The 70,177-nt window shown below is 50.6% G+C and overlaps 2 protein-coding genes across 6 annotated transcripts; both read left to right on the top strand.

Moving 5' to 3' along the window:
- Window positions 1-10,408: 10,408 nt before the first annotated feature.
- Galnt6 (polypeptide N-acetylgalactosaminyltransferase 6) lies at window positions 10,409-49,361 on the top strand. Of its 5 annotated transcripts, none has more exons than XM_052748995.1 (12): window positions 10,425-10,781; window positions 18,961-19,066; window positions 23,916-24,504; window positions 26,071-26,243; window positions 37,969-38,118; window positions 39,360-39,594; window positions 42,112-42,229; window positions 43,457-43,657; window positions 44,137-44,268; window positions 44,752-44,853; window positions 46,711-46,863; window positions 47,704-49,361. In XM_052748995.1, exons 3-12 carry the CDS (start codon window positions 24,011-24,013, stop codon window positions 47,815-47,817), a joined length of 1,872 nt encoding a protein of 623 aa, XP_052604955.1. In that variant the 5' UTR covers window positions 10,425-10,781; window positions 18,961-19,066; window positions 23,916-24,010; the 3' UTR covers window positions 47,818-49,361. The 5 variants fall into 5 exon arrangements, with proteins under 5 accessions (XP_052604957.1, XP_052604955.1, XP_052604953.1 ...); XM_052748993.1 differs by having other exon boundaries at window positions 18,841-19,066; XM_052748996.1 differs by lacking the exon at window positions 10,425-10,781 and adding an exon at window positions 13,710-13,820.
- Window positions 49,362-55,873: 6,512 nt separating this feature from the next.
- Window positions 55,874-69,596, top strand: Cela1 (chymotrypsin like elastase 1). Its single transcript, XM_052748992.1, has 8 exons — window positions 55,874-56,165; window positions 56,792-56,874; window positions 58,665-58,765; window positions 60,246-60,371; window positions 61,886-62,022; window positions 63,475-63,620; window positions 68,598-68,747; window positions 69,324-69,596. The coding sequence occupies exons 1-8, from the start codon at window positions 56,126-56,128 to the stop codon at window positions 69,339-69,341; spliced, it is 801 nt and encodes a 266-aa protein (XP_052604952.1). The 5' UTR covers window positions 55,874-56,125; the 3' UTR covers window positions 69,342-69,596.
- The last annotated feature ends 581 nt before the right edge of the window (window positions 69,597-70,177 follow it).

Here is a 70,177-nt window from a genome sequence, read left to right as displayed (position 1 = left end):
CAAATGAGATAATGTACACGAAAGATTTGTAAACGGCAAAGTACCGAAAAAGAAAAGAAAAGCCGTACCACCTAACTTCAGTGAGAATTTGTGCTGACAGAAAAGTTTAACCACCGGGGAGTGAAAGTAGTGTCAAAGAGAAGAAAGGAGGAACATGAGGTGGAACACAGAAGAAGTAAGTATAAGAATAATGAATTCTGCCGGGCGGTGGTGGCGCACGCCTTTAATCCCAGCACTTGGGAGGCAGAGCCAGGCAGATCTCTGTGAGTTCAAGGCCAGCCTGGGCTACAGAGTGAGTTCTAGGACAGGCACCAAAACTACACAGAGAAACCCTGTCTTGAAAAAACCAAAAAAAAAAAAAAAAAGAATAATGAATTCCAGGTACAATAGAATCCAGGGGTCAAAAAATGTCCTTGGGGCCGGGCGGCAGTGGCGCACGCCTTTAATCCCAGCACTTGGGAAGCAGAGGCAGGCGGATCTCTGTGAGTTCGAGGCCAGCCTGGTCTAGAGAGCGAGATCCAGGAAATGCGCAAAGCTACACAGAGAAACCCTGTCTCGAAAAAAAACAAAAAACAAACAAACAAACAAAAAGATGTCCTTGGGTCCTCCCAGCCTTCACTGGCTTGCCTTCTCGGTTGGCGCTACATTCGGTTTGCCTATCCTTCCTCACGTAACTGTAAAGACGACCACTCTACACTTCCACCTCCAGCCTCCCCAGCTGGTTATTCCACCAGTGGTGACGGGAGGAGAGGTGCAAGTCTCTTTCTTCTTGTCTCAGAACATATCCCAGGGAAGACCGAAGGACCTGCTCCAGCCATATGCAAACCCTAAGCCAGTTGCTGTGACCAAAAGATCACAGACCTGCTCCCGCCGATCTGAGCTTCCCATGAGCTAAGGAGCAAAGGCAGGCAACCCTGTTCTCGGGGAGCCCAGCTCCCCACACTCTTAGTTAACTCCACAGACCAGCAATTCTCTGTCCAGCAGGCAGCCCTGTTCTCAGGGAGCCCAGCTCCCCACACTCTTAGTCGACAGTTAACGCCACAGACCAGCAATTCCCTGTCCGGCAGGCAGCCCCAAGGCCCATCCATCCCTTCATGTAGCTCCTCACGTATTTGTGTCTTTCTGTAACAGAAAGCTGAAGCCAGGCCAGGCTTTGGTGGTGCACGCCTCTAATCCCAGCACTTGGGAGGCAAAGCCAGGAGGATCTCTGTGAGTTCAAGGCCAGCCTAGTTTACAGAGCTAGTTCCAAGAAAGGCACAAAGCTACACAGAGAAACCCTGTCTTGAAATACAAAACAAAACAACAACAACAACAACAAAAACCAAAAACCAAAACAAAAAAGAAAACTGAAGCCATTACTAAACAGGAAGGGCAGATAATCTAGTTTCACTCCCCCTGAGCCCACATCCCTTGCCTGCCCTCAGGCAGAGATCACTGTGGCCCCCAGAAATGAGAACCCGAAGTCCCTCCAGCTGTGGCTGCCACAGGTTGTACAGATTGCCCTTGCACAAGCTTAACTCCCACCAGCTGCCCCGATCAGAGGTCTGCATCTGCCAGAGGAGGTGGGGCTGTTCAGTCTGCACAGGAAGAATATTGGCTAACAAGGGCCAGGCCTGGACTTCAGACCTGGTAGCAAAGCCAGAGTAATGAGGAACTTTCGTTGCTATGAGGTGTGCCACAGCTGGAGTACAAAACCAGAGGACATCCTGGCAGGTACCTGGACATCCCCCCAACAATGGAAACCTCACCAACCCCTAAGGGGTGTTTCTCTGGGAAGTGACATGAGAGGCCATGTGTTACACAATATTTGATCACACTGTGATACCCCAAGACTGTGTTAATAGAGTTAACCTTGAATTGGGACGGAGCCAGCGACTAGTTGACAAGAATAAGCCATAGAGAAGAAGGACCCAAGATATGCATAGAGAGGCCCAAGAAAGAGTGGGGAGGGACTTGGAGATTCGTGGGCTTTTCTTGGTCCCTTTGGGTCTGGGAAGTGTGGAGGGAAGGTCAGCTGGCCACTCCACCGCCGATTTTTTGATCTATAAGGTTTTCACTCCAATATCTGACTCCTGCGTCTTTACTGATAATAGAACCACTTAGGAAAAACACCAGCCATGGGGAGCAGATGTCACCCTCTTAAATGTACCCTTGTCTTGTCCTCTGTGTTAGCTGCTCTGGAAGCAAACCCAAATGAAAAAACTTTATTTCTAAGATTTATTTTTTATTTTTACGTGTGTGTGTGTGTGTGTGTGTGTGTGTGTGTGTGTGTGTGTGTGTGTATGTGTGTGTTTACACCAGATCTCCTGGAGCTGGAGTTACAGGCAGCTCTGAGTCTAAGCCACCTGCCATGGGTGTTTGGAATGGAAGTCAGGCCCTCTACAAGAGCGGCAGACAATCCTGACAGCTCAACCAGCCCCAGCCCCACCCCCACAAGGGACAGCACTTTAAGTGGTATATCCTGTGTTCAAACCTGTCCAATCTAACCTCCAGGCTCAGCCAAGCCCACCAGCAAGCTGTGGAAGGTTCCGCTCAGTCTCTGAAAATGAGGAAGTAAAAGATTTCAGTTAGAATCGTGGGCACAGATCCTATGCACTGGCTCCTCGGAGCCTTCTTCTCAGGCCCAGGATACTCGATGGCCTTTAGTCTCCTTGGGGGGAGGGGGGTGAGAGGTGCTGATGGGTGCTGTTGGGGAATGTTTGTTTACACTGGGTGAAGATGTGTCACTGTGATTGGTTCAATAAAGAGCTGACTGACCATAGCTAGGCAGAAGAGACTAGGCAGGACTTCCAGGGAAAGAGAGGAACTCCGGAGGGATGGAGGCCCTCAAGACACGCCAGTAAGACATTAAAGAAGTCGGACATAAGGAACAGAGGAGAGGTAACGGAGCCATGTGGCAGCATGCAGATTAATAGAAACAAGTGAATCTGAGTTATAAGAGCTAGTTGGGAAAAAGCCTAAGCTAAAGCCAAGCTTTCGTAATTAATAAGTCTCCCCGTTATTTGTGAGCTGGTGGCTGAACAGAAAGTCCAACTACAGGCTGCCTCTGTTGCTGCTGCGGTTGAACACACAACGTTGACTCTCTGAGCACTGCCCACACAGCATGCAGACATTGTCTCACCTAAATTTCACAACAAATCATATCCATAACCGCTTTTTAATAAAGAACACAGGTTAAGACACCTGTCCACAGACACAAAACTGGCAGCTAACTGAAGGGTTTCCTGGAACCCACAGAATCTCCTTTGACTGGAGAGGGGAGGGGGAGTTCTCCCAGGTTCCCCATCCCCAGGCACGGCTCTCTCCTATAGCATCTGCTGAGACATAATCCTGTGACGGGCAGTTGTAATAACCTAGAACCTCCAGAATGTTCCCTTGTTATCAAGTCTGTTTCCAAACCCAAGATGGGTGCTAACCTCAGCTCCAGGATTTTACCTATTTTCTGGGATCTAGAGTGACATGCACAGTCCCCACTCCCACCCACATGGCTTTCAAGATCACTGGAATTAAAAGACTCATTCACATAAATGTCCACTGGCTCCCCAGGTGTCCCAGTTGGGTCTGTTTTGTGATAAACACCACGACCAAAAGCAACCTGGGGAAGGAAAGGATTTACCTGAATTCCTCCTTATAGTCCATTGTAGCTTGAGTTTTCCTGCCTGGCCCACAGTCAGGATAAATCTCTCTCACCTGCCAGTCCCACAACCGCTCAGACCCGACCAAGTAAACACAGAGACTTATACTGGTTACAAACTGTATGGCCGTGGCAGGCTTCTTGCTAACTGTTCTTACAGCTTAAATTAATCCATTTCTATTAATCTATACCTTGCCACATGGCTTGTGGCTTACCAGCATCTTCACATGCTGCTTGTCATCGTGGCGGCTGGCAGTGTCTCTCTGACTCAGCCTTCCACTTCCCAGCTTTATTCTCCTCCTTGTCCCGCCTACACTTCCTGCCTAGCCAATGGCCAATCAGTGTTTTATTTATTGACTAATCAGCAACACATTTGCCATACAGACCATCCCACAGCAGTCCATCATTGAGAGAAGCCAAGGTAGGCACTCGAGGGAGGTACCTGGTGGTGGTTTGAATGAAAAATGTCCCCATAGGCTCCGGTGTTTGAAAACTTGGTTCCTAGTGGGTGACACTGTTTGGGGAGGTCTAGGTGGTGTGACCTTGCTGGACAAAGCACGTGACTGGGGGCAGACTCTGAGATTTTACACCCTCTCTCAGCTTCCTGACCGGCTGCCATGGCTGCTCCCTGTTTCACCTCCCTGCCAAGGCGACTTCTCCTCGATATGGAACCCAAGCCCAAGCAAACCTCTTTTTTCCATAATTGTCTTCAGTTGTGGGATTTTATCACAGCAATGGAAAAAAATGACTAATACAAACTTGGAGTCAGGAACTAAAGCAGAGGCCACAGAGCAAGGCTGCTTATCACCAGCTTACTCACATACCTCTCTTAGACAGCCAGACCCGGCCACCCAGGGGTGGTGGGACAACAATGGGCTGGGCCTTTTATGGCAATTGGCAATCGAGAAAATGCCTCACAGATACACCCACAGGCCAATCTGATGGAGGCAATTCCTCAATTGAGGTTCTCTCTTCTCAGGCACTTCATGTTGACAACCAAGATTAGCCATCCAACCACATAGTTATTCCCATCGCTTCTTTCCAGACTCTGCAGAAGATCTTAATTTTAATCACCTCAAAGCACAATCCACGGCCCCGGGAGGAGAAACCGGTCATTTGGGCCAATGTTCCCCATTTTTCCCTCTTTGGTTTTGGCTTTGGCTGTCACAGCTGGCTGTGAATTATCTCATGTGGCAGACACCAAGGTGGGTGGATCCTGCGAACAATGTAAACTCCATCTACAGATCAGCAGGGCACAATCGCCGGTCAGTCTCTTCACACTCTCACTCTCTCGAAGCTCTCCTGTGGGCTTTGCCCTCAGGGAGTTCCTGAGAGCCTGCCCGTTTTTTTCCCCTTTTCTGGTGCTGGGCTTTGTACCAGGGCCTCAGACATCCCAGTCAATGCTTTTCTACTGAGCTACATCCCCACTGTGCCTTATTGTATTGTGGAGGGGCCCCAAGACAGCTTGACCACACAGCTGCCAGGACAGGACTAAAGGCCCAGGCCCAGTTTCTGTGGCAGGCTTACTGGCAGGCAACACCCAGACCCAGGAAAAGCCACATGCTGACCCCACCCAGGGAGGGCCTACATCTAAGTACCTGACATCCCAAACATTCCAACCATTAAATAAAGTTAGATAAGATGGCCAAATGTCCCTGAGTCTAGCACACACCTATTTCTGTTTTACAGATACCCCTAGACAAATGTCAGCCAACCAGGGTCCTGAACCCTGGAAATCCCCTCACCTCAACCTCTGCTATGATAAAATCCCTACCCTGCCTGGGCTCAGGGCTCTCTGCTCTCACCACTGTGTAGGACAGACAGAGGGACCAAGCTCAGATCTTGAAAATAAAAGCTTTTTACTTTACATATAGGATTTGGTCTCCATGATGGTCTTTTGGGGGTCCCCTCGATTTGGGCATAACAGTATCTGTTCTTTCAAAGAAGTGAAAACTTTTCCAGAGCCCAAAAGAAATGTCTAAAGCCCGTCTTGACAAGGACAGCAGCATCACCAGATTAAGCTTATACTGATCGCCAAAGAGCCAGCAAATGCCAATCAGTCAAAGGCTCTTCTCCTTAGTCTTTCAGCACCTGTAGGGACACCGGGCCAGGACAAAACAGGGCAGAACCTGTCAGAGTTCTAAGTATCCCCTCGAAGCTCCCCGCAGCAGGGCTTCTCCACCCATCATTCTCAAGGCACCCCTCAGGAGTTCCGATAGCCCGGAACAGTTCGCCAGTGTCTGGGCAGAGGCTGACCTCTTGTATTGAATATTTTGCCCTTTGAATTTTGCACTTAAGACAAATACCTCATTTGTTATAATCTAGTCCTGAGCCTACCCCAGTCATAATTCTTTTTACATCCATCAGGCTTCCCAGACTGACCACCGGGTCTAGAAAAGACAGCCAAGGCTTGCCTACCTTTGTACTTCTGTGCAACTTCCACAGCATTTAGAGGCCAGACATGGTGGTGCCCACCTCTAATCCCACGGTCTGAGAGGCAAGATGAAGCTCTGTAACAGGCCCCCAGACCTTAGCACAACTGAGTCCATGATGGAAGTACCATTCAGGCTGTAAAACTCAGCCCATAGACAGCACCACCTGCCAAAACTAAAACAAAGGCCTAATCCACCGAAGTCCATAGTTCTGAGAAAGTCCCTAAATGTACTAACCTTGGTGTTGGCTTCTGTGGTTCTGCTTCTGGCTAACTGTTCTTGTTAACTGAGGTATGTCAACCCAGGACATGGTTTTGTGCTTAAAAGCTTTTTCTGAGAAAGGCTCAGGGCTACACTGGGATCCCGAACACTCGGAACACCCAGTGTAGTCCCCGGCTGACTAACAGACTTTCTATTGGCTTAAACCCATGTCCACACAGTGGTCCCTGGCGAATACCCCACAACAGCTCAGAGGCCAGCTTGAGCTAGTATCAAATCCCTATTTCAAAGCAACAACAACAATAACAAAACAATGTTTCATTTAAGGAAGGAAGAAAAAAGCCGCTGAGGAGATAAGATTTGAGGGCATTACTGTTTGTTTACCAGGGACTGGATTAAAGGCTCCGCAGGGTTTTAAAAACTTACGTTTGCTTTGGTGTTTTGTTTTCAGTTTGGTTTGGTTTTTGAGATAGGGTCCTGGGTACCCCAGCCTGGCCTGGAACTTGTTATGTAGCTTAAGATAGCAGAGAATTCCTGATTCCCTCCCTTTCTCTCCCCCCCCTTTCCTTCCCCCGCCCCAGGGCTGGGATTACCGTTTACACACCAAGGCTTTCAGATTTTAGGGTTGGTTTGTGGTGTTTTGAGACAAGTTCTTGTATCTGGGTCTGGCCTTGAACTCCCTTTGTAGCCAAGAACGAGCTTTAACCTCCTGACCTTCTAATTCTCTTCCTTCTTCCTCCCAGGTGCTGGGATTTCAGGGCGATGACAGCCCAGGCATTCAGGGGTCAAATTCAGCTCTTTGGGTTTGTGCTTTTACCCACTGAGGCATCTCACCAGCTCCCTTCATCTGTTTCTTTGAGACATGGTCTCACTCAGTACCCCAGGCTAGCCTCCAAGTCCGAGTAATCTTCCTGCTTCCACCTCCCAAACGTTGGGATTACAAACCGGCGCCAGGGATGGCTTTACCAATCTATTAACACAATGGTTGAAATAATAATGCCATTTTACAGATAAAGAAACCGAGGCACACTGAGACAAGTGAATTGGAAATCCTTAGTGATGACTGGCAGAACTTGAACAGCCTGGATTCCTAACACATCCCTTGCTTTGGCGACTCCCCCCTGGGCACAGGAACAAAAGAGCTAAAAAAAAAAAAAAAGTCGGTGGCACTTAGAACTGTCCCGCTCACATTGTTTACCCAGCATGCTTTACTCAGTAGCCCAGGCTGGCCTGGGCATCACTCATCACACTTGTCACTTGCAGGAGTCACCGACTGGTGAGGTCAGGGGTAGTGATCCAGGCCTCCCCCTGTACCCCTTGGCAAGCTCAAGGTGCCCGGACAAGTGTTTCCAGATAAGCCGGGCCAGCCCCTCTCTGTGAAGGGCAGGACTCCCCCTCCCCCGCGTCTGCCGCCCCCAGAAGTAGCTGTGTCTCTCCAAGGCCTGCATGTGGGAGGAAGGGACCCGCGAAGGGGCAGAACTGATGTCATCAGCTCACAAAGCTGCCCTTGTCTCAGCCGGCTTCAACGGATCTGCTCCTCTCAGCTTCCTGCGCTCTGGTGGGGAAACCCCTTGAAAAACACTGACATGGAAGGGAAATGCAGAGCACCCCGAACTAGAACCTAAAATGGTTGAGCAACAAAAACCAGCTCGCGAGGGAAAACGGTGAAATTCACCAGGCTCCTCGCAATGGGCCATCTCAAGGCTCTGCAGCCGGTCCGCAGAAGAGCCAGTGATGGAAGGGGTGGTTGTGAGCATGCGTGGATGATCTCAAGAGCCAGCCTGCAGGTCCGGAAGGCAGGAAGTGCAACTCTCACTCCATTTCTTGTCCTGGGGACGGTTTTTCCCCTTACCACATGCATATATAAACTTGTCACTTAAGGGAAATCATTAATTTTGTTTTTACTTTATTTGTAAGTATTGTGTGTGAGTGTGGGTGCTTGTGTGGGGATTAGAGGACGGCTTTGGGGAGTCGATTCTCCGTAGGCTCTGGGGACCAAACGCAGGAATCAGAGTGAGGTTACAGGCACTTTTACGTGCTGAGCCACGTCACACACCCCCACCACCCACCTTTCTTTTAGTTTGGGTCGGTCTCGTGTAGTAGCCCGTGATGGTCTCAAACTTGTTATTTAGCCAAGTGCGGCCTTGAACCCCTGGTCCTCCTGCCTCCCGCTCCCAACTTCTCGGATTAGAGGTGTGTGCTGCCAGGCTGTGGACAGCCCCCATTGGAGGTCATGTTGGCAGCTCCTGTGCTCTGGTGGCTGAGACCCTTCCTGATTCAGTGGGGAGGGGGGAGCACTAGCCTTCCCCTGCTAGGAGGGGACAACTCAGGGCATGATGCCTTGGGGACAAGTCTATAGCTTGTATCTCCAGGTTAGGCAGCTAGTCACCATGAGGACTTAAGTCACATTTAAAATCATAGCTAGGCATGGCAGTTCTTGCCTCTAACCCCAGCACTTGGGAGGCTGAGGCAGGAGGATTGTCCCAGGTTTGAGACCAGCTGGGCTACAGGAGACCCTTTCTCAAAACAAAAATGGAGGCAGGGCTCATGCCTTTAATCCCAGCACTAGAGAGGCAGAGGCAGGCAGATCTCTGAGTTTGAGGCCAGCCTGGTCTACAGAGTGAGTTCCAGGACAGCCAGGGCCACACAGAGAAACACTGTCTCAGAGGAGGAGGAGGAGAGGAGGAGGAGGAGGAGAAGGAGAGGGAGAAGAAAAGGATTGGAAAGATACAGTGAATACAAACCTAATGACCTGAGTTTAATTCCCAGGACTCACACGGTGGGAGAGGGAACTGACTTCTAAAAGTTGCCCCCTGACCACCCCCCCCACACACACACAAGAATTGTATAAAAAAACTGATTGAAGATGATCAAATATGATGTGTTATAATGAATGTATGTATGTATTTATGAAGTCTTTGAAGTGTTATAATGAAACCCATTGTTTTACACAATAAATGCTAATCAATTTCTTTTTTTATTTTATTTATTATTAATAGTAGTATTGGTTTTTCAAGACAAGGTTTCTTTATTTGGTCCTGGCTGTCCTGGAACTTGCTCTATAGACCAGGCTGGCCTGGGACTCACAGAGATCCGCCTGCCTCTGCCTCCCATGTGCTGGGATTACAGGCGGCCTAATCAATTCTTATTTTAAAAGATAGCTCACTGAAAACAGCTTCAGAATGTGAGGCATACAACACTGGCTGGCGCGGCTTCTTGGAAAGCCAAGCACAGCCTCTTTCCAGCTCCAAGGTGGAGTCAGTGGTCAAGAGCCTGCCCCGGGCAAGTGTGAGCCCCTCACCCCAGGTCCTGTGGGGACCTGACAAAGATCACATATCCCTGATGGCCAGCTAGGTGAGAGGGCAAAGGTGATAAGTCAAACCTAGGCAGGGAGTCTAACAGCCAAGGAAAGAGAAATAGGACAACATCCTCTCATCTGCAGAAGGAAAGCTGGGGTCCCAGGCAGGAGAGCTGTGGGGGGAGGCCCTGACCTAAGTAAGTCTGCAGAGGAACCACAGGGACTGGAGCCTGAACCCTCAGTCCTGGTCTCGGACGTGGAGGGGTGGGCGATGGAGCACGTGGAGCTGGCTCCCGAGCAGTGGTGAGGTGACTATGCCAAGAATGTGGGGCACCTCCCTTACTAGGCCTGTGAAAGTGCAGCCCTTCCTCAAGTGAGTTAGGGTAGCTTTGGCCTGTGTTCTGCTGGCTTTTCCAGAACACCCCTCAGCGGTTCAACTCAACCACAGGGTTTACTTCCTTACTTCTGGATATCTTTCTTTCACTGCTTCTGTATGTCTGGCTGGGGTCAGCCTGGCTTCTTGTCCCTCATTCTCCTCCTCGCCTTCTCTCCTTCTTCCTTCCTTTTTTGAGCCTAGATTTCTCCTATTTATTCTCTGCCTGCCAGCCCTGCCTATCCTTTCTCTGCCTAGCTATTGGCCATTCAGCTCTCTATTAGACCTAAGGTGCCTCAGGCAGGCAAGGGGAAACAGATGCAACATATCTTTTCATAATTAAATAAATGTAGCATAAACAAAAGCAACACACCTTTACACGGTTAAAGTTATATTCTGCAGCATAAACAAATGTAACACATCTTTGTCTAGTTAAATAATATTCTACAACAGGGAGGGGAATTGATGTATCCACAAATTATCTGTCTCAGACACATGGACGAGCCTCTGGGCTTATGCCCAGCACGTCCTGCGCTGCTGGCCTCGGGCTCCGGACAGGAACGCGTGGCTCCCTGCTCTCGCCGCCTGGAACATGCAGTGCCCGGTGCCAGTGGCCTGGGGTGGCGAGGGCCTGAGATCTGGTCTAGCCGTGGACCCTGCAGCCTCGGACCCGCGCTTCCCGGGTCGGAGCCGAGTCGCTGCACCTGCCCGAGCGGGGCGGGGCGCCACCCGCGACAGGACCCGCCCCGGACCCGCCCTCCCGGCCGCCCCGTCGGGAAACCGGCGAGCGGCTCGGCGGGCGACGGCTCGGTCTCGGCGCGATAGGTAAGCAGCAGCGGGGCGCGCAACCCCGGGGTGCCCTGGGACCCGGCAGCCTGCAGCTCCTGGGGACTCGCGCTCGCTCTGAGCCCCGGCTCCCCGCCTCCCCGCACCCCGCCCCCCTCCTCTCCGACCGGCAGTAAAATGAAGGGGCCGAGCCAGACACGTCCTCTGTGCCCGTCCGGCGGCGGGTGGCAACTAGCGCCTCCCCCGGGAGGGACCCTCTCCATCTTTGCGGTCCAGAAACCGGGGGACGAGCCGGGAGCTCAACCCTGCGCCTCCCCAGATTGGACCACCTCGTGTGTTCAAGCGCGGGAAGTCCTTCCGAGAGGGTCCTTCCTGCCGTGTCACCCCTGCGCGGAAGGGACAAACCAGGGGAAGCCTCGTTAGTGGGGGGCCCCTCAGAGCCCTTGCCTGATTGATCCTCTCCCCCCGCACCGCCCATGCTTGGCGCTTTTGAGGAGTAGAGAACAGAGTTCTGTGATATTGGCTAGGGAGTGTGTGGTGGCTGTGACTGTCACCAACTTCCTGATTCTCTCCCTCACTTGTTCCATACCTCGTGATGACTATAAGGAGAGTCCTCCTGTTCCTTGCCCAAGGGCCGGTTGTCCCAGACTCCAGACCACGGCTTGTGCGGGCTCTGCTGATGAGTGCTTGCCCACAGAGCTCAAAGAGGAACCCCTGTCCTAAGCAGGAATTCGCCACAGTGGTTCCAGGGAGCGCTTTAAGATTGCACTCTGAGCTCATCCCGACACCCGTAAAGACAGGCACCGGCTGAGGTTAAAGGCTCTAGACACACCAAAGAGCCTCCAGGGCTATGTTCACTTAACCGCAGATGTGTGTGCATTACACAGGCCCTCCTCTCCTCCCCGACGGCAGAGCTGTTCCCCTGTCATCAGAGAAAAGCAAAGAAGGATGAGATAGGCAAATTCATGTGATGACTGGATCAGGGTTTTGAAATACACTTCTTTCAAATTTCCCAAGAGTAGCGTGCATCATCACAGGCACTCCCCAGCTCCGTTTTATCGGCCACAGCCACGTGCCTCAGGAGCCCAGAGGTGGCAGGAGAGAGCTGCTGTGGGGTAGTACCAGGACCCAAGAGCAAGACAGGACTGTCAAAAGGAAGTGTATAGAGCAAGAGACACTGTGGAGGAAATTGGCTGCTGAGTAATCACTGCCCATGCTGGTACTGCCTCCAGCCCACAGAAGAGTCCAGGAGCAGAAGCGTCCAGGAGCCGGGAGGCCCCATGGGTATTGTCAGGCGCCCTCTGAGATCAGAACTGTCTTAGTCCAAGTTCAGCTGGGAGAAACCCAGACACAAGGCTGACTGAGTTCTTGTAGCCATTGCCTAGAACAGAAGTCAGGCTGGGGAGGGGCAGCCTCATCCTCACCTGAGCTCGGTCCCAGAGGGAGGCAGTGTATAATGAAGGCTGCAGGTGGCTGACTCAGCTCTGCCACACTAATGTGGCTGTGTAACCTGGCCACGTCACGTAAACACTCCCTGGGCAAATGAGGAGGCGCTCCTGGAAGTGAGGTGCTGGAGCTTCAGGGACCAACCAGACGTAAGATGTGTCACGGCTCTGGACAGACGTGAGCCTGGGTGGGAATCCTGCCCCGGCTTTTTCCTAGTGGTGTGCCGCGGTTGAGCTAGTCTCCCTGGGCGTCAGTTTCCTTCTGGGTAAGACGGAAGGCAGGAGCTGGACATGTGGCTCAGCTGGCAGAGTGTTTGCCTAGTATGCATGAGACCCTGGGTCTAGTCTCCAGCACGGCATAAACTGGGCATAGTGACACGTGCCTGTAACCCAAGCACTGGGGCGGTAGAAGCAGGGGAATCCAAAGTTCAAGGTCATCCTTGGCTACATAATGAGTTTGAGGCCAGCCTGGGCTACACAAGACTCTGTCTCAAAGCAAAAGCAAAAACCGAAACCAAACAAAAAAAGAAAACATAACTTGTGTGAGGTTTGTTTTGTTTTGTTTTTTAATTCTATTTTTGTTTTTTTCAGACAGGGTCTCTACATAACCCTGTCTGTCCTGGAACTCACTCTGTAGACCAGGCTGGCCTCAGACTCCTAGAGACCCACCTGCTTCTGTCCCCAACCCCCAAGTGCTGAGATTAAAGGTGTGGAGGATGGGGCAAAAGAATTGCTTGAGCCCAGGAGTCAGGCTGAAGGCAAGCCTGGGTGACATACTGAAGTGACAGGATGAGTCCTTGTAGGCAATATCTTTTTTGCTTGAAAAAGCAAATGAAAGAGGATGATAGCATCGCTCTAAACATCCCTGGGTCTGATGGACACATTCCAGTGTCTCCAGTTGTGGAAGCAAAGCTGAGTACCACAGCGGGTGTTTGGCTGTGCCAGAGCTCGGGTGAACTTGGCTCTTCATATACCCTCAGCCTTTCTTCTGGAAAAGCCCAAAATGTCCAATCGTGGCCGATGGGATCAGAGTGAGGGTTTCAGTGAGCAGGAGGTCAAGTGCAGGGCAGTGCCTGTCGCTGTGTGGATCTCAATGCTGTAATTGTGCTGGGCGAAAGGCTGGTGTGGTAAACAAAGATGGACTCAGCCCGGGGAGAAAAGGGCTCTGAGAAGGACTCCACTGGCACCTGAGAGCCCGGTCCCGAGCCCTAGGGAGAAATGTGCAGGAAGAAACTCCATTCTTACCTGCAGCTCTGCATCTAATGCAAAGGACAGACAGGGAAGGAAGTGACTCCACACACACATACATGCATGCACACACACATATTCACGCGCATGTGCGCACACATGCATGCACTCCCCCACACATGCATGATTATAAACACACACATGAGCATGCACACGCACATATATACACATACTCTTGAACACACGCATGCATGCGTACACACACACACCCTCAGTGCAGAGGGATGGATACCTTGAAGGTGGGAGGCTGGCCTAACAGTCAGAACACGCATTCTGGATGCAGAAGCTTGGGAAACAGGCCTTGTGGACTTGGGTGCGTGGGCTTGTTGTTTCACTGTCCTCCGTGACTCTAGTGGGAAAGTCCCACATGGAAGAAGCATGACAGGTAAGTGCCCTTGGAGACAAAGATGCACACCAGCCCCCAGAGGCAGTGGCACACCTAGAAAACCTTGTTTTCTTTGTTTTTTTAGAGACAGGGTTCCATGTAGCCTAAGGTTGCCTCAAATTCTCCATGTAAATGAACGTGACCTTGAACTCTTTTATTTATTGATTTAATCTTATGTGTGCAAATGTCTTTCTTGCCTACATTCGTGTATGTGAACCCTGTGCATGCCTGGTGCCCACGGAGGTCAGATGAGGGCGTTGGATCCCATGGGGCTGGAGTCACGGGTGGTCATGAACCACTCTGTCCTCTGCAGGAGCAGCAAATGCTCGTAAGCACTGAGCTGTCTCTCCAGTCCCTGGCCTTGAACTCTTGATCCTCTGTTCTGTGCTTTCCAAGGGTTGAGAATACAGGTTTGGGCCACCACGCCCTACTAGGAAAACTTCTTTTTATTTGTTTTTAATTTAACTTTAATTATGTGTATGTGTGTGTGCCAGAGAGGAGTTGGATCCCCCTGGAGCTGGAGTTCCAGGCAGTTGTGAACCATCAGATGTGGATGCTGGGAACTGAACTTAGGTCCTCTGGGAGAGCAGTAAGCTCTCTTAGCTGCTGAGCCATCTTTCCAGCCTCAGAAGATACCTTGAAAAAAAAAAAACCAAGAAGTTGTAAGTAAGAGTTTAAATTGTCTACTTTGTTTTTGCTTTGTTGAGATCTTAGGAAGGGAAAGACAGCCATGCCAAGCGTCTGGTTAGGCTGGAAGGTAAATGCAGATTGGAAGCTGACTACTGGATGATTCTGCCACAGTTGAATAGCCTTCGTCTAAAGAAACGTGACCAGGGCTTTGCTCATCGTGAAGTGGAGAAGCCCAAAGGAATCTGGCAGGCAGGCACTACACCTCGCCCTCCAGGGCGAGTGAGAACAGCTTTTAGCAACAGTTTTGAGTGGAGAGGAAGGGCTGGGGGTGAGGGGGGACCCAGGAGTCAGGGCATAATCAGCAAGGGCTTGGTGATCTTGGTACTGTGAAGGGATTGAACATAACAGATCTTGGCATGGACCAGGATTTAGGGGTGCTGGAAGCAGCGGGGACCTGCTCAAGTCAGTGGGCTTATCTGGCTGCTTGCAAACCTGAGTGCTGTGGCTGAAGGACATATCCAGCCGGCCTGGGCAGGACTCCTGCAGCCGAGAGCAGAATGCCAGGGAGAAGAGCGGGTCAAACTTCCGCTCACCAACCTCTAGCCCCAACCCTTAGGACCACCTGTCCCATGACCCCACACTTGTCTCTTCCCTCAACAGGGAACATGTGGCAAAACTCAATTCAAGCTCTGGGAGGTTAGAGAGGCCCACCTCCTCCCACCCGAGACCCTCCGTCCCTGGAGTCCTGGGGATAAAGCCTGTGTGCTGCTGAACTGCCCATGTAGCTGCCTGTTGTTCTGAGTTTCAGTGAGTTTTGCTTGGAGTAAAGACAAACAAAAATGTAACAAATGCCTTTAACACCAAACCCAGATCCTATTACACGGTGGTGAGAAAAACTCGTTGGTTTTTCAGGAGAAAATCTGTTTGGATAACTTCAGTTCCGCATTTTATGTAAACCTAAATGAACCTAGATGTGCTGGGGGGGAGGGGGGAGGCGTTTTGACGGACTGGCTACAGAAATAACTTGTCACACCGTTCTGGGAGAATGCACCCTATCACTGTAGTGCTGATCTTCAGGAAGAGCAAAGTGTGCGTTAAGGGGCAACTCGGGGACAGGGAGTGGAAATCTCCCACTGTCTGTGACCAGAGGCAGCCGAGGGGGAAGGAAAGCTTTGGAGAGCGTCTTCTCATAGTGTGACTACAGGAGAGGAGAGGCTACCCGGCTTGATGACATGGCATGGAGGACAAGGGATAGCCACTTAACCAGACAGCCTTGTCGCACCCTTCCCCCTCCAGGATCTTGAAACCAAGCTGTTCCTTCTCCACCATGATGTCCACCTGCATACATCTACGCACCTGGTCAGAGTGACTCCACCCTACACTTTTTAAGAGATTTGTAATTGAGCCAATTAACTTGAGCAAATATCCTGTGGTGATGGCGTGACAGCTCTCTTCCTGCAGGCCACGTCTATGCTCTCCCTGAGGTGTGTGGTCCATTTGAATAAACAGGAAGAAACTTCATTACAAAGAGGCCACCTGGCCAGCCAGGGTGTGTTCTGGGCAGCTGACCCTGTCTTTCTCTTGAGCCAAGACCTCACTTGGTACTTCCTAGTTTCGGCATCTTTAAGCATTTGATCCCCGAGTGGGAGCTGGAGAGAAGGGAATGGCAGTGAGGGGGTTAGGAGTGGAAGGGAGACTCAGAAGAGCCCTGTCCCTCCATGGGGAGGTAAGAGCGGCAGGAACATAGCAATGGTCTGAAAACTGAAACCCAGGACCTGCTGCTGGGAGATGCTAGCTGGGTGTCACCAGTGAAGTCATCCAGCCAAGCTGGGCTCAGCTATAAAACAAGGCTGCTGGGTACCCAGATAGTTCAGACAGCAAGCGAGGTGTGAGTGCAGAATGCCACCTAACTCAAACCCTTGCGGGAAGTGTACTCAGCATCGTTAGAAAACCGCTGTCCAAGGTTTAACCCCTCACTCATTCCAGTTATAACAGGCTGGGTCACTTACTCCATACAGTTGGTACTTCAGACTTTGCCAGGGACAGAACAGTACAAATGGCCCTGGAAGTCTAGGAGTCCAGGCATAGAGACACGTGGACACAAGGCAGGCTTGTGTCACGATGAGAATCAAGAACAAGGAAAGACAGGAGGCCAGAGCTGGAGGTGTGGCCAGTGGTAAAAAGCCCTTGCCTAGCATTATGAAGCCCTGGGTTAGATCCTCAGCGCTGGGGGTCGGGGCAGGGGCAGGGGGGGTTGTGGGGGAGGAAGAAAGCCAAAGACAGGTCAATAAGGGGAGCAGGTCAATGCTGTTCTAGTTTTAGGAATTTTGTGTACTCGATTTTTCATATTGCTTTACTGAAGATGACATAAAACCAGAGAGGACTTTTCCGGAAGAGGCCAGCAGTAGGATCGGGTTGTGCCACACAAGCTTTAATGTGTGACTACAAAGAAGGGCCTTTTCCTGGACCTGGAACTCATGTTTTTAACAGGATAGCTTAAAAGTCTCACGGCAGTTTTACACTTGTAATAACATCAGAAGTATAAAGTATGTGAAGTAACAAAAATTACCCCAAAATGGGATCATTTAAACATGTTCACCTTCATTTAGAAGTATAATTTTTGAAGAACACATTTTTCAGGTTTTATTTTATTGCGTTGCATCTCATCTTTGAGACAAGTCCTCACGTAGCCCAGGCTGGCTACACACTCTGTATAGCCCCATGACCTTGAACTTCTGAGCCCCCTGATGCCACCTCCTGAGTGCTGAGATTAGGTGTCACCTAACCTAGTCTATACGGTGCTGGGGACGGAGCCAAGGGCCTCGTGCCAAGCCCCTGACCCGCTGAGCTATATCCCCGGCCCGAGTTCTGATTTTTTTTTTTTTTTTTTTTTTTTTTTTTTTTTTTTTTTTTTTGGTTTTTCGAGACAGGGTTTCTCTGTTTAGCTTTGAGCCTTTCCTGGGACTCACTTGGTAGCCCAGGCTGGCCTCGAACTCACATAGATCAGCCTGGCTCTGCCTCCCCAGTGCTGGGATTAAAGGCGTGTGCCACCACCGCCTGGCAAGTTCTGATTTTTATATCAAGTAATGTTTATCACCTTCAGGAGGATGAAATAATATTAAATTTCGATTATTCAAAGTTCATAAACTAAAAGCAAAAATCAAGTTTTCCGAAGATCCTTGTTGAATGTAGCATTTGTGCCTCTGAAATTAGTAACGCTAAGAGCTATCCTGAGACTTTGGTATATGCTCCAGCCATAAGTAATAACCGAGAGGAAAATATGATAAAATAATGCCATGTAGTTTTGGGGTTTTGTTGTTGTTGTTTTGTTTGTTTCTGTAGTGCTAGAGACGGCACGTGCTGGGCAAGTGCTCCACTGCTGAGGGATGTCCCCAGCCCGACGTGTGGTACACTTGTTTCTCCTCTTTTTTTTTAGGCAGTCCCTCACTGTGTAGCTCTGGCCTGGAACACACTATGTAGACCAGGAGGGTCTTAAACTCTTAGTGATCCACCTGTCTCCTGGGTGCGGGGACTAAAGACATGCACCACTATAACTATCTTTTCATATTCTGGCCTTCTTTAAAATTAATTTTTGTTTATGTGTATGACTGTTTTGTCTGCATGTATGTCTGGTGTCCTAGGAGAGGGTGCTGGATCCCCTGGAGCTAGATAGAGTTCTGAGCAGTTGTGATCCCTCATGTGGGTGCTGGGAACAGAACCAGCGTCCTCTGCAGGAGCAGCAAGTGCTCTTAACCGCTGAGCCATCTCTCCAGCCCCTTCTAATGTCCCCCTCCCCCCAATTTTGGTCATTTAAAGACCTTTTCATACAGTGACAGGTTGGTTGGTATCAGTATTTGGGTAGACCCTGGGCTCTGCTTTCTAGGGCAGTGAGAGAAGTGAGTCCGTGCTGTGTCTAGTGGAGTCCATCCCATTTGTTCAGTCTGGGAACGCTTCCTCAACCAGGATTTGGGGCATCTTGGCTCTGGCCGTCTGAGAAGCAACAGACCCAAGGGAGGGAAAAGACCCAGGAATGGACCACCAGCAGCAGGGAGGGCTGTCAGCAGACCTGCTGCTGGTGGCCTGGAGGCCAGGCTGCGCAGGCCTGAGCAGTAGGGACATGGGTCCTGCAGGGCCCTGAACTTAACCAACTACTACACCGGGGCTTATTCCTTTCCCAAGGCTTGTGGGGTGCAACCTCTTGGCCTTGATAACCATGATTCTAGGCCTTGCGTCTGCATGGAGCAGGAACCCTTGACCCCAAAGCCCCGTGGCATCCATGAAGTTGGCATTTCTCTAGGGATATCTTCCGTTGCCGGCATGCTGAGCCAACACTGCAGAGAACAAGTCCCTTCCTGCCAAGTCTAATCACAGGTGTCTCGTTTCGTTTCAGGATGTGGTTAGAACCTTGAGGAACTGCGGGTTCCAGAGAGAACACTTTCGACAGCCAGACTGGATCCAGAGAGCAGATGCTCCAGAGGAGTTCAGTTTAACCCAAGGTCTCTTTCTCCAGGGACAATAAAAGGAACAAAGGTGTCTGCCTCTTCAAGGGACCACAGACAGCGCCTGGATGAGGGTGCTGGAGTGACGGGTGACTCCAGGAGGCCTTCCTGGAGGAGGTGAGTCCCGGCCTGGCTCTGGCTAGTCACCACAGCATTACCATGCCTATGTCTCCAGCTGTGCCCACTCTCACGCTGGAGTGGGAAGTAAACAGAAAGCTGCCAAAGTGTGCAGACCGCAGGGTGGCTCAGCAGACCTGCCTGAGTCTGCCGAGCTTGGGCTGCTCTTGACAGTCCCTAGACTGAGGTCTGCAGCTCAAGCAGAGCCCCTGGGGCCTGGCCCTCAGCATCTCAGCCCCTGGGAAAGAGCCTCCACACACCATCCTGCTTCCCTCCTCAAAGCCTTCTTCGTAAGACCTGGAGGGAGCCCTGCCTTTTTTAAAAATTTCTTTATTTTATGCGTATGAGTGTTTTGCTTGCGTGTATGTCTGCGTACCGCTTGGGTATCTGGTGCCTGTGAGGCCGGAAGAGGGCATCAGATCTCCCAGAGTTTGGAGTTACAGCAGTTGTGAGGTGTCATGTGGGTGCTGGGAATTGAACCCGGGTCCTCAGAGCACATAGCCCTCTTAACTGCTGAGTTGTTTCCCCAGGACTCTCTCTCCCACTTCCTGTTCTATAGGAAGACCTTCACATTCCTTGGGGAAAAGCGTTGAGTCTCACACCCCGTTGTGTATGTACCTTTGTGTCCCACCCTAAGATCCTGGCTGCTCCTTAGGTCGGATCTCCAGGTCTAGATCTTACTTGATCATCTGAGCAGCACCGCGCCCACCTCATCGGCCACCAGCTGTTGTGTTCCTCTCCCTAGAAAACCCTTCCTGGAAAATTGCCCCACATTTCTCAGGGGCAAATGGCACAGGACTGGAGCTCGGCTTCAGCCCCACCACCTCCAGCCAACGACAGCTCCTCGTCTCTGGCCTCCTGTTCCCACCATCCTGGGCTGCTGCTCTCTAATTGGCCATTCCATCTCAGCCTGGGATGATGCTCTTTGCTTGAAATATGCTCAGCTTGTTCAGACAACTAAAATGAACTCGTGTGCCCAGCGCAAGCTTTTCCCTGTGTGGTGTTTTGTTTGGTCTTCCTCCATTTACCACTTCCTATACACCCCTCCTAACACCCAGTGGCACCCCTCCTGTGCTCCCTTCTTGCTTCGTAATCTCTGGGGTCTGACTAACCGTGCACTCCCTGAGGGGAGGCCTTACTCATCCCTGCCCTTCCTGAGTCCCTGGCGCATAGCACGTCTTCCGTTCCTATCAACAGAATCAATAATGCCTCTCGTATTCTAGATAATCCTTAATACAAAACAGGAATTGAAAAAAAGATTTATTGGTTTTTATTTTGTGGGTGTGGGTGTTTTGGTTGCATGTATGGATTTGTGCCATATGCAGGAAATGCCCTTGGAGGCCAGAAGAGGGTACTGGATCCCCTGGCGTGAGTAACAGGAAGTTGTCAGCTGCCATGTTTGTGTTGGGAACTGAACCCAGGTCCTCTGTGAGAATGGCGAGCACTCCTAATTGCTGAGCCATTGCTCCAACCTCAAACTGAGGATTCCTTTCATTTGATTTTTGGTAATGCTGTGAGAGAAACCACCTGTCTCCCCGGCACAGACTGAGCTGGCCGGCCGTTGAGTCCAGGCTGGCCATGTACTTATTCTCCACATGCAAGGGACTCCCGACACCCGGCTTCCCATGGGCAGGACACGCTGCGGGGTGAGTTAAGGGCCCCAAACAGCTCAAGCAGAGTCATTGTCTTTTCTTCAGAGTAGACTGAACAGGTAGATTACTGTGTACACAGCAAGGAACAGGGAGTGTGTGTTGGGGGGCCGGTAACTATCCTGCCACCAGTCCAGGATCACGTTTAAGCAAAGCATGCAAGGTGTGATGATGTGGCTTTGGCCAAGGGACAGATGCCTGCGGGTAATTGCTGGGAAACTGCACAGGGCTTTATTCACGCTAACAATAGAAGTGCTTGAGGGCTTAGAAAATGACATGAGCTCTGCGGTAGGTTTCACATACATCTCCTAACCTGATCCTCAACGCAGCCAACACAGCTAGGTGTTAGTGACGCCTAGTCTATAGATGAGGAAATCAAGGCTTAGACGGATAAATCTCCCAAGGGTCACACGTGGCTAATGGCAGAAACACTATTTTTTTGAAAACTGACTGTGCACACTGGTAAGACTGCCAAACTTCTGAGAAATGTTGCCTTTTCTCCCTTAATCCTGTACTAACTGTAGTGGTAGACGCTCTTCTAAAGGGGGACTGAGCCTGAGGCCGTGCCTCTTGCCGTCAGCGTCTATCAGCTAGTGATCTTTGTACTAGCTTAGCTCCCGCAGGAGGTTGTTCATACTCTTCCTCTGACTGGGGTGCTGCCTAGCAAACCCCCACCCCATGCCTAGTCCTGCCTGGAAGGTGTTGTCATAGAATCTCAGGTTGAAAACAGCAACAACAACAACAATTCATCTGGAATTAGTGGCACATGCTCATTATCTCAGCTTGTGGGAGCTGAGGCAGGAGATCATGGGTTTTAGGCCCATGAAATACATAGTGAGACCCTGTCCAAAAAATAACTGCCAGACAGTGGTAGAGCATGCCTTTAATCTCAGCATTTAGGAGGCAGAGGCAGGTGGATCTCTCTGAGTTTGAGGCCAGCCTGGTCTACGGAGTGCGTTCCAGGACAGCCAGGGTTACATAGAGAAACCCTGTCTCAAAAAAACAACACACACACACACACACACTAAGTGAGTAAATACAGAAGAATCCACTTGGCCCTTGGATAACATGTGTTTGAACTCCATGGGCCCACCCATATGTGCATTTTGAGGGGCAGGGAATTTTTGACACTCTGAAAAACTAACAAATGAACCTAGAAATGTATTTTAATTAGCTATGTTATGAATGCATAAAATATATGGAGATAATAATGTATCTGGCACAAAAGATACACAATCTATTGTGTGTGTATGTTTTTAATAGTCTCATATGGTCCAAATTGACCTTGAACTTACGAGGTAGCTGAGGATAGCCTTGAACTTCTGGTCCTCCTGCTTCTGCCTTCTGAGTGTTAAGATGACTTGCCCACCACATTCTGCCAACTAAGCTACACCCCCAGCCACATAAATCTATGCACAGTTTATCAGAACGTGGGCACACAAGCGCTCGGTGTACATGGTGCTCTGTGAAGCTGAAAGCAGTGTAACAGATCTAGGGTGCATGGTCAGTCCCAGCTGGAGGTGGGGAGCGAGCTCTGTGAGGAGTGTGTTTACACACGTGAGGCCTCACACCTGAAATGAGTCACAATTGCATAAAGTGAACTGTAATACGTGCAGTACTGAAATCTGTGTAAACATACTGTGGTCATAATCTCATAGCTTCCTCTCCTGTGCTCCTGTGGTAACCTCAAGCGCCGTGAGTAGCTGCCTACAATGTCCTTGGACACTAATTGTCTCCAACTGAGCTGTTCATTCTTCCAGAAAAATCTGACATCATGGTACACAGTGATCTTTCATAGTTAATGTGCATTGGCCACCATACAGAGTATACATGTGCATTGATTGATGGCGTTTGTTATCAGGCAGACTTCCAGTCAGTAGCCACTGGTGGTAGTTTTAGGGGAGTCAAAAGTTATGTTTTCAACTGAATAGGAAGTTGACACCTCTAACCCCTGCATTTTTTCAGGGTCCACTGTATTTATGAAATATGTGTCAGACATAAAGAATAAGCGTAGGTGAGGTGTGGTACCACACGCCTTTAATCCCAGCACTGGGGAGGCAGGATCTCCTCTGTGAGTTCCAGGCCAGCCTGGTCTACATAGTGAGTTCCAGGCCAGCCTGGTCTACACTGAGAGACCTGTCTCAAAAGGAAGAGGAAGGGTCTTAATCAGCTTCGCCGTCCACCTCTAGAAAGAAGACTGTATTTCTAACTTCCTAGCCCTCCTTTGCTTATCTCTAATCTGGATCTCTTTCTTTTCCTTTTTTTTTTCCCCCGCCCCTGATAATGATAATCCTGGCTATCCTGGACCTCACTCTGTAGACCAGGCTGGCCTCAAACTCACAGAGACCAGCCTGCCTCTGCCTCCAAGTGCTGGGATTAAAGGCATGTTCCACCATGTCCGACTAATTCAAACATTTTTTTCTTTCTTCAGAAATGTTGGCTTTCTTGCTCTTGGCCTCTTTATAGCTTTACCACGTTTATATGCACACCTTCATCTTTAACATGGGCATATTTTATAATTTTTGGTAAATGGCGACACTGTCTCTCCGCAGCTTGCCTTTCATCCCACCGGTCTTGCAGCGTTTCACAGAGAGGTGGTTCGTTACTTTTGCGGCTTCCGAGGGCTTCCCGGTGTGGTGGTCTCACACTTCACTGTTCACATCTGATTACACATTACTACCATTTTTGATCAGTGCTGCTACAGACATTCTTGTCCAGGCCTCCAGGGTCACACAAACTGGTTTACCTGACATACAAAGTGGGCCAGGCATGGCTGTCCATGCATATAATCCCACTACACAGGAGTGGATCAGGAGTTGAAGGCCAGCCTGGGCTAATTAGCAAACCTTGTCTCAAAAAACCAAAACAAGTTCGGAATGAAACTGCAGGTGGTTGATGGAGTTGCTGTCCAGTCCTGTCTTCTGAGCCGTGGCACTGATGAGCACGTTCCAGCTAAACTTTATTTTAGTGGCAAGGTGTTTCCCAAAGTAGTTTCCTCCTGGCAGGAAAGACCCAGACCCAGTTTTCTCGTTTACAGTGAAAGGAAATTTAGGTAACAGTGCTGTGACTGTGCAAAGGTGATCCCTTCCTTCTTTGATGAGCCAGTCTCAGGCTCCGGGCCCCTCCCTCCCTCCCTCCCTTCCTCCCTCCCTCCCCATCTCTGTAGGGACTCATTGCTCTCATATCCCCTCTTTTCTCAGGCTGAGGCCCCAGGTGTGGCCACCCTGACATATCAAGCTATTTCCAAAGTGATCCAAGACTTGGTGCTGACCCTGGTGGGGTCCCAGTCGGGCAAATGAGGCTTCTCCGCAGACGCCACATGTCCCTGCGCCTAGCCATGCTCGGCAGCGCCTTCATGCTCTTCCTCTTCATCCGGCAAAAGGACGTAAGCAAAAGCGAGCAGCAGGCCATGGAGAAACCGTGGCTGAAGTCCCTGGTGGGCCAGAAGGACCATGTCCTGGACCTCATGCTAGGTGCCGTGAACAACATTAGAGATGTCATGCCTAAGCTGCAGATCAGGGCCCCGGAACCCCAGCAGCCTCTGGTCTCCACAAACCGCTCCTGCCTCCCGGGGTTCTATACCGCTGCTGAGCTGAAGCCTTTCTGGGAACGGCCACCTCAGGACCCCAACAGCCCTGGGGCAGATGGAAAAGCATTTCAGAAGAAAGAGTGGACCCCTCTAGAGACCCAGGAAAAGGAAGAGGGCTACAAGAAACACTGCTTCAATGCCTTTGCCAGCGACCGCATCTCCTTGCAGAGGTCCCTGGGGCCGGACACCCGACCCCCTGAGTAAGTAGCATCCAGAACTCTCCAAGGAGGCCAGGGCTTTCCCAGAAGTGTGGCCGGGAGTCCTGTAGTCACCGGCCAGTTGTCAGGAAGCAAGCTGAGGAGATTTGAAACCAGGCAGGGATTTCCGCTGCTCATTTGCTGGCCAGTTGCCCTGATCCCACAGGCTGGATTTCAGGAATACTATGGTCTGGCAGAGGCCCATAGGGACCTGTGAGACTGAAACACAGCTATGCGGGGAGCAGAGCTGCAGACCAGCATCCGGCACAGGGCACTGGGAGGGGCTGGGACAGAGCTGCGGCTGCTGCAGCCCTCAAGATGCTGAACCTGCCCCTGCCATCTGGGCCTCTGTTGCTGATCCGAGAGAGCGGACATTTCCTGACTGCTGCTGTGGTGGCCCAGAAGATACCCACACCACTGGGTTCCCTCTAGCGAAGGCCACAGGCCCATAAAGTCATTCCAACTTAAAGCCATTGGTACTCTTGGCTTTGGAAAGGAGACGCATACTTGGATCTTAGAGCGGCCCTCACCTCTAATATGTCCCCGCTGTATCCACTGTGTCCTGATGAAATATTATTTTGTCTTCCACACTTAGCCATTGTCCTTTTTAGCTAATGAGTTTGAAAGAAACAAGAGGCTCCACTGAAAGTCATGATCCTAAAGGGCTGTGAGCCTGGGTTTCCCCAGACTTGAGCTTTGTATTGCAACCCAGCATTGTGAAGCTTGGGCTATCAGGAGCCTCTCAGCAAAGAAGGGCATTGTCACAGGGGCAGCCAGAGCGGGAAGTTGAGGAAGCTCCCTGGCAGGCCTGTACAACATCTCCCTGACAAGCAGGAAAGAGGTGTCAAGGAAACCGGGTCTGAAATCAAAGGTCTATAATTCCAGCACTTAGGAGGCTGAGGCAGGAGGATTGCCAATGTGAGACCAGTCTGGTCTACAGTGGGAGACCCTGTCTCCACAAAACAAAAAAGGTGTTCAGCTGTTCCCTGAGATTCAGGCCCCCCGACGCTTACAGTGTCCAGAGGGCAGGACAGTCAGGTGTCCTGCAATGGTTGCTGGGGAAGATGAGGGGGGGGTGGGGAGGGGGTGTGTGTGTGTGGAGGCAGGAAGGTCCCAGAAAATTGCTGGCGTCATATCACAGGGAGCCGGGAGAGGGCTTTGAGAGGACCTGTGAGTTGGAACTCTTAGGGAGGACCTTTTCCTCATACTGAATAGCAAGATTCCTCAGCTGAACGCTTGCCCTTAATGACTCTGCCCTCTGGGACCTCTGAACAGTCACGCCTTGTGCTGTGTCTAAGGTGCAGAGTGAGTCAGCTGTGGGAACACCTGGCCTGAGAGCAAAATGCAGTGGGGGAGGGGTGGGGTACCTGAGCATGGGCACTGAGCTAGCTCAGGGGTGGCTTTGGAGGGGCCTGGGTAGTCCTGCACAGGGTAGGGGGGTGGAGCCACAGAGTGAGTGCCCTCCCCAAGTACAGCAGGGAACGGAGATGGGGGGGGGGGTGAGGGGGGCTCTAGACAGAGCTCTTTGCCCCGCTGGAACTCCTGTGTCCTCCCCTCCCATCGTTCCAGGTGTGTTGACCAGAGGTTCCGGCGTTGTCCGCCACTGCCCACCACCAGTGTGATCATTGTGTTCCACAACGAGGCCTGGTCCACTCTGCTGCGCACGGTGTACAGCGTCCTGCACACCAGCCCTGCTGTCTTGCTGAAGGAGATCATCCTGGTGGATGATGCCAGCACGGAGGGTGAGGCTGGTGGGTCTGAGGAGGGGCGGGGCCAGCAGGAGGGTGAGGCTGGCGGGTCTGAGGAGGGGCGGGGCCAGCAGGAGGGTGAGGCTGGGGGTCTGAGGAGGGGCGGGGCCAGCAGGAGGGTGAGGCTGGGGGTCTGAGGAGGGGCGGGGCCAGCAGGAGGGTGAGGCTGATGGGTCTGAGGAGGGGCGGGGCCAGCAGGAGGGTGAGGCTGGGGGTCTGAGGAGGGGCGGGGCCAGCAGGAGGGTGAGGCTGGCGGGTCTGAGGAGGGGCGGGGCCAGCAGGAGGGTGAGGCTGGCGGGTCTGAGGAGGGGCGGGGCCCAGGGGCACTCCGAGGAGGGCGGACCCTCTCTAAGGATCGGGTCTTCGCTTCGCATCACACCTGTCCCGAAGGCCGGGAGCGTGAGGAAGGTCGGTGGGGACAGGGCATACAGGCCACAGTCCTAGAGCCTGGAACTCATCCCACCACACAGCAGCGTGGGCCTCCCAGAGTCCCTGTTTGCTGTCACGCGCATCCCTAACTCAGGAGAGGGCCAGCAAAAGTGGCTCAGCAGCGAATGCACTTGCTGCCAAGCCTTGGTGACCTGACTTTGAACCCTGAGACCCATACACTACCACCTCTACCTGAGTGCTGTGATTGTGTGCACACAGGTGCGTGAACATGCACACACTACATAAAGGGAGGGAGGGAGTAAAGGAAGGGAAGGAGAGGGAGGGAAGGGGAGGGGAGGGGAGGGCAGGAAGGGCAGGACAGATGGCTGGAGGGCCTTCCTGGTGTCCCTCTGCCAGACCACTCCTCTGCTTCTAAAGGCTCCCCTCCCTCCCAGGAGCCCTTTCTGTCCTAATTGTTTATAGAGGAGATTGCTCACCAAGTTTTTGCCCTCCCATCGGTCCCAGAGTATCCCTGGAAGAGAGAGGAGCATAAGTAGGGTCCTAGAGACATGAGCGTGTTTGTTGGGGAGACTGGGTGTGGCTGCAGTTTAGGCTTGTCATGGGATCTGAGATTAAAGGGCGCAGGAGTTTGCATTCTGTTTGTTGAGATGCTGTGCTCACGCCATGGACTCGGCACAGTGAGCAGGTTCTCTGCCGATGTCATAGCTTCTTTTCGCATCGCTGTGGTAAAATACCTGACCAGAGGCTGGGGAGACGGCTCAGGGGTTAAGAGCACCGGCTGCTCTTCCAGAGGACCCAGGTTCGATTCCCAGCAATCACATGGCAGGTCACAGTCATCTGTAACTCCAGTTCTAGAGGATCTGATGCCCTCTTCTGAGCTCCATGGGCATGTACATGGTGCACAGGTGTATGTGCAGGCAAAACACCCGTATACACGGGGGGGGGGGGGGGGGGGGGCCGCGTTAAAAATTATACTCAAAAGCAGTTCAGGAAGAAAGGGTTTGTTGTGGCTTTCAGTTCAAAGTTAAAGTCCACTGTGGTGGGGAAGTCATGGTGGCAGGCGCCGGAGGCAACTGGGCACACTGCATCCACAGTCAAGAAGCAGAGAGAGCGCTGAACGCCTGTGCTCGGCTCACATTCTCCTTTTCCCACAGTCCAGGATACCAGGAATGATGGCGCCCATAGCAGGCGGCTCTTCCTGCTTCAGTTAAGCTAGTCAAGGTAATCCCTCACAGACATGCCTGGAGATTCGTCACTTGATGATTCTGGGTCCTGTCAAGTTGACAAAATGAACCATCCCACGTGTTGAAGTGGCATTCATGCCAGGCTCAATATATCTATTTAAAAAGAAATGAGGTATCCCTGGGGTCCCATGCTCATGCTCTGTGCTACAGCCAGAGCCCTGGTTCTCCTACCTCCCCAGCTGTTCTTGCCCTGGGTTGGGAAGGATCCTGCAAGAGCATAAGGCAGTGGAAGAGGGGACTGGGCATGAGCACTGTTAAAGCCTCATCGAAGGAGCTCTCACTTTCCCAGGGAAGACGGGCCCTTGGCCACACAGGCATCGGGGTTGCAGCGAGAAGGTCCGGTGGACAAGTGCCAGGCACATTAGGCTTCTGGGAAGGGAGGAGCTTAATAGCCACAATACTTATAAGGGCGGGCTCCTGGAAAATCAAAATCAAGTTAAGGACTCCAGGAAGGAAGAATCAGGACACAGTGACAATCAGATCAAAACAAAACCCGAGTCTGGTAGTGTAAACATATCAATGTCTTGACATCTGGAACTCACGGTCTTCTGGGCTCCAAAAAGCTCCATTTCTCTAACTTTGCCCTTCACAGCACACATAGTTCATCTTGTAGGCTCAGGCTAGCCCCACTCCACAGCTGCTGCTGCTGTTGGTGGTGGTTTTATGGTACTGGCATGCTGGGCTGCACCTCCACCAGTAGTGTCTCTTGGGCTCTGTTCTGGGATCCTGACCCGGTTCAAGCCTCAGCTGTTCTCCAGGACCCCTTCAATCCCGGGGCTTCTTCTGAATCTGAGGCTGCACCTTCACCAGTAATGTCTCCTGGCCTCTCACGGTGCCAAGCCTCAGCTTTCCACGACTCTGTTGTGCCTTTAAAACCAGTACTACCTGGGTGACTCTTCCACATGACCAAGTTCAGCTGCCAGTACAAGGTCCAGCCTTGGTCTTCTCTGGATCACAGCTTCTGTGTCATGACCCCAAGGAAACACTTCCCAGCAGAGTTCATCTCAATGAATCTGGCCTCTTCTAAATCACAGTGGTCTTCTGCCCACGCTGACCAAAACCACAGATTCTTTTCATATTAATACAAATTTAATTAGAGTGCTTCAGACACTTAACTTGTGGGCTAAAGAGTTGGCCACAATTAATTTGATCTTAATTCAAAATATCTCATGGCCCCAATATAATCTTTAAGGGACTCTGAAACTTCACAAGCCAGGCCTCCATTATCTGCTCTGCTCTCAATATTATCTTCTAAGTTCTCATAACAGTTCTGTAAACTCTCAACCCTCAATGGCTTTTCTAGACAAGGTTCCAAAGTCCTTCCACAATCCTCCCCCAAAAAAACGTGGTCAGGTCTGTCACCACAACACCCCACTCCTGATACCAGTTTCTGTCTTAGTTAGGTTTTCTCTTGCTGCGACAAAAGACCATGACCAAAAGCGTCTTGGAAAGGAAAGGGTTTATTTTAGATTGTAGGTGTCGCCCAGCACGAAGGGAAGTCAGGACAAGAACTCAAGGCAGGAACCCAGAGGAAGGAATTGAAGCCGAGGCCATGGAGGAACACTGCATACTGGTTTGCTTTGCATAGCTTGCTCAGCCTGCTTATATAACCCAGGACCCCGTGACCAGGGGTGGCTCCGCCCACAGTGATCTCCCACATGAATCACTGATTAAGAAAGTTGTTGCAGCGGCCATGCCAGCGGAGGAGAGTGCTGATTGGAAAAATCACAGCCATAGTTACCTTTTTAGAGCTTTATTGGGAGAGAGAAGGGGGAGAGAGAGGGGGAGAGAGGACAGACGGAAGGAAGGAGCGGAAAGGAAAGAGAGGGATGCACAGAGGGCCCACCCGCTTTTTAGGCTGGGACGCCGTTGCAGGCTGATGACGTAATTAAGGACCGAATCCTTACAAAAGTGTCCCATTGACTTTGAACTACAGGCCCATCTTAGGGAGGTCTTTTCTCAATTGTTAATCTCTCTAGTGTGTAGATGTAACCAACTGTCTTATTAAATAAGAAACACAGAACCAATGCAAAGAAGAAAGCCAAGAGATCAGAGCTAAGAGCCTTACCCGCCTGCTGCAGCTAGCCTCTTCAGCCAAGAGACCTCTCCGAAAGAGACCTACTTCCTGTCTGTTTGTCTTTATATAGACTTTCTGTTCTGCCTTCTCATTGGTTGTAAAACCAACCACATGACTGCCTCGTCACTGTCTGTTGGCTGTATCCTTGAACACACAGAGATCTACCTAGCTCTGCCTACCAAGTTCTGGGATTAAAGGCATGCACCACGAACGCCCAGCTCTGCTATGGCTTGCTATTAGCTCTGACCCCCAGGCAACTTTATTTATTAACATACAAATAAAATCACATTTCAGTACAAATAAAATATCACCATACTAGTGTGTATCAATTGACAAAAAAGAAAGGAAAAGATCAAGACAGTACCTTTCCACAGCGGCCATCGGGCCTGTGTTCCTAAATATATTTAAATTATGTGTGTACCTGTGTGGGTATGTGCATGTGAGTGCAGGTGCCCTAGGAAGCTAGGGGATCCCCTGGAGATGGAGTTACAGGTGGTTTTTGAACAACCTGATGTAGGATCTGAACTGAGGCCCTCTAGAGGAGTATCACATGCTCTTAAACACTAAGCCATCTCTCCAGACCCCATTCCTGTGTTCTCTCTGGTCACCTCCTGTTGCCCGGGGCATATTCTTTTTTGTTTTGTTTTTCCTTCTGTGTCTAAGTGTCTTGCCGGCATGTATGTCTGTGCACCATGTGTGTACCTGATGCCCTTGGAGGCCAGAGGATCCCCTGGAACTGGAGTTACAGATGATCATCAGTCTCCATGTGGATGCTGGGAATTGGACCCAGGTCCTCTGTAAGAGCATCCAGAATTCTTAACCACTGGGCCCCCTCTCCAGCACCCACACATACTCCCTCCTAAGGCCACTTCTATCATCTCTAAATTCTCAACTGAGAACTCTGGCTGGTCCCCTTCGTTTTCTGGGTCCTGCTTTGAGCCTGTATGCTATCTTCCCTGACTAGACAGATGTCATTGTCCACAGTGGTAGTCACAGGCACATCTCTACAAGTAATCCTAGGGGCAGTGTGCATGCCAGAAGCCACACCCCTCCCCGAGGCCTCTCAGACCCGGGAGGACTCTGAGTGCTTCAGTGGGGAACAGAACCGTGGGCTCAGCGATTGCTGCATGTCTATCCACACAGGATAAAATTTCCCACACGTTTGACTGTTCGATCAGATTAACTGGCTCTTGTTACACACACAAAAGGGCTCTGTCTCTGAAGGACAGTGTACCTGCTTCTCTCCTCCTATCCAGGTGCCCCACTGCAGCCTGTGACCCAGATTATATGGGCACTTGATACTTGGGGGAGGAGACCCTGTGCCAGGCTGGGGGACTTTTAATTCCTTGCTACGAGTCAGAACCAGAGCCCATACCTCACCCCTTACTGCCCTGTCTTCTTGGAGCTTAATCTTTTTTATTTTATTTATTGTTTTTTTCTGAGACAGGGTTTCTCTGTAGCCCTGGCTGGCCTCGAACTCACAGATATCTACCTGCCTCTGCCTCCTGAGTTTTGGGATTAAAGGCGTGCGCCATCACCACCTAACTGCTTAGTTTTTTTTTTTTTAGTTGAAAAGACAGAAAATTATTTTAGAATTTTAGGGTTTTGTATGTTTATGAGTGCCTTGCCTGCATGTATGTAAGTGTACCATGTATATCCCTGGTACCTATGGAGGCCAGAAAACCTGGAACTGGAGTGAAGGGTGGTTGTGAGCCACCTTGTAGGTCTTGGAAGACAAGTCCAGGACTTCCGCAAGAGCAACCAGTGCTCCTAACAGCTGGCCTCTTTCTCCAATACCTTTTTTTTTTGTTTGTTTTGTTTTTTTGGTTTTTTTTGGTTTTTCGAGACAGGGTTTCTCTGTGTAGCTTTGTGCCTTTCCTGGAACTCACTTGGTAGCCCAGGCTGGCCTCGAACTCACAGAGATCTGCCTGGCTCTGCCTCCCAAGTGCTGGGATTAAAGGCGTGCGCCACCACCGCTCGGCTCTTGTTTTTTTTTAAATAGGATCTTATTTGTATGGATTGTATGTGAATATGCCTGTGTATGGAAATGTGCACAAGAGTGTAGTCCCACAGAGGCCAGAAGAGGGCCGGAGGTCAAGTTACAGGTAGTTGTGAGCTACCTGAAGTGGGTGCTGGCAACCAATTTCACGTCCCCTGCCAGAGCAGCCAGGGCTCTCAACCACTGTGCCGTCTCTCCAACCCCCAGAAAGTAATCTCAGAAAATCATGAATTCTGTGAAGCAATTCCACTAAGAGAGGAATTGGAAGAGTTCTAGGCCACCGAGTCGGGGAACTCCTTCAACGGAGGTGCCACTCAGGCTGTTCCCCACAGAAACAACAGCCAGCATGAGGGCCTTCGGGTGTGGTGTGTTGGTGAGAAAGCAGGCTGGCATGGCAGAAAGGAAGTGGGCAAGGCAGCCAAAAACACGAATACAAAATATGTGAACAAGGGTGAGTCACGAGACCCGTGTCAGGAGTGGCAAGCGAGCGTGCATAGTGCAAGAGGGGCCGGCATCACCATTCTGTGCTTCACTTTTAATTTTAATATATGAACTTAATACTTTTCTTTTAAATATATGAGCAGCTCTTTTGTGTGTGCGTGCTCAAACTGAGACTGAAACCTAGGACCCTGTGCATAATAGCCAAGGCTCCCACCTCTTCATCTTCATGTTTTCCTTTCTCTTCTTTTTTTTTTTTTTTTTTTTTTGGTTTTTCGAGACAGGGTTTCTCTGTGTAGCTTTGCACCTTTCCTGGAACTCACTTGGTAGCCCAGGCTGGCCTCGAACTCACAGAGATATCCGCCTGGCTCTGCCTCCCAAGTGCTGGGATTAAAGGCGTGCGCCACCACCGCCCGGCCTTCCTTTCTCTTCTGAAAGAAAAGATTCCTTTTAGCCAGGCATGATGGCACTTGTCTTTAATCCAGCACTTGGGAGGCCGAGGCATTCGAGTCTCTGTGAATTGGAGGCCAGCCTGGTCTACATAACAAGTTCCAGGCAAGCCAAGGCTACATAGTGATTGAATTCTAGGCCAGCCAGGGCTAGATAGAGAAACCGTGTCTCCAAAAAAAAATATTGTTGTTGCTATTATTATTATTATTGTATGTGCATGCATGTGTGTGTTTGAGTACAGGTACCCATGTCACGGTACATGTATGGAGGTCAGAGGACAACTTTTAGGCACCCCTCTCCTCTCCTCTGACTCTCCACCTCTGCCTTCCATCTCACGGTTGGAGTTCTGGGGTACACACCGGACTTTTTTTTTTTTTTAACATGGGTTCTGGAAATGGAATTCGTGTCCTCAGCACTGCGCCTTCGCCCTCTGAGCCATCCCCCGCTGGTCCCGTCTTTGCCTTTTTAAGTGCACAGTCCTTTGGCTCCAGGTCCACCCAGCTGCTGTGTGACTATCACCACTCCATCTGCAGACCTATGTTGTCTTCCCATGTTGCAACCAACCCCGTGCCCGTTAAAACCACAGCGCCATCTGCCCCGGCGCCTGGCGACCGCCCACCTTCTCTGTCGAGTTTGCACGCTCTCGGTACCTCATGCCGCACTTGTCTTCTGGGACCGGCTTCTTCCACGTTCCATAGTGTCTTCAGAATCTGTCTGTGGAACATGCCTCAGAATCCCCTTTCTTTTTCAGGCTGAGTAATATTCTCTAGTCCAGTGTAGATAGGCCTCATTATGCATACATATGTTGGTGGACATTTAGATGGTTTTACAAGTGGTATTTTATGACTAATCCTCCTACGAACGGGTGTAAAAATATCTGTTTCAGTCCCTGTTTTTAATTTTTTTAAATCTGTACCCAGAAGTGAAATTGCTAGGTTTATATTCTAATTCTGAGGTAGGTTATTTTTTTATTTATTATTGTTGTTTGGTTGGATTTCTTCCCGCCTCCCACCCGCTCCCATTCGAGTGCTTCTCCCCACCCCCCATCCGAGTGCTGGGAACCGAACCCAGGGCTTTGCGCTTATGGGAGAATCGGTTCTCTTCTCCCATTCTGTGTTCTGAGTAATTCAACTCAGGCTGCCAGACCTTCATGGCAAGCACCTTCACTCACCAAGTCGGCTCACTGGCCCTGGATTTATTTTTAATGCACCTTTGAAACACTGTTAGTAAAATTGCCTAATTGTAGTAGGCTAAGGCAGGAGAATTGTGAGCCTGAGTCCAGCCTGGAGTGTATAGTGACATTGTGTCTTAAACAAAGCTCACAAAAACTGTCTGATTCACAGCTTTAAGAGAGAACTCTGAGGCGCAGCGGGAGGCCAAGAATATATAATTCAGTTGAGTGTTTGCTTAGCATGCACAGGGTCCTGGGTTCAACCCACAGCAAGACATTAGCCAAGCATGATGGCACACGCCTGTCATCCCAGTGTGCAGGAGGTGGACACAGGAGGATCAGAAATTCAGGGTCATCCTCAGGTGCATAAGGAGTTTGAGATCAGGGGCAGGAGAGATGCCAGGGGCTGGAAGGAGGACGCAACACTGAAGAGTACCAGCTGCTCTTTCAGAGGAGCCAGGTTCGGTTCCCAGTATCCACCTGGCAGGTCACAACTGCCTGTCACTACAGTTCTAGGGATCTCACACCCTCTTCTGGCCTCCTTGGGCACCACACATACATGATGCCCAGACGTACATGCAGGGGAAAACACCATACACGCACATTTTTTAAAGTTAGAAACTCAAAAGATGAAAGAATAAAATATGACTTTGAGACCAGCCTGGATTAGAGACCCTGGAGAGAAAATGATGGGGCGATCTGGGGTTATGGCATTGCTCGGTGGAAGGTTCTCAACCATCTTCATCAAACAGTAAGGAAAGAGAGAAAGGAAACTGCGGGGGTGGGGGGGGGTGGTTGTTGTTTGTTGTTTTGTTTTTCGAAACAGAGTTTCTCCCCGTAGTTCTGAAACTCACTCTGTAGACCAGGCTGGCCTCAAACTCAGAGATCTATCTGCTTCTGCCTTCTGAGTGCTGAGATTAAAGGCACGCACCTCCACCACCCAGCAAGGAAACTGCAGTTTAAGGTGGCTTCCGTATCTAGACCCCCAGGCTGGGAGAGCCGTTGGCTGTTCTAGCTGAGGCGACAGTAGGGATGTGGTAAGAACTGATCAGCTTGCTGTTGAGTTGACGGAGGAGCTTTGAAGAAGGGACGGATCAGGGCGAGCCCAGCTTGGCTTCCGGGCAGAGTAGCTAAAGGGATGCTGGTGTGGAGGAGTCATGAGGTGAGGCTGGGGAGGAGCAGGCTTGCACTGAGGTGCAGAGTTCTCCGGGGCTGGAGGAAAGCCTTGGGGCTGTCATTCACAGACAGCATTGTGAGCATGGGCTGCATGGGGTGGAGGAGAGGGGTGGTTTACTTACCCCTGTCCTGAGGAGTGAGTGACAGACTATGGAACCTAAATCACAAACTGTCATCTGAGGGGCATGAGAGCATGTGCTGGTCTGCCTGTCTCTAGGCTCGGCTCTGCTATAGTCTGTCCTGGGTCCTATGTCCTGTAATCCCAGAGGTGGGACAGACAGTGGATGATGTGGGGACTTGTCTGGCTCTCCGGCAAGGACCTGAGGCCCAGAACCAGGAACTCCCAGCCTGGCCCCCTGAGCCTGGAAGGAAGGCGTGGGAGAACTCTAGAGCATAGGGCCCTGGAAGTCACGGCTCAGAGCCTCTCTCTGTCTTACCACACAACCCACTTCCTGAGAGGCTTGCCTGAGGTTATCTCCACCATGAGCTTCCGGTGAGCAGACCCGAGCAGGGTCTCCGGGAGACCTCAGCAGAGCTGATACGACACCCCAGCTGGGCTCCTCCTTCCTGTCAGCAACACCTGGCTGGGGCTCACATGCTGGGACTCGCATGTGCTGTGGTGTGGCAGACCCTCCCTGCACAGGCCAGTGTCCCGCCCCTGGACAGTGCATGGCAGACACTAAGTCACTGCTGGACTGAAGCCACCACGTGAGGCTTGGAACAGTCATGTCCGGGCACCAAAGACAAGAAGCTCCATTTCTGGAGCAAGACAAGCCCTCTTCTCAGGTGACGGCCCAGAAGGTTTCATTCAAAGGGGCAGAGGGTCAGGAACACTTGTCTACCAGAAGGCTGAAAAAGAAAAACAAAGAGTTCAAGTTTCAAAGTATAGTTTCTTTCCCTGGGGCTCTGCTCTCGCTGGCAGTGACCAAGGAGCAGCTTGACCAAGTCCCTGTCTTCTCCCTCCCCCTTGGGGTCCACACAGGGGAAAGCAAGACCCTAGACAACTAAGGGGACCCAGAAACACCCCCACCCCAAGAAACTCACACTCGTTAAGTCCTGGTAGGTGGCCTCAGCTCTTAGAGGCATTAAGTCTTCACACACAGGCTACATGGGATCCTGTGGCCGCCATCGTGTTTGCTGGGGTGACCTGGGCTCCAAGTCTCGACTTTCCATCTGTTAACTCTGGGACACGAAGTCACTTGCTTTAGAGACTGGTACATAGTAGGTGTTCAAGTATTTGAGTGGTGTGTGTGTGTGTGTGTGTGTGTGTGTGTGTGTGTGTGTGTGTGTGAGAGAGAGAGAGAGAGAGAGAGAGAGAGAGAGAGAGAGAGAGATCGGTGCCAGCCTAGTAAATTTTTTCCAGGACCTGTGATTTATTTTATTTTATTTTATTAAGTAATTTTTTTCATTGGTGTTTTGCCATGGATGTTGGATCCCCTGAAATTGGAGTTACAGATAGTTTTGAGCTGCCATGTGGTTGCTGGGAATTGAACCCCGGGTCCTCTGGAAGAGCAGTCAGTGCTCTTAACCTCTGAGCCATCTCTCCAGCCCTGGACCTGTGATTTATAAAGCACGGTGTCCAGAGCAAGGCCCACTGTGAGCCCACAACTGGAAGGTAAAGGACACATACAGTTGTCACAGCTGTCCTCGGCTGCTAAAACTACGAGCAACTCCATTTTACACGGTTGAGAACAGGGCAGAGGGCTGGAGAGATGGCTCAGGAGTCAAGAGCGGCACGGCTCTTCCGGAGACCCAAGGTTGGCACACCGGGCCGCTCAACCCTGCCTCTAACTCCAGCTCCAGGGGACCTGAATCCTCTGGGCCCCTGCAACACTGCACTCGCATGCACAGACATGCACATGTATGCATAATTTAAAAAAAAATTTTTTTTAAAAGGAACAGTAAGCCAGGTGTAGTGGCGTACACCTTTAATTCCAGCACGCTGGAGGCAGAGGCACGTAAATCTCTGTGAGTTCGAGGCCAGCCTGGTCTACAAGAGTGAGTTCCAGGGCAGCCAAGAACAGTGAAACTCATCAACAAAAATAAGTTAAAACAGAAAGATAGTTGATGTTTCAAGATGGAATCCTTCAAAATAAAACTGTTTTTGATGTCCTGAGGATTTCAGGTAGAATCCCAGGGTCCTTTGGGAGCGCTACCCACTACAGCCAGAAAGAGCTTCTCCAGGTATCCCCATAAAGGGAAGAGCCAAGGGAAGTCCGTGAGCTCAGTCTGTGTGTGTGGAGCAGAAAGAAGAGGAAGGAGGCAGCGTGCTCCCTCAGGAGGAGCTGGTACCCTAGCAGAGGGGCCCTCCTGTCCGGCCTGCACTAACCCTGGCAGATCACCGACCACCTACTGTGACGGCTGTGATCTGTCTTGCTCCCAGGCAGTCTGTCTTTCCTTAAGATACACGATCATGTCTGCCCTGCTCCCCACCGTTCTTGGGTCCCTCGGTTGTGTAAGCCTGTGGGTACTTGGAGCACAGTTTCTTTTATATATAGTGCTCTCTTGTGAAAAGTATATATTCTCCCTGGGCATGCCCAGCACTTGGGAGGGGAGGTGGAGGCAGGATGGTTAGGACCCTGATGACAGACCGGTCCTCCAGGGGACCCGGCCACAGGCAGGGCTTCCTCCCTGCCTGTCTCCCCTCTCCGACTTCTTCGCCTTCTGTGTAGTGGCTCTGCACAGGTGTGTGGAAGGATTGACATCCAGACCTGGGCTTGGTGCTCACAGGGGATTAGCAGAGAAGCTGGTGACAGTGGCCTTGTCCCTTCCAGAACACCTGAAGGAGAGGCTGGAGCAGTACGTCCAACAGCTGCAGATCGTGAGGGTGGTGCGGCAGCGGGAACGGAAAGGACTCATTACGGCCCGGCTGCTGGGGGCCAGCGTGGCGCAGGCCGAGGTGCTCACGTTCCTGGACGCCCACTGTGAGTAGGAGATGCCCGCCTGGTGGAGGTCTAGATACCTGCCCCTCGCCACGGGCAGATGAGGAAGGGTTGAGACCACCCTGTCCTTCTGTTTCAGGAGTAAGAGGCTTGGGGCTCCTCCACATTGCCCCTCCCTCACACCAACTCCAGGCATGGTCCTGAGAAAGCACAGCCATGAGGCTTGGTGACTCAGAATAGCTGGCAGTATGCCCTGATCCCTGTTTACCCTTCCTTGTGTACCCTGAAGAGAAACTCCTGTCCCCACTGCGAACACTCTTGTGTGGGACTTTTCTATAGGGCTGTGTGGAGTTAAAAAGACCTCCCCCTTTACTTTTTCTGAAAGAAAAATAGAAACTGGAAAACTCTAGACTTGTATCAGGAACCCAGCTTGTAACAGGTTCCCCTCTGACTTGGCCATTAACCGAGCCTCAGTTTCCCTCACCTAACAAAATACTGTTAAATTAGAAAAAGGGGCTCAAAGGATGGCTTAGAGGTTAAAACTCTTGTTCTTACAGAGGACCAGGGTTTGATTCCCAGCACCCACATAGCGGCTCACAACCATCCATAACTCCAGCTCTAGGGATCTGATGCCCTCTTCTGACCTCTGACCTCTGCAGGCACAAGACACACACGTGGTGCACAGATATACAAGCAGATAAAACATACACATAAGGCAAAATAAATAAATTTAAAGCAATAAAGTAATGTAGAACTTACTATGTTCATTTAACGTCCCCAAACTGTCTAGGTATGGTGGCACGTGCCTGTTATCTCAGCATTTGGTGGCAGAGGCAGGAGGATCACTGCATGTTTGAGGTCACCCTGCTTGGTATAGTGAGTTCTAGTCAGTGGAGACTACATAACAAAGCTCTGGGAAGGAAAGACAAGAAAGAAAAGATCCCAGAGTCCGGGAGGAGGGTAGCTCTACGTACAGTCAGAGCTGGGAGCTGACGTGATCTGGAGGACTTAGGGCCGTTCCAAAGCCCACACTCAGATGGGGTCTGCGGCAGTTTGCATCTGATTTATGCTGACCTGGTTGCTCCCCTAAAGCCACCATCCCCCTTCCAAAGCCACGCCCACCTTTCAGGAGGTGGAGGAAGAGGCTCTGGAGATGCTCTGTGTCCCCTACTGTGGAGCTTGCTGTGCCCCCCCCCCCATCCTCCTGGGTCTCCTCTGAGGGTAGAGGGTTCAGCTGCGGCTAGGCCCCTGACCTCCAGCCACCTTCTGGTCTGGGTCTGCAGGTGAGTGCTTCCATGGCTGGCTGGAGCCCCTCCTGGCTCGAATCGCTGAGGATAAGACAGTGGTGGTGAGCCCAGACATCGTCACCATCGACCTTAACACCTTCAAGTTCTCCACACCTGTACAGAAAGGCAAAGCCCACAGCCGTGGGAACTTCGACTGGAGCCTGACCTTCGGCTGGGAGATGCTCCCCGAACACGAGAAGCAGAGGCGCAAGGACGAGACCTACCCCATCAAGTAAGGACGGCATCCCGGTCTGGCCTCCGCCCACTCACCTCTGGGGGACCTGTACCATCCCACACCAACATCCGCTAGGTGCTTTATCAAGCCACACTCCCTGTGAGGTAGGTCCTTCCGTCAGCCTGTTTTACAGGCGAGAATAGGAAGCCCAAGGCGGTCAGCTGGTGACCTCAGACCCTGCAGCTAGCACAGGTAGGCAAGGACCTGGGTGACGCAGCATGGACCGTACCGCCACACACCATGATAGTTTGCTCCTGTTCACCACTGGCCCTGTGCCGGCCTTTTTATCTACGTCTCGCTCCTTGCTCCCTGTACCTAGAAGGCTGGGATGTCTGCTTGCAGGGCAGGTGAGAGGTGCTGTGTGGAGGTCACTGGGGACTGACCTGTGTAACAGGTAGAGTAGCTGTGGCGTGGGCTCCCAGCTCACTGTCTTTGAAAAGACTCAGAAAAAGTAAGTGCTGGGCTGGGTGACGCATGCTCGTGCTCTGCCTTAGTCAGGGTTTCTATTGCTTCAACAGAACACCACGTCCAAAAGCAAGGTGGGGAGGAAAGGGTTTATGTGGCTTGCTTACACCTCTACATCATAGTCCGTCATCGGAGGTGTGTGTGTAGGTGCTCACGTGCACACTTCTTTGCATGTGTTGTGGGCACACGTATAGGTGAGGGCTTCTGCTGGTTTGCTCATGTTTCCAAGGCTGATGATGGGAGCCATCCTCAGCTGATCTCCCACCTCATTCACCGAGGCACTGTCTCCCAGTCAAACCCAGCACTCACCAACATAGCTGGGGTTGCTAGCCCGCTTGCTCTGGGGGTCCCTGTCTCTCAGGCTTGGGTTCCAGGCAGGCTGCCGCGCCCACCTGGAATTTCCCTGAGGTTCCGGGATCTGAACTCAGGCCCCCACACTCACATAGCAAGTACTTTCGCTGCTGAGCCACTGGGTGCCACAGTTCTCCTGTCCAGATCGTTACAGATTTTAGGCTAGCCTGAGCTACAAAGTTCCAGGAAAGCCTGGACTAAAATAAGACAACCGCCCCACCCCCATCTTGAGAAACAAAAATTAAAAAAAATAAATAAAAAGAAGAGGGGAAAGGAGCAGACAGGAGAGGAAGGAATCAATACTGCCTGCTGACTGTCTCATAGGAGCCTTTGTTTGGCAGGTCTAGCAACAAACCCTTACCCCACCCAGGCCGGGCCAGGCACACAGCAGCGCGGTTAAGGGCAGGGCACCTGGCCCTCACCCATCGCTAATGTCCTGGCCTCTGCGAGACCATCAGCGGGAGGACAAAGCGCCAGTGTTTGTGGAATGAATGTGCTTTGGTTCAGGTGTCCTGGCAGCACACGTGCCCTACCAGAAACGCTTCCTATGGTGGTCCTTCAACAGCTCACGCCCTCGTTCTCAAAGCGTGGATGGCTGAGTCGAGGGCTAGGGGACACAGGGTCCCAGGAAGTAGGCCAGGATATACAGGGCTCTCTCGAGGCTACCTGTTGGGATGAGTCCACAGTGATGTTCCTGAGTGGCGTTTATCCTCGTGGCTAATTTGTCAGTGACCGCCCTCCGCCCCCCAGTCTGGGAACCTCTCAGACACTCTCAAGAGCAGGTTAGCTACAGAGTGCTCATCTGGAGTCCGGGGCTCTCTGAGCGACCCTTGGAAGAAGACAGAAGAGGTGACAGGGAGCCAGCCCAAGCATGAGGGGTTCCCAACTGAAATTCCTTCTGGAATGTGGCTTTAGAACAGCATCAAGGAGACAAGAGCAGGTCCAGGGAATCCCCCACTTCACTGGACTCCTGTGACGTCACCTTGCTACACTGGCCCGGTCTTGACTTGGGTCTATACCTCTCTGCCTTCGTCTGAAAGCCAGAACCTTAGTAGACTCCCCACAGTCCAGACCGAGTTCGTCCACCTACCCTGTTGCCAGGAACACCTCTTAATTGTGCCCCCTGTTCAAGGCAACTGGCAGCTTTCCTCCAAATTTAAGTTTCTCAGGGAGTCTGAAACACATTAGCAGACTAGGCCCCAGCTGATACTGTGGCCATGAAGGGACGAGGACCCTGACACAGAATGGAGCCAGCCCAGCCCGAATCCTGCCTGTTTGCAGAATCTGATTCACAGGGCTTCTGGAGGCGGTCACCTCTCTGCTTTAGTCACATGAAATGAGAGCTGGGCTTTCTCCTCTCTCTAGACTCTGGTCCCAGGAGCTAGGTTGCCATTGTCAGCTCCAGCTGCAGCCATGGCACTCAGGCCCTTCTGGGTGATGTTTCCTGTATCCCTAGTTAAACAGATGCAGGAGTTCATTTAGAATCGAGTAGTGCTGACTGCCTCTCTCCTGGGCCCAGTTCTAGAAGGGGAGGCAGGCACAGTGGAAGTTATCAGGAGGGGCTACGTGACCAGCACGGAGGACATGAAGTAGGAGGCCTAGGAGGGGAGCCAGCCACCAGCCTTCCCCGCCAGACATCTGGTGCCTCGCTAAGTGACGATACACGGATGATACGTGTGCTTCTCCCTGTCTCTCCAGATCTCCGACGTTTGCCGGCGGCCTGTTCTCCATCTCCAAGGCCTACTTTGAGCACATCGGTACCTATGACAACCAGATGGAGATCTGGGGAGGGGAGAATGTGGAAATGTCCTTCCGGGTGAGAAGGAAGAGGGCTTCGAGGGGGGATCCTCCACATCTCGGGGGATGGCTTGACAAGCTGCTTATCAGGCATGGATAACTTCAAGGGTGTCATCTTTGGAACTGAACTCGAAAGGGTGTCTGCATCCTGCCAGGCTCCACTCTCCCTGTGAGGGCAATGGGGCTCTGGAGACGAGTCTGAAGGCTTGAACCAAATTCCAGGGCAGAACTTCTAAGAGGGAAAGAATCATGGGAGCAGTACAGGGGAATGGACTGGTTTATGAAGAGTGTGGGAAATGGTTTGGGTGAAGATGGAACCTGGCCAGGGGTCAGTTTTACCATCCTCCATTTTGGAGCACTCCGGCTCCTCTTCCCAAGTCAAAGGACACCTGCCCTGGCGGCCTTTGGGTTTTCCCCATGTGCTTTCAACAAGCGCTTCATAACCGAGAGACAAGAGGTGGAACCCAGTTCGGATGGAGGCAGAACTCTGAGGAATTCTGAGAATGAGGCAAATCAAGAGAGGTCAGGAAGGATTGTGGAAGCTGCAGGAATCCCCAGCTCATTAATTAATAGGAAAATGGGCTCGTTAACGGGGCCATCTCAGTGTCTGGCATACATTAAGCACGTAATTGCCTTCTGATGTTACTGTAGCTGTGACTGTGGACTTCGGTTGCTTCCATGTCAAAGAAAATGACAGGTACCTCCCAAAACAAGACCCCCAAAGAGACCAGTGGGAGCGATGTCTCCAGCCAGCCCGCTGGCATAGAGAAGGGCCACCAGCCAGGATCTGGTTCACACATTCGGTGAGCCTCTGACCCAGATCCAGGATCTCTCCTGGAAAACTGGCATCCTCAAGGCCCAGTGCCCACAGGCCACTGACTGGTGCTCTGATGTGGGGGAGGCCAGGTTTTCTGTAACTCCTGGGTAAGCTTTCGAGTCTCCAGATCAGAAAGCCAAGAGCCCAGAGCTGCGAGCAAGCGCGTAGCGCGTTGAACTAACCAGTTGTCTCTTCTCTGACGTGAGCCCTGGTGACTCAGGACTCTGCACACCCACATTCACTTACCCAGAGCGAGCAGCACAGCCAGCCTGGACACGGGTAGCTGTGCCATAGGAGGAAGCCCATCAGTCTCTCTTTCTTCGGAGTAGAAAGGGCGACATTTACTTACGTCCTAGGACCTGGGGTCTGGCGTTCTGGGAAGCGAACAGAACAGAGCTTATCATCCAGCCTCGTCGTCTTTTGTGTCAGGTGTGGCAGTGTGGGGGCCAGCTGGAGATCATCCCCTGCTCTGTGGTAGGCCACGTGTTCCGTACCAAGAGTCCCCACACCTTCCCCAAGGGCACCAGTGTCATCGCGCGCAATCAGGTGCGCCTGGCTGAGGTCTGGATGGACAGCTACAAGAAGATTTTCTATAGGAGGAATCTGCAGGCAGCCAAGATGGTCCAGGAGGTAAGACACCGGGTGCCTAGGTGGCATTTGGTCAGAGAATCGAGGAATCGCAGGCCCCGGGTCAGCCGCCCAATGGCAGGGCCGTCCCATCTCTACCTTCCTGCCTCCCTCCATTCCTCAGAAGTCTGTAAGCTAGCCCAGTGAACACAGGGCTCTGAGGCTAGAGGAAAGAGGGGGAGCTTTTGTTGTGCCTTGGGGGTTGGGGGGGGGACTCCCAGCATCGCTTAGAGGGGAAAGGAGGAAGGAGAGCCTGTCCCTGGAGGAATTGGCTCTGACCGGCTCAGAATTGAAGACCAGGAGGGCTGACTGAGGGAGTGTTGTGAGGTGGTGAGGTCCCCAAGGTGAGGCAAGGGGTCAGATACAGCATGAGAGGCTGAGCCGGTAGCCATGACGAGCAGGAGAGAGTGGCCTCGATGCTCCATGTTGTCTGGGCTGTGGCGCTCACCTTTGGGGGGGGGGGGGGCTGACTTGGTTGACAGAATAATTTCGGTGACATTTCGGAGCGACTGCAGCTGAGGGAACAGCTACATTGCCACAACTTTTCCTGGTATCTGCAAAATGTCTACCCGGAGATGTTTGTCCCTGACCTGAACCCCACCTTCTATGGAGCCGTAAGTTAGCCTGCCCATCAGAACCCCAAAGAAGTTAAGACCACGCAGCCCAGGAGCGGCCAAGCCAGGAGGATGAGGGAGACAATATGGGGCTTCTTCCAATAGTTAAAAACCTGATAAAGGGGGAAACCAGGAGTAGTGATTCTGAAGTGTTAAGTCTGGGAGAATGCCCAGGAAGGTGGGTCAGTATACATCTCTGGGCCCCATGCTCAGTTTCCATCCAGATCTTGAACAAGGCCCAGGTGATGCTGAGGGTAGGGTCAGCTCCTGTGTGCTGAAGACCTCCCAGGACCTGGCATCCTAAGGGTCTGACCATCTTTCCCCACAGAGTGCACCCAACCCTGCCCTGCCCTGCCCATCCTCAGGGCTCTTCAATCACACATTGCTGTTAGCTCCAGGCATCTGGGTTCATGCCCAGAGGACCCAGTTGCGTCCCACACCCAGCTGAGCTGTCCTGATTGCCCTCTGTCCCCCTTTGTGCAGATCAAGAATCTTGGCACCAATCAGTGTTTGGATGTGGGCGAGAACAACCGCGGAGGGAAACCCCTCATCATGTATGACTGCCACAACCTTGGCGGCAATCAGGTAGAGCAAACACGCTCATCCTGGGCGGGCCCGACGGAAGCCCGTCTCTGAGGCACCCCCTCTTCCCACGGGCCCCCTTTCTCTACTCAATAGTCCTTTCCTGAGGCCTGCAGTCGAGGAGATGCGGGAGGCGGCGTTGCCCCTGGGGCAGGAAGCAGCTAGGCTAAATGGGGAAGCATGATAGGCTCAGACAGCTGAAGCCGGGGCTCAGAGCTGGCATCATGCTGGGCGCTAGAGGATGAGGGGGCACTGCCAACAGAGGGCTGTGGGTGAGACTAGCTGCTGGGGGCCGTGGGGAATTGTGGAGCACTCTCGCCCACCTATACCTGCACTCAGCTTTTATCCTTAATGCCCCCCGACCAGAAACTACCACACTGACTCTACCTCCAGTAGTGGCCCCCCACCCCGCCACAGCCACCTACCGACATCCTGGAAACTTACACATACCCCACAGTGCCCCGGCACATCTCTGAGGGGTAACTAGTACTCCATGTCTTAAAGTTCTACTGCTGTGATAAAACACCATGACCAAAAGAGAGAAGGGTTATAGACACAGGGTCTCACCATGTAGCCCTGGCTGTCCTGGAACTCACTCTGTAGACCAGGCTGGCCTCAAACTCATAGAGATCCACCTGACTCTGCCTCCTGAGTGCTGGGGTTAAATCTGTGCACCCTCACTGCCTGGTGGGTTTCATGTTACAATTCTATGTCACAGTCTACCATGGAGGGAAGTCAGGGCGGGAACTTGGAGGCGGGAACAGAAGCAGAGGCCATGGAGAAACAGTGCTTGCTGGCTTGCTCTCCAGGCTCCTGTTCAGCGGGCTTCCTGCCCACCAGGATCTCCTACTCAGGAGCGCCACCTCCCACAGTGGGTGTGCCCTCTCATTAACCAAGGAAATGTCCTGCAGCCTTGCCCTACAGGCCAAGCTGATGGGGACATTTTCTCAGTTGAGATTCTTCTTCCAGATGACCCTAGCTTATTTCAAGGCAACAAAAACAAGCCAGCATGCTCCTGTCCACTGCCCCTCAGCCATCCAGTACCCAGAGCTGGTAAATAAAAACAGAGCGGACACAAGATAAAGGTGGCCCGAACCGACTGCCGAAATGTGCAAATGAAAACAGCCATGTGAAGGCAGATTCAGATACAACTAGCTTGCGAGATGATTGTGGGTGGTTTGTTGGTGGATATCTTTTATTTCAGTGGTGATTTACCGGCAAAACCAGAACCAGCAGTTGACTGAGATGGCTGAGATGGCACATGCCATGGGCTGAATGGCACAATGTTCCAGGAGTTGGAAGGCTGAGGCAGAAGGATCATGAGTTTGAGGCCAGCTTGGTCTACATGACAAGAGATATAGACCAGCCTGTGCCATTAAAAAAAAAAAAAAAAAAAAAAAAAAAAGCCGGGCGGTGGTGGCGCACGCCTTTAATCCCAGCACTCAGGAGGCAGAGCCAGGCGGATCTCTGTGAGTTCGAGGCCAGCCTGGTCTACAGCGCGAGATCCAGGAAAGGCGCAAAGCTACACAGAGAAACCCTGTCTCGAAAAACAAAAAAACAAAACAAAAAAAAAGACTCCGTGTCACACACAAAAAAGTAGGGCTCGTGTTCCAGCGAGTGACGTCATGGTAGTGCTTAAAATAAGACTAAGGTGCATTCTAATTTATCGTTCTATATGCACTGTTAATCCAGTACAACCTGATGTGGTAACAATCATGACTCAAATCACTAAGAGTCTCGGCACAGCCTCGCTTCCTCCCCCAGGAAGCCCTCTGGTGGGCACCACAGGGCAAGTGACTTCGGGAGGCAGGGGGGAGGCTGGCCGCCTGCTCCACAGGACATCTTTGTCTTGACTTCCAGTACTTTGAGTACACATCCCAGAGGGACCTTCGTCACAACATTGGGAAGCAGCTGTGTCTACATGCCAGTGCTAGCACGCTGGGCCTTAGGAGCTGTCAGTTCATTGGCAAAAATAGCAAAGTGCCCAAGGACGAGGAATGGGAATTGACCCAGGTGAGTCAGTGGCCCAGAAAGCTTGGGACCATGGGTCCAGAGCACCACATCTGCCCCTTCTTCATCTTCTTCCTCTTCTGCCTGGGCATCATGGGATTAGAGCAGGGTAGAGTGCACAGTAGGTGTGGACTCGGTCATTGTCTGGTTCTGGCTATTAAAAAAAAATGGAACAGAGATAATGATCCGGGCACTTCTCCCAAGGCACATTGTAAGGCTGAATCCACATAGATGAAGGTGAAGAGTCACTCATGGTGCTCCCCTGCCTCAGTGTGCCAGGTGCAAAGCAATGCACAGTCAGTGTCTCTCTTAATAGTTTAGGGGTTCCATCCCAAAGGACTACGTCCGCATTTCTACAGAGTGACCAGATGAAATTCAACACGTTTGTCTGGCCCGGGCCCCACCCCTGGCCAACGGAAGGCTGGGGTTCAGGCCTCCCTGAGTCTGACCACAGCGCCGTGAGACAGGTGGTGGTGACTCACTTCACTAAGCCCGAGCTCAGAGAACAAGAATGGCCTGACCATGGAGCTACCAGAAAGGACAGAGCCAAAGTTTAACCAGAAGCAGAAAAGGGGGGCAGGCAGCCGTGGCCCCAAGTTTTTGAGCCTGGTCATCCTGGGGGAAGGGAGGCCCTGAAAGGGGTTTGTTTGTTTGTTTGTTTGTTTGTTTTCTATCAGCCATGGTCTTGCGGTCTTCCACAACAACCATCAGGCTAGAGCTGGCCCGGGGCCCAGCGTCCCCATGGGTGCCCTCTTTGTATCTCACTCTGTTTCCTTTGCCTTTTGTCCACTGCCCTTGTCTCATGGCCTTCAGGGGTTGACCCTTCGCTGTGTTCCCTTTCAGGATCAACTCTTCAGAAACTCAGGATCAGGCACCTGCCTGATATCCCAGGACAAAAAGCCAGCCATGGCCCCCTGTAACCCTGGTGACCCACGCCAGCTCTGGCTATTTGTCTAGGCCTGGGATCATCCCCAGTGCGCATCCAACAAGGGCCTCAGGAGGTGGGGTCACCAAACATCTGGAAGTCTTCTCCCCTGGCTCTTCTGGAGGCCTGAGAGTTGGATTTCTAAGCCCAGTGGCCATCAAGGCAGAACCTTCTTAATTCTTGCAACAACGGGTCCCGTGTTCTTTCTTCCGTGCCAGTGGAAGAGACCAGGACGTCACAGAGTACTTGGCCCAAGGCTTTCCTTGTCTCCTAGAGACAATGGCCTCCAAAGCAGACTGGAAGGACGTCCTACAGAAGAACTGGAAGCGCAGAGACCCTCCCTTGTTAGCACAGCCTAGTGCCAAACCGTTCTGACTTACACAGAGTGCCTTTATCCTGTAGCATTTGCACAATTATGCATGGACGGGACAGGAAAGGAGAGGCCAGAAAGGAGCAGCCGGAAAGAAGCCGCCATTGTGCCAATAAGGCTGAGACAGAGCTGAGATATAGTTCAGGGAAAGGCCCTGGGTTTGACTCCCTAATACCACAGAAAACAGAAAAGAAGGAAGGAGAGGAGAGCGGAGACAAGAGGAAGTAGGGGCCTTTTCTGCAGTCACGGCTAGTTGGTGCTGAACCAGGGCTCCCTCCAGCACGCAAGAACACTAGGCCATGTATTTGCCGCCAGCCTTGCCGTTTCTTGGCCGCTCTCCGACCATTCTGACTGGCCGGCTGGCCTCCAGAAAGCCAGGTAGCAAGATGGGAGACCACGTTGAGAATCCTGGACTGTTAGTGTTGAAAGAAGTTCATGGGCTCAGGTGCCAGTGAGTCTCGAGGCGTAAGGCCTTGGCCCCTGTGTTCTACCCCATACATAAGGAGATAAAAATCAAAGCAGGAACTAGGCATGAAGGCCCAGGCTTGCAGTCTACTTAGAGACTAACACATCCTAAATCCAAGGCCAGCAAGCCTGGGCTACAGAGTTCAACCTCGTCTTGAAAGCAATAAAAAATAGCGTGAGGAATATAAGGGCAATGCCTTGCAGCCCCTGAACTATGCTAGACCAGTTTCTTAATTTATTTTTCAGCAGAAGCTAGACAGGTGTTTTGTCCAAGGTCCCTGGCAAGATGTTTGGCAGCTCTGAAGCCAAATCCCCAATAAGGCTAATCAGAGTCCTAGCGAGTCCGAGGAGTCGGGAACAGCGTGCAGATGACTGGGGGGACTAACCCCTCAGCTCTCCTCACACGAGTGCCCCGTGTGGAGCCGACCTGAGGACGCCAACCTTTCTACAATCAACTTGGACCCCACCGTTCTGCCGGAAGAAAATAGGACCGTCCAGGAAGGCTTTGGGGGACTTCAGTAGCAAGCTGTCACCACATGAGGGTGCCATGGGACCACAGCTGCCTCCCACTCCATGCACCTGCACATTGCAGGAAGTGCAGGAAGTCTCCCATGTCCCCTGGGTGACAGGGGTGGTCTAGCCAAAGGGAAGGAAACTGGCCAAGCTGTGATCCAGGGTGGGGGAAGGGAAGAGAGGCTGACATGGGGACCCGGTGGAAATAAAGGTTTTATGATATTGGTAGAGGGCGTCCATCTTGGGCTCCACACACTCTGCTTTGGCTGAAACAGATTGGGAAGAACCACATTGTTCTGTTACAGCCGCCATCAAGTGCAAGCATCCTCTAGCCAGTGTGTTGGGTGTAAAGTGTGTGTAGGTGTGAGACGTAAGATGGGGCCTTCCCCCCACGGACTCCCCACTCTGTAAGCGATCCCCAGAATGTGCTAGTGAAGGAGTTAAAGGGAGTCAGGGAAGGCCTCCTACAGTGACGGTCGACCCCATCAAAGGAAGGACTTGAGGACGGATGCCAGACAAGCAGCTCTTCAGCACGAGCCAAACCCCGGGCGAAGGTAGGAGGAGCCTGGGAAGCAGACCGTAGGAGAGCTGGTCATGGGAATAGAAGCCGGAAGGTGACCTTGGTGGGTCCCAAGGCAGAGGCAGGCAGATGTCAGTCTTACAGCCTGGTCTACATAGCAAGTTCCGGGCCAGCCAGGGCCACACCGTGAGACCCAGTCTCAAAAAAAGGGAGGGGGGCTGAAGAGAGGCTCTGTCTGTTCATCCAGGGGACCTGGGGTCCATTCCTAGCAGCCACCCAGTGACTCAAAACCAAGTGTAACTCCAGTTCTGGAAGATCTATGTCATCTCTGAACACACTGGGCACATGCATGGTACACAGACATATATGCAGCAAAACACTCATACCCATAAAATTTTTAAAGTTAATTTAAGAGCTGGGGAGAGTTTGGTGAGTAGCATGGCCTGGCATGCACAAGGCCCAGGGTTTGATCCCCGAAGCCAGGTAAAGTGGATGATAGGTGACACAAGCCAGTACTGAGAGCTTTCGGGAGGTCTCATCAGAAGCAAGATGAGACTCTCACATCAATTACAGAGTTGGAGACCAGCCTGGGCTACAGTGACAGCAGTGTGGATCACATTGGCATGAAGATGACATCCAGAGTCTACTCACTTCTTCGGATCTTAAACACTTCCGTGGCCCCTAAATGTATTCTGGCCCTACCCACTGTGCCTACTGGCTAGAGGGGGTGAGTTCCAGCTGAGGAGAGCTCAGGGAGCTCACAGAAAATAAGGATGCAGGTCCTCCTACCCCAGAACAGGCCCAGGTTAGGGGAGGGGCCATATTGACTGGAGTGTTAAAAAGACTAAGAAGTTGGCTGCCTCGCTGACCTTGCCCCATCTCAACACTTTCCTTAAAGCCTACCCCAGACTATTCTCAGGCCTGCCAAGGGTCCTGTCTTCTCAAATCTGCTGCTGCCCCCATGTAACTACTTTCTGATACTTTAATTTTGAGACGAGGCCTCAAGTAGCTCAGTCTGGCCTCAAACTTGCTAACTCACTATGAGTAGAGAATGACCTTGAAAACCTGCTCCTCCTACCTCTACCTCCTAAGTGCTGGGATCATATGCCTGCATCATCACACCTAGCTGGATTTGCTTGCTTGCTTTTCTTTTTCTTTCTTTGTTTCTTTCTTTGTTTCTTTGTTTTTTCTTTCTTTCTTTCTTTCTTTCTTTCTTTCTTTCTTTCTTTCTTTCTTTCTTTCTTTCTTTCGTTTGTTTTGACAGAATCTCACTTATATACCCAGGTACCTGTGGTGTTGTTTTGACAGAATCTCATTCCTAGTTACCTGGAACTTGATATTCTAGACCAAGCTAGCCACAAACTCAGAGAGCTCCACCTGCCTCTGCCTCCTGAGTACTCAGATTAAAGGCGTGGGCCACCACACACCGTCCTATTTATTCTTTAGAAGGGATAACTGTCTTCAGTATGGAACATAGATCTCCCCATGCCCTTTTCTATGAATATGCAAAAGCATGCACATTATAAATAGCTTTCTTCACTTAGCATGCCAACAATGTCTCTTCACGTCAGCGTATTTAGATCTAGCTCACTCTTTATAGCTGTGTAGTATTGCTGCTGTAAGCCCAGCACTTGGGAGACTGAGACAGGATTACAAGATAGAAGCTAGCCTGAGCTACATAGCAAAAGTCTGTCTCAAAAAACTAAAGAAAAGAAAAATAAAGGCTTGACTTTCTTCTCTGCCTCCCCTCCCTACATCCCTCAGCTCCTCTTCTTCCTTTTTTCCAGATAGACACATGAGGTGTAGCCCAGGCTGGCCTCCAGCTCTCAGTCCTACCTCCCTCGCCCCATGCTGGGATCCCTGGTTTGCCGTGTTTCTCACGTGTCCTTGTAACGTTGCTTCAGGAAACTCTCCAGAGTAAGCACTCTGACTCCAGTGGGGACAGAAGAGAGGAGCTGTCACAGGTGGACCAAAGCCAGGACACCTCCTGAAAGGCCTGCTGGGTCCTGGGGTCAGCTGGCATTCTCGTTTTTTTATGTTCTAAAACCACAAGGTGGAGCCTGCAACAAGCAGGTGAGCAGGTTGTTAGGGCGACGACCCATTGCTTCAGCTGTTTCTCCAGGTCATTCTATTTCAGGTAGCAAGTGAAGTCATGCTTGGCAAGTGGGCAGTACAAACAGTGCTTTAAGTAAATCACTAAATAAATCAACAAGTCAGTGTCTAATAATAGTTTTTCCACCATTCGATCCAATTTATTCAAACCTCCTCTGGGTCAACATGGATTTTTCCAAACTTTGTGGGAAATGTTATGACCAGCCATGAAGTTTTACAGTAACCTATACTATACCACAGCAGTATAGTTTACTATACTATCTATACTATACTATACCATACTATACTATACCACAGCAGTATAGTTTACTATACCATACTATACTATACCACAGCAGTATAGTTTACTATCCTATCCTATCCTATCCTATACTATACCACAGCAGTATAGTTTACTATACTATCTATACTATATCATACCATACCATACTATACTATACTATACTATACTATACTATACTATACTATACTACAGTAGTATACTTTACTATACTATACTATACCACAGCAGTATAGTTTACTATACTATACTATACTATACAATACTATACCACAGCAGTATAGTTTATTATACTATCCTATCCTATCCTATACTATACTATATTATACCACAGCAGTATAGTTTACTATCCTATCCTATCCTATCCTATACCATACTATCCTATACCATACTATACTATACTATACTATACTATACTATACTATACTATACCACAGTAGTACACTTTACTATACTATACTATACTATATAATACTATACCACAGCAGTATAGTTTACTATCCTATACTATACTATACCACAGCAGTATAGTTTACTATACTATACTATACTATACTATACTATACCACAGCAGTATAGTTTACTATCCTATCCTATACTATCCTATCCTATACTATACTATACCACAGCAGTATAGTTTACTATACTATCTATACTATGCTATACTATACCATACTATACTATACTATACCATACCACAGCAGTATAGTTTACTATACTATACCACAGCAGTATAGTTAACTATACTATACTATACTACAGCAGTATAGTTTACTATACTATACTATACTACACTATACCACAGCAGTATAGTTTACTATACTATACTATACTATACGATACCATACCACAGCAGTATAGTTTACTATACTATCTATACTATACTATACCACAGCAGTATAGTTTACTATACTATCTATACTATACTATACTATACTATACCACAGCAGTATATTTTACTATACTATCTATACTATACTATACTATACTATACCACAGCAGTATATTTTACTATACTATCTATACTATACTATACTATACTATACCACAGCAGTATAGTTTACTATACTATACTATACTATACTATACTATACTATACTATACCACAGCAGTATAGTTTACTATACTATCTATACTATACTATACTATACTACACTATACCACAGCAGTATAGTTTACTATACTATCTATACTATACTATACTATACTACACTATACCACAGCAGTATAGTTTACTATACTATCTATACTATATTATACTATACCACAGCAGTATAGTTTACTATACTATACTATACTATACCATACCACAGCAGTATAGTTTACTATACTATCTATACTATACTATACTACACTACACTATACCACAGCAGTATAGTTTGCTATACTATCTATACTATACTATACCACAGCAGTATAGTTTGCTATACTGCACTATACCATAAAACAGCAGTATAGTTTACTATACTATCTATACTATATTATACTATACTACACTATACCACAGCAGTATAGTTTACTATACTATCTATACTATATTATACTATACCACAGCAGTATAGTTTACTATACTATACTATACCATACCACAGCAGTATAGTTTACTATACTATCTATACTATACTATACTATACTATACTATACTATACTATACTATACTATACCACAGCAGTATATTTTACTATACTATCTATACTATACTATACTATACTATACTATACCACAGCAGTATAGTTTACTATACTATACTATACCATACCACAGCAGTATAGTTTACTATACTATCTATACTATACTATACTATACCACAGCAGTATAGTTTACTATACTACACTATACTATACCACAGCAGTATAGTTTACTATACTATACCATACTATACTATACTATACTATACTATACTATACCATACCATACTATACTATACCACAGCAGTATAGTTTACTATACTATCTATAGTGTAACTATATACCACAGCCTCGCATCTTTGTTTAATTGAAAAGGATGTGTTCTAGCCCCACAGTGGTGGTACACAACTTTAATCTCAGCACTCTGGAGGCAGAGGCAGGTGGATATCTCTGAGTTCCAAGCCAGCCTGGTCTACAGAGCGAGTTCCAGGACAGCCATGGCTACACAGAGAAACCGTGTCTTGAAAAAAAAAAAAGATGTGTTCCTAGGATTGGAATGGCTTATTTGGAGGGGGTGGGAGGAGCAATGTCTTGACATTGAAGGCAGCTGAGGTCACTGTCTATGATTAAACCTATAAATGAGAATGAGAGAGCCTGAGGTGGGCACCTGTAACCTCAGCACCTAGAGGCAGAGGTTCAAGACCAGACTGTACCTCAAAGAGAAAGGAAGGTTGACCAGTTTAAGGATGAAGTACCAGTTGTGAAGGGTTTAAGTGGAAGCCTAGAGCTTGTTCCTGCTTTTGTTTGTTTGGGAAAGGGTCTCCTTTAGCCCAGGCTGGCTCTGAACTCCTCTCCAGCCTCCTACCTCCCCCACCTTCTCAGCACTGCAATTGCAGATGTGAGCCCCTGCTCCTGGCAGGAGACTGGTTTTCAAGGGCCCATGGACTGGGTTTCTCTGGGCCAGGCCAAGAACAGACACAGATATGGAACTGATCATGCCCTTAAAGGCTGAGAACATTGGAGTCTGTGATGCCGGGCTATACCCAAGAGGAGGCTCTCAAGCTTTCTCTTAACACACCTCATCCTGGACCAGCAACTGCCTCTCAGTCTCCAGAGAAGCAAGAAGGTGGAAAGGAATGGCAAGATGCCCTGAATTCTCCGGCCACCTCAGCCCTCTGGTTTTTGTTTTTTGTCTTTTGTTTTGTTTTTTTTTTTTTTTGTTTTGTTTTTTGGATGCTAGAGGCAGACTGCAAAAAAAGAGCTTCGACCTACCTGGGCACCCGTTATCCTGAAGGCTCAGGGGCCAGACTGCAGAGCTCTGCAAATGCCTTCCCGGGCCTCTCTCAGCCCTGCAGCCCCAAAGCCTGGACTCTGAGGTGCATAGGTGCAGAGGGCCCTAGGGAAGTCACGGCAGCTTCCAGGCTCCGCTATACTGCTGCTCCCACACCCTTTGCTGAGGCCTGCAATGACCCCGACCATCATGTGCCCAGTTGATGGTCCTCTCTCCTCTTTGGGGCACACTGACCTCTGACCTCCTCCTTCTTCTTCTGGCCCTTCCTCTTGTGCACCCTCTGCCCTCCATTCTTATGGCCCTCATCCTCCCAGTCCTGAGGGTTCCCTCTTCCAGCTTGCCCACATTCTCTTGCCCTGAGAGCTCCGTGGTTTTCCTACTGAGCCTTTCCAGATCCGTTTCTCTCCATAGCGTCCTCTTTGCTTTGCTCCTGGGCTCCAGCCTGCATCCACGTGCTGGGGACAAGCCCCATCTCCCTCTTTGGACACAGAGAAGCTGCTGTGTTCTCCTTCTCCCCGATTCTCCCCAGCCCCCAATCCCTACATGCACAGGACAGGTCTCTGCGTTATAGTCCCACAGTGTACAGTGGGGCAGCGGTGGATGCTGAGAGAGATTCTGGCAACGTGGGGTACACCTGAAAGAAAAGCAATCCTCATTCTGCAACTTAAATTTTTTTAGTATCACATTTACCTATCTACGTATTTATGGTGTGTGTGTGTGCACGCGTGTGAGCGAGTGTGTGAGCACATGCACGTGGAAGCCAGAGGACAACTTGTAAGATTCCATTCACTCCTTCTATTGTGTCTGTTCTAGAAATTGAACTGGGGTCGACAGTTGGGGGCAAAGGCTATTAACCCTCTCCGCCATCTCAATGATGTGCCCTCCATCTTATTCCTCAAAAAAGAAAAAAAAAAGGATCTTCTGGATGCTTTTCAACTGAAACAGGTTAACTGAGCGCTAACCTTGTTCTGTCTTCGAGTAACAGATAAATGAGTTGACTTGAAACTTTTCCTTTGTACTTCCATGGCACCTGTGCTTTCCTGCCTTCTACCCACAGCCCTGCCCAGCTGGCAGGAGGAAGGTCAGCAAAGCTGCTGATAAGAGGAATATAAAGAGGGTTCGGCTCATGGCAAAGGGGCAGTGGTCTGCTCTCTCGGCAACATGTTACACTTCCTGGTGTTCGCTTCCCTGGTCCTGTGTGGTGAGTGGGTCTTCTGGCCGGAGCTCTGAGGGAGGGGGATTTGAGCAGGAGGGTCAGAAAGTCTCTAAGCCCAGGCTAGCTCTCTATCTCAGAGGAAGATGAAAAGCTGTGCCTGTCAGTCTAGCAGAAACCCTCTGGAGCAGAAGAGAGGCAGGACTGAGGAGCTCTGACTGACTGCCGGGCAGGTGCCTGCTGGGTGGCAGGTGCCTGACCAAGAAGCATAACGAAGCCCCTTTAGGGGTTCCCCACCAACCTTCCCGACTGCTGTCCATGGCTTCTGGAGAATCCTGCCGAAGCATGGGGAGGGGGCCCCTCAAGGTGACCTTGAGCCAGGGAAGAGCATGGGCACCTGTGGGCCCCTCGCCTGGTGGTTTGGGAAAGGTCTCCCCCTGCCAGCCAGAGTTCTCGCACACCCCAGAGAAGCAGGAGGTGCTCTGAGGCTCTGTTTTCAAAGGAGGCGAAAGAGGTGCACACAGCTCAGGGCTGGGCCCCCTGGGCCTGTTGCGGAGAGCTGAGAATTTGCAGACAAAGCTAACAGTCTTCAAAGCCGAGCTGCCGCTCCCACCCCCGCCCCGCTGACCCCATGCTTAGTCATCACCCACTTTTCTTTCTTCTGCCCCACAAAGGACACAGCACCCAGGACTTTCCAGAAACTAACGCACGGGTGGTTGGAGGGGCTGAGGCCCAGAGGAACTCTTGGCCATCTCAGGTGGGTGGTTCCTCCTGCCCAGGCTTTTACCCAGGCCAGAAATGCTGTGTATGCCCTCCCCCGAAAAATTTTATTTTTACGTGTATATGTGTGTTTACCCTCAGGCAGCTCACTTGCTGTCTAGTTCTGAATTTTAAAGATGTGTGCGACCAGACTGAGGTGGAACTCTAAATGCAAAAGGCTTGTGGAGAGGGAACTTATACACCAGTCTCAATGGGCGTGTGTGTGTGTGTGTGTGTGTGTGTGTGTGTGTGTGTGTGAGAGAGAGAGAGAGAGAGAGAGAGAGACAGACAGACAGACAGACAGACAGACAGACAGACAGACGCAGAGAAAGTGCCAGAGCGCCACAGGGCAGCTAGAGCCTTCCACCATGTTTGCGGCAGGGGCTCCCACGCTCCAGCCCACTCCAGCGCCAGCACCAACCCCTCCCTCCCTCACTGACCCCTCAACCTTCCAGCTCATTCTCCGGCTCCACCTCCCACCTCACCACAAGGGTTCTGGGAATCGCAGGTGCTCACCACCACATCCAGGTTTGGGTTTGTGGTGTGAGACAGGGCCTTGCCATGTTAGCCCTGGCCGTCCTGGAACTGGCAATCTAGACCAGGCTGATCTCGAACACGCAGACTCTGGCTGCCTCTGCCTCCCAGGTGCAGGGGTGAACACACCAGTCCCTCAAGTGGGGTCTGGGGATTCACACTCAGGTCATCAGGTTTGCACAGTCAGTGATTTTACTTGTGACCCAAACTTCGTTCCTCCTTTCTGTAGTGTGAGGGCTTGAACCCACGACCTTGCTGGTGCCTCTGAGTTACATCCTCTCCTCACAAGCTGTTTTCATTATTCCTGTGACAGCCTGTGTGACCCCAAAGGCGCCACACGCCCTAAAACATACATACATCTACCACTTCACAGTGTGCCCCAAACACAGGGGCTAATGTTTTCACATCCTTTTTAAATTTTTTTTATTTTTATTTCCTATGCACTGGTGTTTTGCCTGCGTGTACGTCTGTGTGAGGGTGTCGGATCCTCTGGAACTGGAGCTACAGACAATTGTGAGCTGCCATGTGGATGCTGGGAATTGAACCTGGGTTCTCAGGAAGAACAGCCAGTGCTCTTAACCACTGAGCCATCTCTCCAGCCCCATCTTTCCACATCCTCAAGAGGACACTTGAGCCTGACTCAATGCAGACATGAACACATAAAGTCAGTACAGTAGCTGCTCACCAGTCATAACTTCCAGAGGAATTCTGCAATTACAATTACATTTAACTTACAGCAGTCTGAACCCAATTTTCAGAAGCAGATCTATTGTGTAAAATGAGAAAACACAAACTGATTTAAAAAAAAAATTCCATTGTCATTCTAAGTCCTCCCGGATGTGGGAGGCTGGGGTACTTCTAGAAGACATTGAAGAGGGGACCCTGAGACCTGAACCTGTAGGGCTTGGCTGAATGAGCAACGCTTGGCTCCCTTTTGGAAAGGAGAGATAAAAGAACCTGAGTTTTAACCCACAGCAACATCCTAGTGTAGAGATGCCTAAGGTGCCTATGTGTGCCTTTGCTTTCTCATGTGTGTGTAGCAAATGTCACCGAATGGTAGAGACTCTTTTCAGCCGACCCCAGAAGCAACTAATACCTCTTCTCAGCAAGCTGCTTCCAGCCGATCCAGAGCCATCGGCCAAGGGGGAGATTGGTTTGCTATCCCCGGTCCAGGAAGTTAGAGAATGTTTTGAATAATGTCAGGAGTTCTAGAAGATGACTCCAGCCCTCCCTGCTTTCTTCCCTCCTGACTAGATTTCCCTCCAGTACCGTTCTGGAGGGCTGTGGTACCACACCTGTGGAGGAACCCTCATCCGACGCAACTGGGTGATGACCGCCGCTCACTGTGTGGACAGGTGAGAACAGTCAGTCTCCGAGCCCCTGGGAGGAAGTGACTGACCCTTCTGGAAGAACGTGTACTTGGACTTCTCCGGGCAGGGCTGGAGAGGGTCATCGCTGAGCCCAATTGTGTTTGGGGGTCCCTGAGGGGACAGTATAGAGGAAGTACAAGTTTTGGAGTCCAGCAGGTCCACATTCAAATCTCGTTCCCGTATCTATGGCCATGTGACCTTCTCTGCTCTCCCAGTCTCTCATCTCTGAAGTGGGAAAATAATACAGACAACGGAGGAGACACTTAAACGCTGACTCAGCATCTGAGTACTGGTCAATTTTCCCTGCTTGTAACAAGCAATAGTTTCCTTTTTAAAAAGTTGGAATGTGTTATTATTATTACTATTAGTATTAGTATTGTTGTTGTTGTGTGTGTGAATGTGTGTGAGCAGGATGCAGGGGGCACACGGCATGATGTACATACAGAGATCAGAGGACAACTGTGTGGAGCTGATTTTCCCATCCCCGGCCTAGAACCCAGGTTACATGCTTGCATAACAAGTGCCTTTATCCACTGGACCATCCTTACCTGCCCAGTTCCCAGATTTGAACACATTAGAATCACATGGGAAGCACATAGAATCAGTTGGTGGGTCCCCTCAGCGGAGTTCTGATATGGCAAGTCCCGGGTGAGGCCTGATGACTGTATTTGTGGGGGCGGGGAGGGGGAGGGGCCATGCATGTGTGTATGAGCGCATACAGGTGTGTGATTGCCCATATGGGCCTTTGTGTAGGTCCGAGATTGACATCAGAAAGTCTTCCTCGATCACGTCACCTGATTTTTTGAAAGAGTCACTATTGAACCTGGGACTTGATGTTTTTGCTAGGCTGGGCAGCGAGGCCCTGGGATGCATCTCTGCCTCAGAGCTGGGGTCAGAGGTATCTCCTCAGGCTTGCACAGTGAACCCTTTCCCACTGAGCTGTCTCCCCAGACCCCAACAGGTTTCCAGGTGACCGTAAGGGTGCTGGTCCAGGACCACGCTTTAGGAGTTACAGGTCTAAGTCGTATATAGTGATGTACGTTTGTAACCCTGGTACAGGAGGCTGAGGCAGGAGGATTGAGAGTTTGAAGCCAGCCTGGGATGAGACCCTGTCTAAACCAACAACAACAACACATACGTGTGTGTGTGTGTGTGTGTGTGTGTGTGTGTGTGTGTGTGTGTAACCAATAGGTTTATTTCCCTCATGGATAGGTGCCATTGGGTACTATCATATTCAACTTATACTGTTAGCTTAATAAACTGAGAATGTGCAGCTGGTTGTATTTTTTTCTGCTGCCACAAGTTACTAACTTTAGGGAATGGGGGGACTTGCTGTGTCCTAACCTTTTGCCCTCCTGTCTGGGTCAGATGGACTGAGTGTCCGTCCCAAAAGTAAACTGTCACCACTGCCCTCCTCCCCTCTAAGGGGGAAGGAGGTCCCTCAGGCTTCCTTCTCTCTCTCCAGCCCGATGACTTTCCGTGTGGCTGTCGGAGATCACAACCTGAGCCAGAACGATGGCACGGAGCAGTACGTGAGCGTGCAGAAGGTCGTGGTGCACCCCAGCTGGAACAAGGACAACGTGGCTGCGGGGTACGCAGGACACTAAACTGGCTGTGCGCTGGGGCGGGGCACCTGGCCACTGGGCCCCTGTTTCCCCCACTTGTTCTCTTGTGGTGGGGGGAAGTGGGGTGCTGGAAGGATGGCCTGAAACTTCCTGTGTGGCTTTTGTAGCCTGGCCTTGTTGAGTCGTGGGTGGAGCCTGGAAGAGAGCCCCATGTCCTGCCTCAGGCCATGTGCTGGCCTCTGGGCCAGGAGCACACCTGAATGCCTGAAGAGCTTCGGGTTTATCTCTTGTGGGTGGGGCTGCACAGTTGGATCGTGGGAGGACGTGTCTGTTTTAATGTCTCTGTTTTTCTGGGAGTGGGTATTTTGGTTTGGTTTTGGTCTTTGGAGAATCTCTCATGCAACTCAAGCTGGCCTTGAACTCACTGTGTAGCCGAGGTTGCCTGCACCCTGCCTCCCGAGCGCTGGGGTTCCAGGATCTCAGCACCACTCAGGGCTTTGTTTGGTCTTTGTTATTTATTCCCTCTATGGAATATACTTCATCCATACAAGGAAATTTTGTTTCGTTTTGGTTTGGCTTTGGTGTGGGAAAAGGAACCCAGAGCCTTGAACATACCAGGCAAGTACACTACCCTTGAGCCCCACCCCAGCCCCTGGGGAATTTTCTTAAGGTGGGTTGTAAAGTTTTGGAAAGGTAATCATTAACTTGGTAGTTAGGGAGCCGCCCTTAATGGGACAGTCTGGTAAGCCCAGCACTTGAAAGGCTAAGGCAGGATGATCAGGAGTTCAAAGTCATTATCAACTACACGGTTAGAACAAAGACAGCCTGGGATCAGAATGACCCAGTTTCTAAAACACCTAGCCCCATGTCTGCCAAAAAAATAAATAAAAAGTAAAACAAGAGCAGGGGACGTAATTCAGTGGCAAAGTGCCTGCCTGACATGCTTGAGGCTTTATCTAGTTCAATCCCTCGACCTAGAAAAAAATGGTAGTCATGGAAGGGGTTATTGGTGTAAGTTTGTGATCCAGTCCAATACCGGCCTACGTGTGACCCTCAGCGTGACGCCCCCCCCCCCCCCAGCACCACAAAAGATTAAAAAGGTCTTCTGTTCTGTAGAATGTGTAGGGGTGGCTTCAAGTAACTGGTATGATTCTGACAGATGTTTCAGAATTGTACCTGTTAAGAACTCTGTAACGGAGATCACATCACCTGCGTTTTTATAACTCTGGCTGTCCACCACCCCAGGTTGTGAAGCAGAGCCAGGCTGCAATTCCAACATCCTACCAGCAGGTGGTGCTGCTATTCATCAAATGTCCCGCAACTCAACTGCTTCCAAGTTTGCCTCCCTCCTTTAAGTGTGTCTGTGTCTGTATGTATCTGTGTGTATGTGTGCGTGTGTCTGTGTTCACATGTGTGCAGGTCCAGAAGTCATCAGACTGCCCAGAGCTGGAGTTACGGGCACCTGGTGCTCAGGACTGGACTTGAGTCCTGTGAACAGCAGACCTGACTGTAAGTAAGCCCACCTCCGTCTCTCCTGCAGCTATGACATCGCCCTGCTGCGCTTGGCCCAGAGTGTCACACTCAATAACTACATCCAGCTGGGTGTTCTGCCCCAGGAGGGAACCACCCTGGCAAACAACACTCCCTGCTACATCACAGGCTGGGGAAAGACCAAAAGTAAGTCGTACATGCTCCCACCATACACCACTGAGATGTTGATGAAATGGGTGAGCTCCGCATTATTTTCTATGATTCTAGACATTTACAGCCAGAGTCAGATGACCTAGAGAGCCATAGATCAAACCACTGATACAGTTGAGTCAGAGGTTCACAGACTCTCATAACCAAAGAAAGAAAAGAAAAACTTACCAGAGAAATTAGTTTGTGCTGGCCCTTATCTTATACATTAGGAAATTGGGCACAAAAAAGAAAGTAAAGCACTTGGTCATGTGACTGGTTACAGGTATCCGGCCTTCACTTTGGCGGTCTCTGCCCCTGCACAGACAGGTACCCAGCTGAACTGGAGTAAACAGACCTGGGTGGGCTGCAGATCCAGTCACAGGGCAGAGGAGGCCTCTGCTCCCCTCTCCTCATCATGGCGGGAATGTTACCCAAATGATGTGGAAAGATGGGCGAGCTGTGAACAGAGGCGTTAGGAACGTGGAAACAGAAGCCTGGCAGCCACAGGCAGGAGTCGGGTTCCTGGAGAAGAGTTGAGGCCTTACTTGAGCACAGTCTATTGGGGAAAGCCGGGGGCAAACATAGACAGACTTCTAATCCAGCTCTCAGTTCCTGTAATAGCACCGTGGTTCTACAATGGGAGAGGACTGTTAGGACCTACAGAAATGGCATCAGATGCAAAAAGGCTTTGAAGACTCAAAAAGCCAGATAAAGGAAAGCTGTATTAAGCTCCCCCCCCCCTTTTTTTTTTTTTTTTTTTGTTTTTCAAGACAGGGTTTCTCTGTGTTGTTTTGGTGCCTGTCCTGGATCTTGCTCTGTAGCCCAGGCTGGCCTCGAACTCACAGAGATCTGCCTGGCTCTGTCTCCCGAGTGCTGGGATTAAAGGCGTGCACCACCACCGCCCAGCTTTAAGCTCCTTTTAAAAATGATTCATTTTTATTGTTTTTAACTATGTGTACATGTATGTGTCTTCACATGTATGAAGTGCAGGGCCTGCAGAGTTCAGAAGAGGGTGTTTGCCCAGAAGGGTGCTGGGAACTGAACTCAGGTCCTCGTCAAGAACAGCAAGGGCTCTTAACCAATGAGTCATCTCTCCAACCCCTGAACTCAGCTCTTAGGAAGTGGAGATAAATCGCTGTGGCACAGGCCTCTGGTCCCAGCACTCAGAGCATAGAAGCAGGCGGATCTCTGTGAGTTCAAGGCCAGTTCTAGGACAGCGATGGCTACATAGTGAGACCCTGTAGAAGAAAGAAGAAGAGGAGGGAGAGGAGGAGGAGGAGGAGGGGGAGGAGGAAGAGGGGGAGGGGGAGGAGGAGGAGGAGGAGGGGGAGGAGGAAGAGGGGGAGGGGGAGGAGGAGGAGGAGGAAAGAGAGGGCAATAAGACACTGGCTACATGAGCTGTGGAAGGATTCTTCCCTGTGCTGACTTCCAATGTGACATCCCATTCAGCCAACGGGCAGCCATCTCAGACCCTGCAGCAGGCATACCTGCCCAGCGTGGACTATGCCATCTGCTCCAGCTCCTCTTACTGGGGCTCCACAGTGAAGAGGACCATGGTGTGTGCTGGGGGAGACGGGATTCGCTCGGGATGCCAGGTGAGTGCACGCAGTGAGCCCCCTTTGACTCTCCGCCTTTGGCTCGCCCTCAGTCCCTCACCTGCTCTTGCACCCATGGATGGACTCAGCTTTCTGCTCTGTCACAGAACCTCAAGGTGGGAAGGACTATGAAAATGCCTCGTTCAATAGCCTTACCTCAAAAGCTGCTCTGTGGCCCTAACGCTCCTGTGTTTACGTACGTGTATAGTCTTTAGAAGTTGCTTGTGACCTAAATTCTTTTAACGGTAGCTGTGGGGCTGGGCCTGTGGGGAGGGTGGTGGTTAACTGTGTGAAAGGCAGCTTCCAATCCCATTGTACATCCCCTTTTCTTGTACGTCCTTGCCGCTGCCCTTTCCTCTGGTGTTGACAGGAGTGGGTGCAGGTGGGCACAGCAGAGGCACCCACACTAAGCAGTTCTATAATCTTATACAGTGCCGAGAATTCTCAACTCAGGTAAGATCAACGCACAGTAAACCATATCACAGGTTGCTCAGTACCCTTCAATCTGCGTACATGTCTCACACATGCCAGGAACTGTGCTGGGTGCTAGGAATCTAGAGAGGGTTAAACAAGGACAAGTGAGCTGGGCGGTGGTGGCGCACGTCTTTAATCCCAGCACTCAGGAGGCACAGCCAGGGAGATCTCTGTGAGTTCGAGGTCAGCCTGGTCTACAGAGCGAGATCCAGGACAGGCACCAAAACTACACAGAGAAACCCTGTCTCGAAAAGAAAGAAAGAAACAAAGAAAGAAACAATGACAAGTGAAGGACTAGAGCAGTGTGGCGTCGTCGGAATGCTGCCGAACCAAGTGTGGTGTCATAACACTGTGGCTAAACGTTTTGGTAAAGACAAGCAGAGTGACATGGAGGCCTCCGAATAGTCACTACCTCTTTCTGCTGGTAAAAGTCGGGAAAGACCTACCTTCCCCGAGACAGTGGAACCTGCAAGGAGTCTTGAAGGTTCAGTGCCAGTGACCCAGGTGAAAAGCGGGGAGTCACTCAGAGGAAGGGGCAACACGAATGAAGGCATCCGGCTTACGGCACCAGGGGAACAAGAGGTCTTTCCTTCAGCTAGAACGAGATAGGGCTCAGAGGCTCCCAAGTCATGCCCAGCCTGCCGCCTGGTTGTGTATGGCCGGTGAGCTATTGGCTATGGTTATAACCTTTGGAAATGGTTAAAAAAAAAAAAAAAACCCAGAGGATAATCTTTCAGCTGTGAGCACAGTGACATGAGCATAGAGCCTGGGTTCCCTCAGTGTCACATAGATGGGGTGTGGAGGTGTGTGTCTATAATCCTAACCCTGGGGAGGCAGAGGATGGAGGCCCAGAGCATCAAGATCATCTCGGGCTACAAAGCCAGGTCAAGACCAGCCCAGGATACCTGAGATATTATCTTGAGAACAGAAAAAATAAAACAAAAAATGGAGCTTGGGAGAGAATGCCAGGTGAGATGCCCTTGGGAACAAATGTGACCCCTCACCTCAAGGAAAAGTTGCAGAATAGTAAAGAAAGTGGGTTGGGAAAGATCCGCAAGAACAGAAAGGCTTGACTGTTCCAGGGGTGAGTGGAGGAGAGAGAACACACCCAGATCCAAGGGAGGGCTGTAGACGTGAGAGAAAAGCATGCAACCGGATCTACAGACCTGGGGAGAGACTGACAGGTCATCCCCTAGCTGCGATGGATGAGGGCTGTAAGTGGCTCATTTGGTAACTGTTTGTCATGGCAAGAGTATCTGTAGACGGTGAGGTCAGAAACACAGTTGACAGGTAAGGATGAAAAGATATTCTTCAGGGAATGTGGGTCACTCTTCAAGAACCTGGACGAGGGAGAGGGACAGACAGCCTGGAGGCATTGGAGAGAGAAGTCGTGGAAAGACGGATCTTTCAATGGGGAAGGAAATTGAGGGTGACAATGGGCAGAGAGGAAGGTGTCCTGGAGACCGGAAAGGATAATGGACAGCCCACGATCCCAGGAAGGAAGGGAGGGATGGGAGCCAGAGCCCAGGTGGAGCTGGCTTTAACTGGGGGCGGGGAGTGGGAGGTGGCGAATGTTCCCAGAACGTGAACAGGTTTGGAGGCAGGTGTTCTGTTTTATTGCTTCTGGTTACTCATGAACTAGGAAGTCAGTTTGACTGCTTAAAATGAAGGGGCAAAGGTTGCACATGCCTGGGATAATTACAGCGAGCGGGAAAGGACTGTCCTTCAAGGCGGTGAGGTTGGCCTAGGCTCCACTCACTCTTCCTCAGAGACCTAGTCAGGGAGTGGATTAATTCCGGGCTGGGTTTTCTACCTGCCTGTGGCAATGGCACAGGAGTGTGGTTTGACTGCAAGACCCCAGCTTTGTGGAAGGGAAGAGAAGTCCACAGGAGGCTGGAGTGCTCGTTACCACAGGATGGAAGGACCAAAGGATTTTGTGTAGCCAGTGCTTTTCCAGTTTCCACTGCTAAAATTTAAACACCATGACGTCGGGCGTGGTGGCACACGCCTTTAATCCCAGCACTCGGGAGAAAGCCAGGTGGACTTCAGGGTTCAAAGCCAGCCTGGGGTACTTAGTAAGACCCTATCTCAAAATAAATATAAATAATAAGAATAATAGTACTTTAAAAGAGAGATAGGCTAATGCACAGTACAACCAACCTCTTCCAGGTTTCCTTTCCTTCCTCAAGTCCAGCCTGCCTGAACTAATTCACATACCTCTGCTCTCAAAAGACCTTCAATTCTGAAGAGCTTGAGAATTTTATTTCCCCAAACTGATACGTCTTTGTAATAAATGTGTCTCTGGATCCTTTCTTACTGGAGATCCCCCAGATAGTAGGCCTTTGAGGTTTTCAGAGGCCTAAGTGAGTCCCCTTCTCCTCCGAGAGGATCTACGGCTCTCTCTGGCTTCAGTTTATACATATCCACGCCGGGTTCTTTTGCAGCTTCTCAGAACTTCTGACCTAGATCTCCAGCCATGACTTCCATCTCGTCCAGCTCATTCCCTTCCCGTGCCAGTCAGCAGAAAGCCGTAGTATTCTACACTCTCAGTTCTCCCCCGTTCCATTAGTTCTGAAATACTCTCAGAAAATTGTTGAGGTGTGGGGTGGAGAGATGACTGCCTGGCGGCCCAACCCCCTTAACTTCAGCTCCAAGGGGTCTGACGCCCTCCTCTGACCTCTGGGGGCACTAGGCAGGCACGTGGTGCAGAGACATATACACACAGGCAAAACATTTGCACACATGAAATAAATCTTAACTTTCCTCCCCTTGATTTGCTAGAGTATGGGTAGGAGAGGTTTGGTTTTTGTGTGTGTTTGAGTAAAATTGTCTGAAAACATTTTTCCCTGAGTAGTCAGGGTTATAGTGAGCTCTTTGAAGAATTAGCTCCAGTTTTAATTTTTTTGGTCACCTTCCCTAGTTCTTCTTGTGCGTGTTTATCTGTGTGTGCAAGTGTGTGTTAGGGGATAGGGGCAGAGGACAACCTGTGATGTCATTTTCAGGCACTGTCCACCTTTATTTTTGAGACAAGGTCACTTACTACCCCCTAATTTACAAAATAAGCTAGGGTCCAGGGTCTGCCTGCCTTCACCTCCCCAGCACTGAGATAACGGGGGCTTTTTTAAAAAAATCTGGATTCTGAGGATCAAATCCAGGTCTTTGTGTTGATTTTAACCACCCTTCAAGCTGAGCAATCTCCCCTGCCTCCTTTTCTTTTGAAGTTTAATTTTTATTGGTGCTAAACGTATTGCTTGTGTTGGCAAATGAGACTACAAATCTTAATAGTGAATAGTAGAAAAGAACAGGACAGTCGTCCGTCGTATTGACACCATCCCCTCCCCAGAGGACACCAATTTCAGTTAACCTTTTTTTTTTTTTTTTTGGTCAGGGACTCTCTATAAAGCTCAAACTGGTCTGGAACTCACTCTGTAACTCAAGCTGGCCTCAAACTCACAGATTCCTAAATTCTAGGATTACAGGCATGTGCCACCATGTCAGCTCAGCTAACCTTTTGAAATCTGCTTCCATAGGTTAAATATATTAGTATACATTTATATATACACACACACAGGCACACACGCACACACTTTGGGGCTAGAGAGATGGCTCAGCTTCTTGCTCCTCCAGAGAACCAGAGTTCTGTTCCCAGCACCTGTCAGGTGCCTTACAAGCTACACTTGCCTATAACTCCAGATCCAGGGGGCCAGACTCTCTCTGGCCTCCACATACACATAATTAAAAATTAAAAGTAAATTCAGCCAGGCATGGTGGTTCATGCCTTAAAAAGCTAATTAAAAATAAATGTATGTATGGGCACTGTGGCCGTGTCTGGCACTTGCGGAGGAACCAGAGTCATGGACAGTTGGAAGCCACCACATGGGTGCTGGGAACAGAACTGGGAGTCTCTTTGAGAGCAGCAAGTGTTCTTAGCTACTGGGCCATCTCTCTGGTCCCCTCAAAGCCCTGTCTGAAGAAAGAGAAGGGTTGGGGGAATGGGGAGAGAGACAAACGTGTGTGCTTAGCCTGTGTGTAGGAAGCCATGGGGTCCACTTCTAGCCTCACCTGAGCAAACAGCAGCAAGGGTTGGAGCCTGCCAGCAAGCTGGCTCAGCAAGCCTGCCAGCCTGAGTTCAGTCCTCAGAACCCATGTGGAAGGAGAGCGCCAACGTCCGAAAGTCGTCCTCCGACAGCCCTGGGGAAGAACGGCAGAGATCTAAAACGGCAGGCCACGGGGGTCCAAGTGGGACCTCCACTTCCTTTGCAGCCACACAATGGAAGTCTTCCTTTCTCAACACGCAACCTTCACCCCACCCCACCCCTACCCGCACCCCTGCACCACTCACGTCCTGCCTCGGATTTTGGGGTCGATGTCTTATTGCTATCTTTCCTCTCCACAGTGGTGCATATAATTTTAAGTTATTGTTTTTTTAAGTGTGTGCGCGCGCGTGTGCGCGCACGCAGGAAGTGAGCTGCAGTTTTAGAATTCTGTTGCTTTTTCTGACAGGGTGACTCTGGAGGCCCCCTCCACTGCTTGGTGAATGGCCAGTATTCTGTCCATGGAGTGACCAGCTTTGTGTCCAAGCTGGGCTGTAACCTCTCTAGGAAGCCCACAGTCTTCACGAGAGTCTCTGCTTACATCTCTTGGATGAATAATGTGAGATCCTGAAAATGCTGAGCTGAAGCTCCCTGGTGATCCAGGCAGTGTCTGCCTTAGGCAGGGAACCCCAGGCTGGGGAAGCCTTGTCTCCGTAGCTGCCTTCCCTCCCTCCACAGGGGCTCCCCTTCACACCCCTCACTCTTTATAGTTTACTCTAATCCGAATCAAGCACACACACTGCTATCCTGAATCAAAGCCAAGGGAGGGCTTCAGAAAGACCCGCACTCCAAGCACCCACCTCTCCCTGAAGCATGCCCTCATTTTCACCTGTGAAAGATGTCTTACTGCCTAGCTGTTCTAGCCACGGAGCCACACACAACACATCACTGTGCCTTCCAGCCATCAGACACGTTCTGGAGCCTTCCTCCATGAATCTTGGCTCACAGCCATTTTAAGATCTGTCCTTGCCAGTCTTGGCTATGTGGCTAACACTGAGGTGTCTTGTCACAAATGAACCCTGTTTTCTGTTGACCACCCCAGAAACCCAGTGCATTGTCATACTCACCTAGAAGCCCTGAGGAAGTAAAGTGGGCAGAGGTTACTGACTGAGAACATAACTGTCTTTTCCTTCAGGTCATAGCCTCCAATTGAACATTTTCCTGAGTCAAGATAGAGTCAACATTTGCCTTCCCAAGATGGTTCCTAGCTCTGCGATAAGACTTGAAGTCAGCAGGAAGTGATGGGGTCATCACTCAGCGGTGGAGCACTTGTTTAACATGTACCAAACCCTGGGTTCATCCCCAACGGGGGCGGAGGAGTGTGCTGATGGTGTAGCTCAGCAGTGGAAGCCTTGTCTAGCATGTGAGAAGCCCGGGGCTGGGTCTCCAGCACCTGGGGCAAAGGAGGGGGTGGGGATGAAAGACAATCCTGAGACTATTGAACTGGATACAGAAAGGCAAATAAAACTGAATGTATTATCATATTGTGTGTTTGTTTTTACCATTAAGCACCCTACAGGAAACCCAGTTGTAAGTCCTAAGATGAATTTCACCACAGCCATGGCCTGGCTCTTCCCTTTGCTCTGTATTTGGAACAAGTGCTAACTCCAAGCTCCTGGATGACAGGAGCCTCAGGATGTCCTAGAGGTGTGGGGTTAGGAGGTCAGATGCCAGCAGACTAAGGGAGCCGAAACAAAGTAGGAAGGGGAGGGAAGAGAAAAGATACCAAAGAGAGAAAAGAAAGGGGTGAGAGGGAGGGGGAGACCAGAAAGGAAGAGGCAGCCATTCCGGGCTGGAGTTCAGCATGAATCAGCACTCTGAGGTGGAGACTAAAATAGGCAACCGGATCTTGAGCGCTATAAACACCACACAGCCAGGAAACTGATAACTCTGTGTTGTCCTGACCAGGGCTCAGGCTGTCAGGAATGGTCTGGGAGAAACAGAGGGGAACTGAAAGGAGAAGAAGCAGCTTTTCACAGCAATCACTAA

Source organism: Peromyscus californicus, unplaced genomic scaffold, assembly GCF_007827085.1.
Source record: "Peromyscus californicus insignis strain IS unplaced genomic scaffold, ASM782708v3 Scaffold_20__1_contigs__length_68692818, whole genome shotgun sequence".
NCBI classification, from domain to species: domain Eukaryota; kingdom Metazoa; phylum Chordata; class Mammalia; order Rodentia; family Cricetidae; genus Peromyscus; species Peromyscus californicus.
The sequence above is the reverse complement of the archived record's forward strand: the minus strand, read 5'-3'. Positions and strand labels throughout refer to the sequence as shown.

Bases quoted from the DNA above. Each gene is read 5' to 3' on its own strand.
- Galnt6 (XM_052748995.1), top strand. From the start codon at position 24,011: ATGAGGCTTCTCCGCAGACGCCACATGTCCCTGCGCCTAGCCATGCTC. The intron at 38,119-39,359 runs GTGAGTAGGAGA...CTGGGTCTGCAG, and splicing joins CACGTTCCTGGACGCCCACT to GTGAGTGCTTCCATGGCTGG. The intron at 42,230-43,456 runs GTGAGAAGGAAG...CTTTTGTGTCAG, and splicing joins ATGTGGAAATGTCCTTCCGG to GTGTGGCAGTGTGGGGGCCA.
- Cela1 (XM_052748992.1), top strand. From the start codon at position 56,126: ATGTTACACTTCCTGGTGTTCGCTTCCCTGGTCCTGTGTG. The intron at 62,023-63,474 runs GTAAGTCGTACA...CATCCCATTCAG, and splicing joins AGGCTGGGGAAAGACCAAAA to CCAACGGGCAGCCATCTCAG. The intron at 63,621-68,597 runs GTGAGTGCACGC...TTTTTCTGACAG, and splicing joins GGATTCGCTCGGGATGCCAG to GGTGACTCTGGAGGCCCCCT.